Here is a 68,966-nt window from a genome sequence, read left to right as displayed (position 1 = left end):
TCCATGGTTGTCTCCCTTTGAACTTTCTTTATTGTTTCTATTTCTAGTTTCAGATCCTGAATGTTTTTGTTTAATTCATTCTTTGTGTTTTCTTCCATTTCTTTAAGGGATTTCTGTGATTCCTCTTTAAGGGCTTCTATCTGTTTACTTGTACTCTCCTGTATTTCTTTAAGGGAGTTACTTAATTCCTTCTTATAATCCTCTATCATCATCATGAGAAGTGATTTTAATTCTGAATCCTGCTTTTCAGGTGTGATGGGGTGTTCAGGGCTTGCTATATTGGGAGAATTGGGCACTGATGATGCCAAGAAACTTTGGTTTCCGTTGCTTATGTTCTTGCGCTTGCCTTTCGCCATCTGGTTAACTCTAGTGGTACCTGCCCTCACTGTGTAAAACTGGAGTCTGTATTTCCAGTTATATTGCTTATTGCAGAGCTCCTCAGAGTCCAGAGGTCTCTGTGGTCTTATGCTCCTAATCTCCTGGGTGGAATAACTCCTGGGACTCCTGCCACCTCTTGGATCTGGAAATCCTTCTGCTCTGAGTGCAGTGGGTCCTCGATGACTCAGGATTCAGTTTCAGCTGCTCTGAGTGCAGTGGCTCCAGCTGCTCTGAGTGCAGTGGCTCCTGGATGACTCAGGATTCAGTTTCTCAACAGGACAGGAGCAGACCGACTCTGTGTCAGCTGCTCTGAGTGCAGTGGCTCCTGGATGACTCAGGATTCAGTTTCTCAACAGGACAGGAGCAGACCAACTCTGTGTCAGCTGCTCTGAGTGCAGTGGCTCCTGGATGACTCAGGATTCAGTTTCTCAACAGGACGGGAGCAGACCGACTCTGTGTCAGCTGCTCTGAATGCAGTGGCTCCTGGATGACTCAGGATTCAGTTTCTCCACAGGACAGGAGCAGACTGACTCTCGAATGTAGCCCCTTTAATTTAAAATCTATGTATTGAGCCAGAATACAATGCATTTATATTTTAATTTTTATGATATTCAAGTTCATTTAAACTTATTTTTTAGATGGATAGATTTTAGAAGAGATGTTTTTAACTGTTAAAAAAACCCAACAACCTTATAGTTTTAACACATTTGGAGAAAAAGCCCAGTACATTACCACTTTTAAAAAATGTCAAACTGATATAGAATAGCCAGTTTTGCAAGTCCAAATAATAAATATGAGAAAACTGATCTAATTTTCAAGGAAATATATATATTAAAAAGTGATAAAACTCTGTATTCTTATCAGTTTTCAAAAGGAGAAATGAGTTTTGTAGGCTCTTTCTGAAGAGATATAAGAAAATATTTCCTTTTATTTATTTTTCTCAATTTTATTTGTTCTTAGAGACTTTCATACAATGTATTTTGATCATATTTACTCTTTCCCCAACTCCCCTCAGATCCATATCCCCTTTCTATTCCACTCAACTGTGTCCTTTCATTTTATTTAAACTTATCAAGTCCAATGTGTGTTTCCTATATACTCTAGGATGTGCAGCCTTCACCAGTGGATGGTCATGTCACAAGGGGCTGCACCCTTCCAGAAAACTGACTTTGCATCTTCAGAAGCTAGCAGTTGCCAACAGCTTTAGGTAGGGATAAGGACTTAGTGTTCACCTCCCTCCACATGTTGGAATCTTGTCTTGCTTGAGTTTATGCATGCTGTCTCAACTGTCGTGAATGCATATGCAGAACTCTTCTGCTCTGTGCACAAAACAACATTTCTTCTGGTTCTTACAACATCTCAACAACCTCTTTATCAGTGATTCCTGAGCGTTGAGCTATTCCATTTAGGGTTGAGTGCCAGATATGGCTTTCAACTTGTGGAAAAGACCTAAAATCCAGTCAGAAAGTGGTTGAGTACTGCCATGATGTTGATGCTACTACTGCACACCTATGTGTGTCTTGCCTGGCTGCTCATTGGTGTATTTCTCTGGGTTCACAGCTGGGTAGGATTAGTGATTATTTTTACCTTCTGTAGTGTACATAGCATCTTCTAGAACTATGACAGCTGGCCTATAGAGATGAATAGTCTAGGTAGGTACATGCTTACTTTCTCAGTGTTCCATGTGTGGTGTCTTCAGAAATTGGGTTTCAGTGTCAAGTTTTGAGAAACCTAGAGCATTGGCAAGAGTCTGGAATATTGGAAGATTCATGAGACCTCATTGTCCAGCAACTCAAAAGAGGAAATTACTCTTGCCACTGTCGTGTCTAATGGGGTGTTGTTGCCTTGCTATAGGGAACCCTATTTAAACTCCTTATACAAGTTTGTGTGTGTGTGTGTGTGTGTGTGTGTGTGTGTGTGTGTGTGTGTGTGTGTGTGTGTGTGTGTGTGTGTGTGTGAGTGTGTGTGTGTGTGTGTGTGTGTGTGTGTGTATTTTAGAGTGTCTCTTCAGGTTTCCACATGATTTTTTCAAATTGTCTTTAGGGTTAGTTCCCCATATTCCATCCTCTATCTTACCCTCTCATCTGGTCCTTAATCATTCCTGTACCATTATTCACCTCTAATCCCCTATGCCATAGCTTTGTCTCTCCCTTGAAACCCACCCTTCCATGATCCCTTACTAATTTCGAGACCTTTACTGATTTTCCCAACTGTGCACACAATACCTGAGGATTCAAAACTAACATCCGTTAATGAAAACATATGATTTGTGTGAGTTATCTCACTTAGAATGATTATTTCCAACTGGATTATTTACCTGTGAGATTCATAAATTCTTTAGAGCTCCAGAATATCTTGTTATGTAAATGTACCATATTTTCATTATTCATCATTTATTGCTAGGTGTCTAGGCTGTTAACATTTCCTGGATCTTGTGACTAAAGCAAGATTGAACATAGATGGGCAGGTATCTGTATAATACTATGTCTCTGTCTATGGATCTTCTTCTGGTTGACCTCTTTTCAATTTTTGAGGAACCTCTGTTCTGAATTCCAGAGTGTTTCACCAGTTTGTACTACCACTAGCAGGGAACACACATTTCTTTTTTTCATCCGTCCATGCCAGCCAGTGTCTTTTTGTAGGGAGGAGAGGAGTGATCTTAGCTGTTTTAACTGGAGTAGGATGAGATCTCAATGCAGTTTTAATTTGTATTTCCCTGATATCTAGAAATGTTGAACATTTAAAACAAATGTTTCTCATCCATTTTTAGTCCATCTTTGGAAAACCCTCTATTTAGTTCCATGGCCCATTTTAAATTTGGCTTATATTCTTGATGTTTAGTGTGGATTTTTGTAGTTCTTGTTCTTTGCATATTATAGATACTAACCCTCTGTGAGATGTAGAGATGGTAAACGTATTATCCCATTCTCTAGGCTTCATTTTCCCTTGAGTGATGGTGTCTCTTGCTGTACAGAAGCTTTCAGTTTAGTGAGGTCTCATTTATTAATTTTTCATCTTAACACCTATGTTATCAAGGTCCGATTCAGAAAGTCCTTTTCTGAGTGATAGTTCAAGCATATTCCCTACTATCTCCTCTATCAGATTCAGGGTAACAGTCTTATGTTGAAATAAAGATCTAGTTTCATTCTTCTACATGTAGATATCCAGTTAGATCAGCATCATTGTTGAAGTTATTGTTTCTTCAATGTGTATTGTCAGCTTCTTTTTCAAAAATCATGTGACTATAGGAGTGTGGGCTTATGTGTGAGTCCTTGATTTTATTCTACTGATCAACATGTATGTTTTTATGCCAGTACCATGCTTTCTTATTACCATTATTTTGTAGTAAAACTTGAAATCTGGGATGATATTCCTCCAATCGCTATTCTTGCTCAGGATTGTTTCAGTGTCTTTATCATTTCCATACAAAATTTAAGAATTTTTTTCAATTTCTGTGAAAAATTGCATTGGCATTCTGATGGTGATTGCATTGAAATTGCTTTTGGAAGGATGGCCATTTTCCCATTGTTATTCCACTAAATCTGTGAGCACAGAAGGCCATATTCTTCTGGTATTTATATCAATTTCCTTTGCCAATGTCTTAAGCTTTTCATTGTATAGTTCTTTCATGTCCTCGCTTATATTTATTTCAAATGTTTTGGTTTATTTTTATGTTATTTTGAATGGAATTGTTTTCTCAGCATGCTTGCCGTTTTTGATTAGTAACTACTGATTTGTGTGTTAATTTTGTATCCTACTACATTGCTGTAGATTTATGGTGATGACTTTAATGTATAGCATCATATCATCTGAAAATAAGGATGTTTTGAGAGATTTTTACATAGAGAGTTGAGTAGAGAGAATCTCTTGATCACTGTGTGGAAGCATCACCTGTTAGTAAAATGCTGATGGCCTAATAGCAAAAGACAGAAAGTAATAGGTGGGAGGTCCAGTAGAGAAATTAGAATTCTGGGAGAGAGAGTCAGAGGCTGGAGGATTTAAGACACATGAAACTGAGGAGAGGTAACTAGCCTTATGGCAGACTTAGACTAGTTTAACCAGGATAAGTGAAATACAGGCTAGTGGGAATGAGCCAAAGCTTATGGCCTAGGCATCTATTCATAAATAATTAAGTCACAGAGTCATTATTTTGGGGACAGGGAGCAGATGGGAAACCTCTACAAGTTTGGTCTTATACAGATTTTCTTTTTGAAGAGTGTTATTGTATCTCAGCTTAGATATGGAAGGAGGAAGAAATACCTAGAGCGTTCAATGATCTTAAGAATTTCCTATCTGAGATAATGAGTCCTTCTGAGAAATAAAGATGAAGTTCTCATAGGGAAGAAACTCAATAGCAGTTGATGAATGTTATCCAGGGAAGAAAACACAGAATACTCTTTTTTTTTTCATTTGCCCCTGATCGTTCTTTGTGTTCACACTTGGCCCATACTCACCCATAACTCATTACAAATACATTCAACTTTATAACTTATGAGAGTATCACAGTTGTAAAACTCTCTCTTGTGTGAAATGATGTAGTAGAACCCAAAGGTCCTGAGCATCTCATGTTACAATATGACCTAATGCAGTGTAAATTTGATATCATCCACTATCTCAGAAGAATACACAAAGCATATTCCAGTCATCATTGTCACAAATACAATAACATTGAAACACATTGTCTTTTACTGTGATTTAGTCTGTTTTCATGGAGCTTTGGTGGAAGGGAAGAAGATGCTACCCATACTACTTCAGTTAAGTGTATTGAGAGCATTTACACCAAGCATCCATTAACTATTTGAACTTCATTTTCCCTAGCTGCTTTGCATGGTTTTAGCCTCTCTGTAGTTTGTGAAGACAGCACTGTTTAAAGTAGCACATATCTGTTGCATCATTTTTCCCTTAGTATTTACATTCGCTAAGCTAGTATATCTACTATGACTTTCAAAGCTCTGACTTCTCCTTATTTCTGCTTTGTTTGTGCTAGCCTACAACCCACACTATTGGTACAAAGGCATCTTCATTAAGGAAATTAGTGTTCTTTAGTACACTTTTGAGACTAAGTCTCACTCTGTGGTCCATGCTTTCCTGGAACTCATGGCAATGCCTCCTCTGCATCTTAAGCGCTGGAATAATCACAGATGTACACACCAATTTGGTGTCTTGTTACTTGTGATTTTCTTTCACTTTATCCAAAAGGAGCCTTTCTAAAACATTAGTCTTATCAGCCCTTGTATAAAATCCAGATATGGAAGCCCTTTGCTTACAGAAGCATGCATGTATTCCTTAATACTGATTGTGAATCTGAACCTGTTTACATTTCCAGCTCTACCTAAAGAGTTTCTGTTTATCTTGTGCTAAAATTATGAAACTACTGAACATGTTTCAGAAACAATGAAAATAGAACTGATTTTAATAAAATAACTTATAATAAAGGAGAGGAGAATAGAATTTAGAGAAAAAACATAGCTTAAACTCCAGCCCAGAAACAACCATGGTGAGCTTAAAATTTTAAAGTCTCATTTAAAATTACTCAGGGGAAAACTCTTTAAAGAATGACTATGAATTACTTATGGTCAGAAATGTTGGATGTCACCATTGTCTCTGACACACAATGTATGTTCTGCAAGTATTCATTTAATAAAACGGGTTCCTGTAATCACAAAATATCTAAATGCATCATGTTAGCTATTTTGCAACTAATAATCTGTATGATGATGTTCTGAGATTGAAAGATGTTTAAAAGAAGAACTGTTTATAAAATATTTGATAAAATGTTCAGACCCTTAATTTGAAAACAAGAAGATAATGGAAGAGAAGGAAAATGGAAAAGAAGATCAAAATGAAGAAGATGGACAGGATAAAATGATAAAAAAGATAAAGTTGTGACTGGTGAAGGAATCAGAAAGAAGGATCATAACAATGTGGGGTCTGGAAGAGAAGCTAAAATAAAGATTTCAGGATGAAGAAAAAAAAGAATCTACAGTATTGTTTAAAATTGCCCTATGTGATGTCATACTTTAGTAATACAGTTCATTTTTTACTATTGTTATCTCTTTGCAACAGGCACAGACCATTAGAGAAAGCCACAGCCAATCAGAATGCACAATTATGGAGCCCAGTCCCAGTGGATAGTCTACAAAACATTCCTACACCTAAGGTTCAGGGATTATTGTGGAACAGAGGAAAGATAGATTGTAGGAGCCAGAGGGGCAGGGAGTTTGATGTGAGTGTGTTTCTCTTAGTAATATCAGAAGCTACAGCCATAAAGTTTCACCACCAAGACAGCCTAAACATTAGCTGAATGAGGACAGTAGCAACACACATTCTAATGTGGACAGGGAAAAGCCCAAGAGGCCTCAGTCCTATACAAAGAATTACAGGCAACTAAGGAATACTGAGAGCATGAGAAATCATCTCCCCAGGGAAGAAGAGATCACTGTTGGTTATCTAGTACTACATGGTCATGTATTTAGAAATATAAGTGCATATGCGTGTATGTGTATAACAACAGTTAATGAAAAAGGAGACCACAACTCAATAATCAACCCCAAAATTGAAAAAAAATGAACATGCAAAATTTGCATAAGAAACAGTGATGGTTAATCTTCATTGCCAGTTTCATGGAACTTAAGATTATCATAGAAATTCGTCTTGGGAGGTTTCTGGAAGGTTGTTTCCTGTAATACAGCCAGAAAGAACCACTGTAAGTGTGAGCAATACTATTCCATGGGCTGAGGTCAACTGTACTAAAAGCAGAAAGTGAACTGAACATCATCACCTGTCTTTCTGTTCCACCCTCCTCAGCACCCTCTGTGGATACAATCTGTCTTCAAACAATAACTCAAAGAAAATCCTCCCTTCACTAAGATACTCTAGTCAGATATCAGATCACTGCAGCAAGAAAAGTAACGAATACAGAGACAAATAACTGCTTACAGACAGAGATTGCAGGATTTTGACTGCTATAGATTCAATAGAGGAAAGATATCCAGAATGCAGGAAGAACTCAAAAAGCAAACAAAAAAAAAACAAGGAAATAAATGATTGATTAAACATGGCCTATATATCTAAAGAGAGTTCTCTAAAGGAGAAATAAAACTGGTCAAGAAATACTTTAATTTAAATGTTCTTTAAATGAACTTTAAATGTTCTTTTAATGACGTTTAAATGTTCTTTAAATGAACTTTAAATGTTCAGCATCCTTAGCCGTAAGGGAAATGTAAATTAAAACTGCTTTAACATTTCATCATTCCCTACTTAAGATCAAGAAAACAGCCAACAGAAAAGGGGACTGCAGAAAGGCAAACTAGTGGATTCACAATAGAATCAGTGTGGAGAATCCTCAAAGACATAAAAGTAGGTCTAGCATGTTTAGCCAATCACTCCTTGGCATACACCCAAAAAACTCAGTTTCTCACCCTGCACATACTAGCTCAGCCATGCTCTTGGCTGCTCTATTCATAACACCTAGGAGGTAGAAACAATCCAAATGTTCCTTGTATGGTGACCAGGAATGTGAAAATGTGGCACAGTTTGAATGTGCCACACTGTGAATGTCCATTTAGCTTTACAGAAAAAATTAAATTTTCAGGCAAATAGATGAAACTCAAAGGACTGCATTGTGCTGGTGAAATTTGGTTTTGTTTAGATGACTAAAGTCATCTGGAAGAGGGAACTTCAATTGAGAAAATTGTTCCATCAGATTGTCCTGTAGGCAAATCTATAGGACATTTTCTTAATTAGTGACTGATGTGAGAGGGCTCAGACAACTGTAGACAGTGCTATCCCTAGGCAGGTGGTTCCTCCTGCCTTCTAAATAATAATTCTTTAAAAAAAACATCAAGCCACGAGGAACAAGCCAGTAAGCAGCATTTTTCAATGTCCCTGCTTCAGCTCATACTTCTAGGTCTTGAGATCATACCCTGGATTCCCTTGATAATGGACTCCAACCTAACAGGCAAGATATACTAACCCAGCTCCTCCCCTTGTTGCCTTTGGTCATAGTGTTTATCACAGCAATAGAAAACAAACTAGGACATTTACTAAGTGAGGTAACTACACCCAGAAAGACATATGCTGTATATTTGCTCTTATTTGTGAATTCTAGCTCCAGATCTTTAGATTTGAGCACATAATCTGATATAACCACAGAGGCTAGGAAAGTAAAACAGGATCATGTTGGAGAGGGAAAAACAGAAGCTCTAGAGAAGTAGAGAATGAGACACAAGTGCTGTGAAAGGGGAAAAGGGGGAAATGGGAGGAGGGTACTTTAACTGGGAGCAGGCAGGAAGGGTATATAATACAGGGAAGGGGCTGTGGATAAATAATACTAAGGATGTTTGAAAAGCCATAGGGAAACACCTTATAAGCTTACTTAAGAATACATATATGTGTACATATATTTGGATGGAATTATGCTAAATGCTGTATAATGCTCTACCAAGATGAATGGACTATCTAACAAAAATCCTGGTGCCAGGCATGGGAAACCTCCCTTAGAGTCAATGTTCTGGGAAGTTCACATAATCTTGAAAACCAAAGAGACTATTCCATTTGCTTTGGTCATCTCCCAAACCTTGAAAGTAGAACCCCACTTCTGAGGACAACACACACTTTGGGCACAGGATTTGAAGGGATTGAGCTGGAACTGACCACAAAGCCTCCTCCCAAAGGTCTGTTTCCCACAGTATGGGAAGGTGCTATGTAAGCTCCCAAGAGAGAAAACCAAGCACTAGTCCTACCCTGTTGAAAACCCATGGATCCCAACAATTGGCCCAGCAATATGTCCCCAATGGTACAACAGTGACACTTTTATCTTGGAGTTCAATTAACAACTGTCTAATTGGACCTAAAGCCCAATCAGTAGGAGGTGATTCATGCCTGGCACTGTAAACCTAGTCAACCACCAGCACTGGAAGGTCATAGATCCTTTAGTAGAGCCTACTACTGCTGCTTTCCTAAGCAGTACAATTTCCAAGTACACCATAAATGCCTATCCTTATGCCCATAGGTAAGCATAGCTCTCATCCCTCATCAAAGGATCTTCTTTATGCAGGAGACAGAGACACCTACAGAGGTACATAACTGTTCAAACTGCAGATAAGTGACTAGGGTAGGGGCATCCAACTACAATGGACATATCTACAATGCAACCCCACACCTAAGGCTTGGGGAACAACATAGAAGCAGAGGTAGAAAGGTCATAAGAGTCAGAAGACCTGGATGCCAACTCTGAGATAAGGCATGGATTAGACCTGCCAGGGAAACTGCACTCATGAAACCTCATGAAATAGGTGTGAAATCATGAAATAGGTGTGATGACTTGTTTTCATTTCAACTTGTTACAAATTAGAATCACCTGAGTAGGAATCTCACCTGTAGAATTGTCCTGATTGCCTTGACTGGGGAGGGAAAGCCACCCCAGATGTGGATGGCACAGTCTGGTAGCAGCCCAGAAAAAAAGACAGGGTTAGCAGCAAGACTATTTATCCTTGTTCAGTTGGCTTCCCTCTTCGTGCAGAGTGGATTCACCCTGTTGATGCTGCTGTTTTCTTTGCTGAGATCAGACACAGCGCTTCCAGATTTCCTTCATTGGCTAAAGATCAGTGTTGTCATGAAATCTTCCAGATTTTTGGTGCCAGATTGGCATTGCTGAGGTACCCTCATCTCAAGAACCAAGAAAATGCTGGCTCCTCAGCCTCTCAAGGGTGAGACAACTGTTCTTACTATTTTGATGTATGCTGATTTAATCAATTCTTCACACACACACACACACACACACACACACACACACACACACACAATCTTATTGGTTCTGTCCTTCTAAAAAACTATCACCTGTACTGTATACTTTCCTAAATAAGACTACTGTCTTAGTTAGGGTTTCAGTTGTAGTGAACAGACACCATGTCCAAGACAACTCTTTTAAAGGACAACATTCAACTGGGGCTGGCTTATAGATTCTGGTGTACAGTCCGTTATCATCATGGCAAGAAGCATGGCAGAATGCAGGCAGGCCTGGTGATAAAGGAGCTGAAAGTTCTACATCTTCATCCAAAGAAAGGCAGGAGCAGACAGGAGAAGACTGGCTTCTAGGCAGCTAGGCCGAGGTCTTGAGGCCCATGCCCACAATGACATTTTTTCTCCAACAAGGTCATACCTCCTACTAGTGCCATTCCCTGGGTCAAGCATTTATAAACCACCACAACTACATAATGACAACACCAGTCAACATGCCAACGGTAATGGGGAGGTAGAGAGATGGGGAGGTTGAGGTGGGGGTAAGGGGGGATGGTATTTCACATAACCTCACCCCTAAAAGAAGGAGAACTCCTGTCTGTTCCAGGCAAGCCTAGGGTACATTGTAATATTCTGTTTTAAAACAAAACAAATCTATACCACTCTACCTCCTAAACCCCCTACCCCACCAAAAAAAAAAAAAAACCCTGCAAAAACCAGCTGTAGAATATGAGAACAGGCTACAGACTATGTACTTCACTCTTCATTGTACCTGAATGTATAATGACATTTTAAAACATACAGGCTGGGGACAAATCTCAGCCTAGCATGTGGAAAACTCTGGATTCTGTTCCTAGCAATACAAAAGGAAAAAGAAAAGCAGGTCAAAACACTACACAAAGCATCAATTATTAACAGATTTAAATATTTAGAATTGGGAATCTTGACTCACACTTTTAGTCTTAGCATTTGTGAGGCTAAGGAAGGAGGAGTAGCCATGGACTTGCAGCTAGTCTGTACTACACAGCTAGACCCTGTCTCAAGAAAAGAAGAGTGTTTATTTACCATATACTCATTTGGATTATGATAATCCAAATGAGTATATGGTAAATAAACTCCAATTAAATATGTCTTAATTTTTAATCCAATTAAATATGTCTTAATTTTTACTTTGGTAAAAAGAACACTTACTCTCACACAAAACTCTACATACCTTTATATAGTTTCACATGTAGTATTCAATTATAGAAATAACTTCAATGTCCTGGAGTAATTGAGAGGTTACGTAGAAACCTCTGCTGCATCCATTGCATGAAATACAACCTGGTCATTTAAAATATCAAAGAGTGGATAAATGCAGCTACAGGAAGGCTGCTGAGGGAATGAAGCAGAGGAGGAAAGTTGACCTTAAGGTTACAGACCGCATGATTCCATATACAACCATTCTCAAAATAACACAATAAGTGTTGGCCAGGAGTCAGACACAGGGCTGTAAGAGGAAAGAGCTGTGCTTGGAGCTACAGGGGTGGAGCCTGGGAATAGCATGGTGATAGTGTAATCGTGGATCTGGGTTGCAGTGGTGGGAACACAAATTTACTGGTAGAAAGATGAATTTGCATAACACTCATACACAAGCTTGTGAACCTAGGGATAAGTTCTAAGGTTGTACATGTCTTAGTCAGGGTTACTACTGCTGTGATAAAACACCATGCCCAAAAGTAATTTGGGGAGGAAAGGGTTTATTTGGCTCATACTACCATATCACTGTTCATCACTGAAGGAAGTCAGACAAGATATCAAACAAGACAGGACTCTGGAGGCAGGAGCTGATAGAGAGGCCATGGATGGACACTGCTTACTGGCTTGCTCCTCGTGGCTTGTTCAGTCTGCTTTCTTATAGAACCCAGGACCACCCAGGAGTGTTCCCACTCAAAATGGGCTGGGTCCTTCTCCAACAATCATTAATTAAGAAAATGCTCTACAGACTTGCCCACATCCCTATCTTCTTGAGGCATTTTCTCAATTAAGGTTCCTTTCAGATTTCTCTAGTTTGTGTCAAGTTGACATAAAAACTAGCCAGCACAGGACAAATATCCATTTCCTAGCTTTGATATTATACTGTAGTTATAGAAGACATATCATTGGATGTGGAGTACACATGATCTCTCTGTATTATCACTTTTGAGACTCCATATAAATGTGTCATTGAAAAATAAGAGAAAATAATGACTCTTTAAAAGACAGTGTGTGGAGGCTGCAGAGATGACTCAGTGGCTAGTGGTGCATAGAATACTTGCAGAGAACCCAAACTCAGTTCTTAGGATCAACTTGAGACAGTTTATAAATGCTTCTATTTCCAGTTCCAAAGAATCAGATTCCTTCTTCTGGTCTCTGAAGACACTTGCATGCATGTGCACACACTCCCACACAGACACACAGACAGACAGACAGACAGACAGACAGACAGACAGACAGACAGATAGACAATCACACACACAGACACACACGCACACAGACACACACAAATTAAAATAAAAATAAGTGTCTGTTTAAAAGAGAGATCGAGAGGCTGGAGAATAGCTTCCTCAGTAAAGTGCTTGCTGTACAAGCAGGAGGATTTGATTTCAATTCCAAGCTACAAGGTTGAGCATGGCACAATATGCTCACAATCCCACGTGCTCAGGTGAATCTGCAGGCTTTGCTGAACAATCTGCCTTGCCAAGTTGGTGAGCTCCAGGGAAAAGTGAAAGACTGTCTCAAAGGACAATCTGGACTCTGGTGAAGTACACCCAAGTCTGCCCACTGGACCCACACATCTGCACACAAAGAACACACATGGAAAAAGGGAATAAGGATCATCTGTAAAGAGAAAAGAACCCTCATGTTTGAACAACTCATTTATAGTTCAGTAATGTTTTGTGTATTAAAATTTTAAGTAGGCAAAGTGGAGCAAAATGGGAGGTGTCCAAAAGAAATACAAACAGAAGTAAATGATCTACCTGAACTAAAAGTGTGCACTGTACCCAAGTTGCAGAGGATAAATGACGTGGATGGTTTAACAATGTTCAGAAAAAGACTATTGTAATGGTTGCTTTCAGGGTAAAAACAAAAAGAGCTTCATTAAAATTCTTGTTATTAACACTATTATTAAGATCCCTAATAACACTTATCATTTCCAGAAGGAGAAATTAACAGTTCTGAAACTATTTGTATAATAGGATTGAACACGGAGTAAACATATAGTAGATAGCAAAACCAGATTCCCATTGTTGGAGAAAGAAACTAGGAAAAGGAAGGAGGTTGGAAGGAACCATGTGTACACACACACACACACAAGCACAAAGAGAGAGAAAGAGAGAGAGACAAAGATTGAAATAATACAATGTTTATGTATTTGTCTATCATGGCTATAATAAAATACTTAAAGCTAGACAATATACAAAGAAAAGACTTATTTACGTCATCGTTTGAGAGGCTGAAAGTCCAAATATGATACCAGTATTGACAAAATGGATGTTATCATGCTGGGAGCATGGTGAAACTTGTTAGGGGCCAGTCGTGCCTTTTACAACATTTATTTCCAGAGAACAAACTGTTGTTCCATGAGACATCAATTCCTTCTCCATTTTGATCATCTTGTAAAAGGCTTCACTTATCAGTAGTGCCAGACATGGTGACATATTCCTTTAATCCCAGCTCTTGGGAGGCAGAGGCAAGCAGATCTCTGTGAGTTCGAGACCAGCATAGCCTATGTGGTGAGTTCCAGGACATCCAGAGATTCATAATGAGAGCATAACTCAAACAAAACAAAACAAAACAAAACAAAACAAAACAAAACAAAACAAAACAAAACAAATCATCAGTACTGATGCACTGAATGCCAGGCTTCCAACACAGGACTCTTAGAGGGAGACAAATCACCCTTGAACCAAAGCATTAAAAAGCTGTTTGTTGAGAGAAACTAGAAGCAAAAAGTATATACCAAGGGACATGTTTAGTGCCGAAATCTTGATTTCCAAATATATTCTCCAGTAAAAGGAGCCAGAGACCCTGAGAGAAACAATCTATTGCAAGGCTGGCCTGCAAAGGTTCCCTGGCCAATGGTGACAGAGCTTAGACATGCTCAAATAGTGAGCATGATGCAAGGTCAGGGAAACTGTCACAGTCCAAATTAGGACAATCTTATATCAGTTAATTACAAATCAAGATAAGACAGAAGACAAACCTGGGCTGTGTTGTAGCCCCGTGAATGTGTCCTTGAAGAGATGAGGGCACTATGAAAGGACAAAAGAATTATGTTGAAAGAGCTTTCAAAGGACAAATAGAGGACAGTTGCAGCAACAAAGAAGATCAATCAACCTGCAATTTTTTGATACACTTTGTTCCTGTTAATTCCATTATCACAAAGTTTCTGAACTATCTTTGCGAATAAGTATATTGAATTTAAATGTAAAGAAAATATAAGCACACATGCAGATATATATAACTATAATTTATAATAAAATTGATAGATGGCCATACTACTAGCTTATATTGCTGTGTTTTAAATTGTGCTCTGTCTACTTATAAAAAGTTTCATGTAAAGCATCATGTTGGGTTATGCTGGCAGAATCCTTATAACTCTTGAAATTACTATATCTCTTGATTAACTAGTTAATATAATTTACAGGAAAATTGAGACTGTGAGCCATAGTTTAAGATGCATTCTTAATCTCTTTTTTTCACTTGACTGTTCGTTGACAAGGCATGGGTCTATAAGAAAACTCTGGTCATTTTTGTTTAAAACCTTCTATCAGCATCTACACAGCCTCCACATGGCATCCAGGCTATTGTCAGTGAGATAAAGCATCTCACTGATGCTTAGATGGGTGCATGAGCCTTCTCTTGGATTAAAGCCGCACATGTATTGATTTGTATCTAAGTAAAACCCAGATAAAGTATATTCCCCCTCCAGCTTAAAACTAGCACAGCACGTCCATTTTATTTGATGTGTTTACAACCTGCTTCAGGTAACAACATAAATCAACAGATCTGAAGACCAGAAATGCACTCTTTTTTTTTTTCCTACAAAACCCAAGATATCCTGGCAAGTAGCCAGGTCAGGTATTGAGTTAGAAAAACAGAAAAATCCTTTTAACAAGCAACAAACTTATCTTCACTGAGATATTTAAATAAGAAGAAAAAATAGTATTTTCTCTCAGTATTCCTTTTCTCCTACAGAAATATAGTTGGAAAATTTTAGGTAAGTCCAGATAGATGGTTTTAACATATAGCTAAGGAGAGTTGATTCAAGGAATCCTGCTCTTCTTTGAACCCAGAGAGCCAGGGTGAAAGCAGGAAAGGCCAGGAGTTAGAGAAGTCCTGAATCTGAGTCATGACATACCTGGCCAGGCTTCTGTCTCTACTGCGGGCTTCCAGGAGGCTATGATGCAAACACAGTCCTGTGCTTCATAACGATGCTTTGATTAGGGACCTACTAGATATACGATCATGACCACACCACATCACAGAGATGAACACTTTCTGTTACCTAATGGGCATTGTGGTTGTTTCAACTGTTAGAACAAGCCATTACATCGGTGTTTGTTGTGGAACTGATGTAAACAAATTTGTGCTGCCCAGTGATACAGAAGCAGTTATGTGTCACACACTGCTACATATACAGTATGAAGTACTTGATGGATGACCATGCTACTAGCTTATATTGCTGTGTTTTAAATTGTGCTCTATCTACTTATAAAAAGTTTCCTGTAAAGCATCATGTTGGGTTATGCTGGCAGAAGCCTTGTAAGTCTTGAAATTACTGTATCTGTTATTAATTTGTAAAATTTATGTCAACGGAATGAAATCAAATGGTGGTGTACTTCTCAGAACATTTTTGCCTCATGCCTCAACCCCTGTAAATATGGCTGGCAGAAGGAAGATGAGCCCTTGACTATGACACGCTCTAGAGAGCCTCCACAGTTCTGAAGATTAAAGACAATCAAGGATGCTGTAGTCTAATGTATAGCATGACACTTGAGAGCTGAGGAAAATAGGCCCTTCCATACCCTCTCCTCTCCTCCTTTTGGTATTCCCAAGTCACTGAAATGGCAGAAAGAAACAGATGCCTGCAATCTCAAGCTCAACAAAGCAGGCGTATTGAGAACTTGAAGCCAACCTCTGCTAAATATTAGTGAGACCCTGTCTTGACTCAAACCAAAACAACAACAACACCATTCATAAAATAAGAATAACATAACGGTCAAAGGTGTAGGTCCTTTCCAGAGTCAGCAGCGGAGTCAATCCTTCCTTCCAGTAAAGGTGCTAACTTCAAGGTCATTTGTCGTTATAGTCATTTAGACTATAGACATTTAGGTTACAGACAATGGTGGTAGGGATTTCAATCCATGGACTTATTTGTCTTACAAATTCCAAGAAGATGATGTAATTAGAGCATAACACACCCTTGGAGGCTTTCATGGAAGCATTTTCTCAGGAAGGAGATCTTAAATACTTGGTCAGCCGTCAAGAGTAAAAGTTTGCAGAAGTCAAATGATTGTTGTCCTCATTTATGTTTGTTTTATTGAGCCTCAAGGTATTCATAAATCTGATCTGTGACCATTTCCCTGAGTCTGGATGTTCTTCTTGTTCTTTGGCAAGCAGATGGGAACCTGAGCTCCCTACATATACCGCCAGGGCCTGAGCAGAGGTGTAAGGCAGGTAGCCTCGAGTCCTAGCTTGCTTTCTACTTCTGTGATTGCCACATGACCTAAAGCATGTTGGGGAGGAAATTATTTATTTCATCTTAAAGCTTGCAGTCCATCATGAAGGGGACATCAGGATAGGAACTAGAGGCAGAAACTGAAGCAGAGAACATGGAGAAACATGACTTACAGACTTGTTCTCCAGAATTATATTGAGCTACTCTTTTAAAATTTCACAGGACTGACTGCCCAGGGTGACATAACTCACAATAGGTTGGGCTCTCCCATATCAATCATTCATTTTAAAAACTGCCTCCACAGGCTTGCTTACAGGCTAATCTTATGGAGTCATTTTCTCAGTTGAGTTCTCCTTCCTGACGACTCTAACTGGTGTTACATTGACAAAAACTGATCTGGACATCCTATCAGAAAAGACTGCACTGTCTTTAGCTACCTTGAGACTGGGGAGGGTCTCCTTTGTCTTTCTTCTAACGAGATGTGTGTTCATCTGAGCCCATCTGTTGTCATGACGACTGGATTTTATTCCCCAGACCTTCAATGCTTGAAAGTGTGACTGTTTGGGTCCTTACTTCATTTTGGTTACTTAAGCTTTATAAATATAACAACTTTATCCACAGCCCCTGCCCTTTGCTCTGTGCTTTTGCCAGCTAACTGTTAGGATAGATGTATGGATCCATCTGCTGCTTGGCTGGCACCCAGGACCAGCAACTTTCTCTAGGGAAAAAGAAACTTCAAGTCCACTTCAAAGCTGTTCACTCTATGGAACAGTAACTTTTTGTGTTTATTATGTCAATGGCCCTATGTTACTAGTACAAGTATTTTTGTTATTAATTATGACTTTTTCAGTTCTTGAAGGGTTAGCATACTTTCCGAGATAGTCTGTTGCCTACAAGCAAAATTTGTGATCTAGAATTAAGCTAAGTTTGCAAAAGAGGACATAGATTTCACTACCACGGGTGGCTTCACAGGCAGTGGTCACAGTGTACTTACCATGAAGCAGAGCTTAATTTCATAACCTAGCACTTGCATAGGCCCTTTCTAAGTCTCTGGGAAGAGTTCTAGTGATATATTCCTATAAATACATTTCACCTACAATTAATTCATGACACCTGCTCTCTTTTTTAAATTTTCATATTAGTTGGTAATGAAGTAGCTACAAGACTTTTCATCGTCTAACTAAGAGATGACATGATTCACAGTAATTTGCATGTACAGATAAGTGATCAGTAGAGTTTCTGGAATAGGAATAGTATACTAGTTACTTATGAGTCACCGTGATGAACATGACAGAAACAACTTGGCAAAGATTCAGTCATCAAGGCTGGAAGGACATGGTAGCCATATAGCTATGAGTCAGAAAGGGTATGAGGTAGGGATGAAAGGAGGAGGAGAAAGGAGGAGGAAGGGGAATAAGGGGAGAGGAGGAAGAAGAAGAGGAAGAAGAAGAGGAGGAGGAGAAAGAAGAAAAGGAGGATGAGACAAAGAGAATTGTAGACACAACACACCAAATATGTATGCAATACAGCAAAAGCAGTGCTGAGGAAAAATTATACCCATCAGGATCCGTATAAAAAGTAGAAAGATCACAGCTAAACAACCAATTACAGTGACTCAAGAAAATGTATTACACAGTCAAACCAAACCCAAAAACTAGAAGGAAAATAAAGTTAAGAAAGATGAAAAAGTAGATGAAACAGACTCCCTCAGCCAAGAAGAGAAATAAATAAGCAATTGTTTCTGTAGTGGTAAAATAGAATCCCAGTTGTAATAAGAGAAAAACACTACTTACGTATGTGTAGTAATATGGATACATTTCAAAACATTATGCATAGTTGAAGAATCTAACAAAAGTTTACAAACTACATACATAGAAGTTTTGGTATAAAGAGAAGATTGTGGTGCTCACACCAAGTATCCTATACCTGTGAGGTTGCCAGGACTTGATGAAATGGCATGTATCATAGATAAAGTGATTACTTGCAGAGGATTAAATAAAGAAGGCACTGTATTGAGGAGCCCGATTTCTTCTACTTAGGGAAGGAACATGTAAATATGGAAAGGAAGAAGTCCTGCATGGACTTTACAAATTTGATTGAAGTTAAGGTATCACTGAGAACTGGAGTGCTCACCATGTATAGATGAGTGAGCTAGGAAGGGTGGGGAATGTCTATACAGGGGTATTAAATACTTAGGTGTTCATGTACTCTTATATCATGCTGTCTTTAACATCCCTTCCTGAAGGAATCCAGAGTGCAATGGAGAAATGGCCATTCCAGACGTAGCTTGTGCTGAATTTAAAGGACTATTTCTAGAACCAAGAGGAAAGGACAAAGGGATGTAGTGGCTGTTTGAAGAGACTTCTGTGGGCACAAAGTCGGGGAAATCTGAGCGTCAAAATAATAATTGAATGAAATTTCAGCAAATAAAATGCAGAGGGAATGCACGAGTCCAGACTGTTGTAAATTTGTGAGCAGAAAAATGGACATTTGGTAGAGTGCCAACTAATCAACACAAAAGAGTAACAAGATTGCAAAAGGAACATTTCAGAGTCATGGTGCCATGAATGCGGCTGAGCATTGAGGAGAATGCAGGAAGCAGAGGTTGCTGGAGGGTTAGGCAGACAAGGAAGACCAACAGAGTTTCAAATCATAGCTAAAGGCTTTATCTTGGTTAAATCAAAGGGTAACAGCATGACCTTAGATGCTATCTTAGAATATTTATACATAAAATAATATTTTTCTTCTCATTGAATTGAGAAGTGAACAAAGGTGGTGGAACACCCTGATAATTCCAGCATTTAGGAGGCTGAGGTCATCCTGGGCTACACCAGACCCTGTCTCAAAAAGAATCTAGCAAACAAACAACAGCAATCAAGTGGTTTTGGAAAGCTCTCTGGATAGATTACAAAAAGAAAACAAATCCCTACTGAGCACAAAATTTAGTGTCCATTTGCTAAGACATTCCATGCCATTCCTTTAATGTTAGAAAGAGTTGAGAACCCCATCCATCTCTAGGGGGAAGTTTCTTCTTGAGCTAATCCGTGAGGAAAAAGCCATCATCTCGCAGCTCCCCTGCCTATGTCCCATTGGGTCAAGTCCTGGCTTTGCCACTATAAACAGAAAACTTTGGCTGTGAAAGATTAAGATTCCCTCCACAGACCAAAAGAAACACCAGTCTTCACAGAGAAAGTATCTTTTATACAGTTTTGCAAGGCTGACAGAGAAAATAATACTCTTTTAATCTTTCAAAATAACAGTAGCTTCCCTAAATTATAAATGGCATGGCATCGACCCCATACATTTCAGTCCTGAGCGAGACTTACTCCTCACTGTCCAGTGAGCTATGTTTGGGGATCTCAGAACGCCTACCTTGAAGTGAAACTAAAGAACGTTAAGTCAGTGTTCCAGAATGAGTGTATGGCTAACTGGTGTGGGAAGGCGCTGGTGCATCTGCAGACTCTAAGTCAGCTCTACTTGTATTCAAAGATACTTGGACATCAACGCAAAGTCATCATTTCAAATGCTTAAATTGCCAGTAAGTAAATACATTTATACAAACTGCTAAAACTAGTATTAGAATTTGAGCACTAGAAGAGGTCTGGGATCTCGGTGGGACTGGCGGCTTCACAGCAGTTCAGCTTTTCCTTCTGTCTGCTGCTCATGCAGATCTGGGCTCTCAGGAAATCAACCTAAGCTAGAGGAGCATATAAACCCAGCCTCTGCCTTCAGGGCTCATTTTTCTAAACTAAATTTTTATTATTTTTTTTTTACTAGCTGTGTAGGAAAATGACTTCTATTATGTACGCTTACAATCTAGCAAAACAGTATGGTATGATAAAGATCCTCTCATTGAGGTGTGAGGTAATTTGAGGAAACACAAATAAATAGTTGTTACAGGGAGAGGAAAATATCATCTCTATCCCACCACAGAAAATAAAACTGATATTCAAAGTGTTTAGTTCACTTGTGCAGTTAGCAAGCGTGGAGCTGACTGTGGTGCCTTTCTTGTTCCAATGTCCTTTGCACCATAAAGCATAAAGAGCTTTCTTAAGATCTCTCTCATCATTTTGAGTATTCAAACTCAGATACAGGACAAGAAAATTCAAGGAAATGAGAAACACAAGGCCCATCCATTACAGGCTATGAATAAAAATAGATAAGTAAAGTAATGATATTATTCATCAAAGAAGTATCCTGGCATTTAGGTTAAAACACTCTCGAGTGATCACAGATAAAGCTTGTAAAGACTCGTCAGCAGCTTTCTGAAACACTTACTGACAAATGTCAGTTGTCAGCTCGCTGCTGTGCTCTCACATGATTCAAACCTTTTATTTGCTGGCTGACAGAACGTGTGGTATTCTAAAGGAGAATAATATCACCCTAAGGTGCTGCAATGTAGGTTTGCTTCAAAGGAGAGAAACTTATTTTGTGGCCTCAAAGACACCAGCTGCAGCTATGAGCAAGTACATTAGGCACTAAGAGGCGAGGATGAGAGCACGGTCCACGTTGTTTATTAACGCAGCTAAGGAAACCCTAACCTTTGGGTCTGTGTTCTTTTTATTAACAAACACTTTTTACTAAGGCTAATGATAGAAGTCTGAGTTCAGTTTACTTAATACACAGAATGATAGCAATACTACCTAGAGATGTGCTTTTAGGAGATCATAAACATCTGAGGCTCTCACTTGTTGGAAGTGTTGGACACATTCAGAAAGCTAAATGAAGCACAGTGTAATAATTTACTTCTCCCGTTGTCTTTCCTGCTTCTCGAGTGTTTCTCTGCTATTATTCTGTTCCAAAATTTCCTGCTAAAAGGACAAATACGCTTCTTTGTGCCATGACTGTGGAGCGTGAGAGGATTTTACATATCACAGAATCACTAATATGTTTCATTGTTTACAAAGGGGTTATAAATTATGACTCTCAGAGTGAGGGGTCCATTGATTAGAAGTGTATCAACTAATTTTCTCTCCTTTATCTATAATGAGGCTTCTTATAAAGGTCATCTTTTAGTAATGTTTCTCAGGATAAACATCAGAATCAAGGGCCCAAGGAGGATCATCGGTCACACTGGAGTAGAAAACACAAGTAATGTCTTTATTGGTGAGATGTCTCCTTGGCAATAATTCAGAACTCACTTTGTGCCCTAGCATTGGTTAGGGAGACTTTATAGCTTATCCAGTGAGGACCCAGTTTGAAAGTGGAAGTAACTCCATCAGTTTCTGTACCAGGACAGCAAGTCCTAGGTGGACTGACACATAGAGTCACTCTAATTGTATGGACTTGGGGAGGGTGTGATTACTCTTGTAATAAAATGACATGTAAGTTCTGTGTAATGTTAATAAAGACCTATACCCAGCACATGGGAGAGTAAGGCAGAAGGAGAATGCCAGCCTCAGCTATATACCAAGTGTGAGGCTAGCCTCGACTATATAAGACCCTATCTGAAAACAAACAAAAACAACAAAAAATGAAATTTTGAAGTATGTGAAATTTATCTTTACTAATGTTTATGTTTATCCTGTTCTTTCTACCTGGTTCCCACATTTTTGGCAATGTGTAGTTTTGGCTAAGAGAATGAAGATGTGTTTCTGCCATCCTGCTTTAAATGGTCTCATAGATTTATACTGAATTTTAAGAAAGTAATGAGTTAAAGAAATTGTATTTCTTATGAAGATTTGAATCTGATGGTGATTAAAGTTTTAACTAAAGTTACACTAGTTTGAAAATAGAAACCCAAATAAATTGGGGAGTCAAGCAATTAAGAATATTTTAAAAGAAAGAGGTGCTTATTTTAAAGGAGAACAGACAACTGGCAGATTAGTAGGCCAAGACTGCTTTGCTTTCCTCTCTCTACCAGATTCCCAGGGATATGGGTCTCTTCTGTATCCTGCAAGGTAACTTTTAATTTGCATATTACTATTTAGATATCATATGTTGTATATTCTTTAAATGGGTGGAATTTACTATACAACTCTTTAGTGAAATATTTTCACTTAACACACACACACACAAACACACACACACACACACACACACACGACTTGGAGTCTAGCTACCTTTTGGTGAATGCTTGCCTAGTTTGCCTGAAGCCCAGGGCTCTGTCTTAGCACTGCTACCTGGGGAGTGGCCATGCACATCTATTCACTGCACTCCGGAGGTGGAGACAGGAGAAAGAGAGTTGAAAGTTGGCCTTCAGTTACCAGGAAATTTCAAACAAATCTGGAAACTTGTGTAAGAGAAAAACTTAAAACGTAATCTCTCTATATCTGACCATTATCTCAGATTTCTTAAAGGAGAGAGTAAGGGAATGTTTTCTAGGGCGTAAATGTTCTGAAATGAGTAGAAAACCCCAGCACCCTTTGCTAACATTTTGATGAACAGGACTAAAGCAGAAAAGCAAAATTTCAGATAGTGATTATCTCACAGGGTAGCTTAGATTATCATTGAGAATTGTTTGGAATGCATACATTCTTAACTGCCACTCCTGTCACATAAGTACCCGCAGAAAATGTAGTGCTATGAATAATTTCTCAAAGCAAAGCATCTATCACTCTGTCACAACTGCCCAACCTCTGTGTTTCCAGGAACCAGGCATGGCCAAACAGTTTACACAAAAGATAACAGCCACACTTAAGATAACAGCCATACTCAGGATGGGCTTCCTTAAACCCGGGGATAGAAGCTGGGATTGTCACACAACCACTTGTGCTGCTGACCTCTAGGAAAGTGAGCACTGTACAAGCTCCAAGTGAGTCTCCTGAGCTCCTGAGTCCTTCCCTCACTGAGGCTGCCTGATTCATACTCAGCTGTTCCTACCCAGAGTCAGGCTCAGCAGGGTACACTTGAGCACCTGTCCTGATTTCCATGAGTGATAAACAGCAATATGGAAGTGTCAGCTGAATAAACAAACCCTTTCCTCCTCGATTTGCTTTTTGGTCATGGTGTAATTTTGCAGGAATAGAAACCATAACTAAAGTAGTATCTTTATAAATGAGTATCTTACAAAAGTGGAACCTGAAGTTCAGAGGACAAGAATTCTCAGAGCAATGTAACTAGTTACAGAAGAGGGCTGGGAGTGCATGAGCCAGACTTCCAGCCTCAGATGGCACATGAGCAAACAGCGCTGTGTAGATTCTCCAACATGAGAGTAATAGGACAAGACTCTCAACATGGTGTCTGAAAGCTTACCATAGATGCTACAATATCTGGATTTATTTGAGGGAAGGGCAGGAATAGTGGAGAAATGAGATTTAAATAATTTTCACGAATGCCAGTGAACAGAGACTCACACTGATTCTGGAGAGAAATTACACTGGATTCAAATTACAGGAGCAATAACTGTATCTCCCTGATAGCAGATACTTGATAAAAAGACCAGAGAACAGTCCATGCATAAAATACCACACATCAAAGGAGTTCTGTGACAGTAGAAACTGATAAAGTGCTGTAACCTTGAAATCACTTTGGTAAAAACTGTTGGAATACAAATCACCTCTGAAAGGTTTGACAGACACTTAAACTTCTGTCAATACATTTTCACCCTAACAGGATCACTTTGTGGATGCACAGAACTCTCCAGTGTCATCACCTTATAGCTGATTGACACATCCAATCAGCATGCCCACCAACTTATAACCCTTTGTGCATCAGTCACCCAGAGGCTGTACCATTTAACATGAGTGTGGCCAATGAGAGCATCTCATGGGAGTTCATTCTCTTAGGGTTTTCAGACCGGCCATGGCTGGAGCTACCATTCTTTGTGGTGTTTCTAGTGTCCTATATTCTGACCATCTTTGGAAATATGATGATAATTCTTGTGTCCCGCCTGGATTCCAAACTCCACACACCCATGTACTTTTTCCTCACTAACCTGTCCCTGCTGGACCTGTGCTACACCACAAGCACAGTCCCACAGATGCTCGTCAACATCTGCAGCACCCGGAAGGTGATCAGCTATGGCGGCTGTGTGGCCCAGCTTTTCATTTTCCTGGCCTTGGGTTCCACAGAATGCTTTCTCCTGGGTGTCATGTCCTTTGACAGGTTTGTAGCCATCTGTCGGCCTCTCCACTACTCAGTCATCATGCACCAAAGGCGCTGCCTCCACTTGGCAGCTACATGCTGGATCAGTGGCTTCAGCAATTCAGTATTACAGTCCACATGGACCCTTCAGATGCCACTGTGTGGTCACAAGGAAGTGGACCATTTCTTCTGTGAAGTCCCTGCCCTGCTCAAGTTGTCCTGTGTGGATACAACAGCTAATGAAGCTGAGCTGTTCTTCATCAGTGTGCTGTTTCTTCTAATACCTGTGACTCTCATCCTCATATCATATGCCTTCATTGTGCAAGCAGTGTTGAGAATCAGATCAGCTGAAGGTCGGCGAAAGGCGTTTGGGACATGTGGTTCCCACCTCATTGTGGTGGTACTTTTTTATGGCACTGCCATCTACATGTATCTGCAGCCACCATCCCCTACTTCCAAGGACCGGGGGAAAATGGTGTCCCTCTTTTATGGGATCATCACACCCATGCTGAACCCCCTCATCTACACACTCAGGAACAAAGAGGTAAAGGGAGCAGTCAAGAGGTTGATGACAAGGGTCATCTTGAGTAGAAAATAGGGATGCCTGAATAATAGCCCTATAAGTATAAGTTTTTACAGCCTGGTAAATTATATTGTTTTCTTCTTTACTGAACTATTGTGATGATTTCCATCAAATAAAGTCTTGCTGATAGAGGAATATACAGTGTTCGCCTGCCAGGATATATCCATTCACAAGCCCTGAGAAGTGACTCCTTATGATTCTCCCAAACTGCTTATCCTATAAGCTTCATATTTTCAAGCTGTATACCATTTGTGTGTTGGTGAGGATTCCTAGATATCTCAGGGTCTAAAGTAAAAATCTGAGAATCCTTTTTACAAAAACAATGCATTTAATATACATGCAGAAACACTGTCATGTACGTAAACATGCATCCCACCCTTTAAACACGTGCAGAAGCTCTAGCAGAAATCTGTAATGCTAGCTCTAGACTCATCTTCTTGAGCCCTGGGTGAAAACTTAGCATTATCTCTACACCAGCACAATTTAAAATTCACAGAGAATTGACCCCCATAGTTTATTTAAAATTTTCCATGATTTTCTTTTTATAATCTCTACCTCTATTAAATTGAGGTCATATCCTGTTTTATCTACCAAAAAATAAGTAATAATAATAAAGCAATACTTTAAACTTGAGTCAAACTTCTTTTTGAGATTTTAAGTGATTTCTCCTATATACATATCATTCCTTCTTATTAACCTCTAAAGAATCCATAGTTCAATTCATTTTAAAAAGCAGTCTTACAATGATGCCCACTCCTGTCCACTGTACTTCTTTTAAATTTTTATGACATGTGTATTGCATGTGTCTCTGTGTGAACGTGTTGGATTCCCTGAAACTGGAATTAGAGACAGTTGTGAGAGTCCATCGGGGTACTGAGAATTGAACCTAGGTCCTCTCAAAGAACAGTGAGTGCTCTTAACCACAGCTCCACTATACTTTTCTTAGGCAAGAAGAACATTTTTTTCTATCTGTAAATTACCTTGAGTCAGCACGACTGGAATTAACAGTTCTTTCATATTACTTTCATAATTCAACAGTGCTGAAGAAAATAGTTCTACACTAAAAGCCATAACTGATCATGTATATTATATGTTAAGCTATCATTGTTTCAATTCCATTTCAACCAAACTTATATTAAAATCAAAATATGCAGTGAACACTTACACTGAGTCCTACAACCCTCAGGATTTCTAACACAGTTGTTCTGATATGTGGCTGAGAACTTGTCTTTCTGCAAATCCCCAGAAAAATGTTGATGTTCCCTAGCAGGGACCAGACATTAAGAACTGTTCTACTAACAGTTAAAGAAAATAGCAACTATACTGAGCACCTATCCTTTACTTCTATTAAAGGAAATTGAAAAGAAAATGGTAGACAATACTGAGAGTGTATTTTGAAAAATGAGAGGGTGTTTTCTAAGGAAAATGTGTTCTTACCTTAAGGTCCAAGTAAAGGAAAGATCACATTTCCAGAGACAAACTTTTATATCATTTCAAAGTCAGTACCAAGTGGCTTTTAGAGATCTTTGAGGAGCTGGATGTTGTGTCTCTCAAAGGTAGGATGCCAAGGAGAAAGGCACTGAACACCATGCCCCATCATGGCCTTCTGAGGATCATCTGGGATCAGATCAGCCTTCAGAATTAGAGTGAGGCCAGCATAGGCTGTATACTGGCCATCTTGATCGAAGCTGGAGGTGGAGTTGGAGGAATTAGCAGAAGAGAGGAAATGAGGTATTTTGTTTTAAAAAAAAATGAGCAATTTAATTGATTCAACACACTGTACACTGGTAAATTTTAAAGGGATTTATATCTAAATCCTATAAATACTTTCCTATTAGTTGACATATATATGTACATATGATACATATTTCATGATCTCTCCAGGCCCTTCTTGTTACGCTTTTGTACAATGTAGAGCAAAAATGACTGAGGAGGTAGAATAATTCTATGTGCTCCTATCTGGGTTAAAACCCCTTATAAAACTTGACTAGTAAAATGCTACTCCTTTAAAAGGATGGGTGGAGTGAGAGAAAATAGTTCTAAAGATGTGAGACATACGATTTAAGATAAAACCAACCAATAAGTGACTAGTATTTAACCTAAATCAGTATATATACATCAACTTCATTTTCTGCTCTAAAAGGTTTTGAAATATGATTGGCAATACATTCCCTATAATCCTTACCTGGGAGAATGTACTAATAAGTTATTGGTTGTAGCTCTGATATTTGCATTTTAATCAGTCTATTTTGCAACTAAAATGCCTTCATAGAATAGGGAACACGTGAAGAAGTGAGCAATCGAATACCAAACCTCTTGAAGACTTTTTATGGAAGGCATGAATTCGTTCTGCATGGAGTAGGAAGCACTTTGAGGTGATGTCATTGACATTAGCATTAGAAGGGTGCTCATGAAATGTAGTTTCTTTCATAAAGAGCAGAATTCCTACCACTGGATAAAAATCAAGAAGTCGATGTTAGTATAATGGAAGAAAGGACTCAGAAAAATACCGACACTCTACAATGCTTATAGAGTTGAGTATCTGACAATCCTGGAAAATAGAAATTTATGAAACAAGGCTAAATTAAAAATCTTCTCTCAATTCTGGCTCCTTTAACATTTCTTTCTCCACATTGTGAACTTCAATAGAATCTCTCTCAACCTGTCTCATAATATTCATGACGCCATTTGGAGGCCATCTAAATAATCTAGAATAAGTACCACTGCTTAAGAGTCTCAGTCACATCTTTTGCTAATGAAGGTAATAAAAGGTGTGAAAGTTGCCTGTAAATCGACTTCATTACCAAAGGGAGATCATCACTAAAACGCCGAGCCTGCTATACTATTCTGGATCCCATAGACCCTCATCTTCTAAAGAAAGAAAGTTAAGTTGTTATTTTCTAGAGTCTTGATCAAATTGACAAGAATGCACTTAATTTTATTTTTTGGTTTTCTGAGACAGGGTTTCCCTGGGTAACCCTTGCTGTCCTGGAACTTGCTCTGTAGACCAGGGTAGCCTTGAACTCACAGAGATCTTCTTTTTATTAACCGATCAGAGATAATTGGGGAGCATTCTTTACACCACACTGATACAGGAGAGCCTTCAGTATTCATGACAATACCTGTGCCGGGACTGTAACTAGATCTCAGGGAAATGGAAATCAGCATCTGAATACACAGTGCACAAGACCATGTACACATAATGTACAATTCTGTACACAACACATACAAATAACACGACTTCAGGATACATGAGGAAAATCTGGAAAAGGAAAGGAAAAGCTGTCATTTTTGATGACAGCAGAATATTTTGGCAGATAGAGGAGCAGCTCCAGGTGCTGCTTTTTTTGTTAGGAACTGACGTTGTCAACAGGCCTGGGTCGGAAACATAAAGAACTTTACATTAACAACTTCACCTCCATCAGAGACTTTCATCATCCAAGACATTCAGTACTCATAACTCAGGATGTTGTGGTAGCTACTGTCATCCAGTTACCACCAGACAGAATGCCAGTCATGGAAACCAGGAGAAGAGACACTAGTGTGTAAAGTGTCATGAAAGCTATCTAGAGCAGCTTTTCTGATGGACGTGGCAGAAAAAGCAGAGATAGGTAGCATGGGGTGGGCTGAGTGACTGGGGTGTACTGGAGACAGGGAGAAGTGGAGTGATGGATTTGTTCAAATGAAGACAAGTGTTCAGAAGATGGTCATAGCAGGGTGTTTCTAGGATGGAGTTTTAGCTGCCAGATATAAAACTGCCAAATATGTATAGGATCAAAGCAAGAGATGCTGGTTTTCTTACTGAAGTTTTTGGGCAAAAGCGTGGCCATGATGGGAACTAACAAGATGGGAAGTGGAGAAAGGTAGAGAAAGATAGATATAAACAATCTGTCTTTGATGTTTAGACATGAGCTTTATTTGGGTTTAAAGAGGGAAAGGGTTCAGGCAGAGGAAAGGCATGTACAGTGTCACAGGGTTTGCTCAGAGTGGGCTGGATGATCGATCCATGTGTCTATTCTCCCAGGTTCAGGAACATTGTTATCACTCTTATAACTGGGGGTAGGAGGGGATGGGGGAGTAGGAGAGGAGCGGTGAGCTGACTATAGCAATGTTTGTCTTTCATCTTCTTCTGTTCTTTTTTCTGTTCTCCTACAACCCCAAGCCCAAGGCAGGCCACAGAACTAGAACCCTTCTCCTCTCAAAGAGTTTTAAACCCCAGGAATATTATTTCAGACTTCCCCTTCTATTCTGTGTAGCAGCTGGCTAAGAAGAAATGATATGACCTGATGAGACATTCCAGGAGGGTCTGATCTTAAAGGAGTGAGGAGCTAATGCTGCACGGAGAGGCCAGGAAGAGTCTGTAGCCAGGCCATCCTATGGCTCCCATTCAACCTATTTCTGTTTGTACAGCACATTTTTACTGCCCATTGCTGCCTATATTATACTTCAGCAAATGCAATCCTAAAGATAGATTGGTCTCCCTGGGTCTTTAAATGGTCTTCCTCTTGGCTCCTACAACATGTCAAACTTGGTTCAAATCTATTTGCTATGTTTCTTGCTTATTAACCTGTCTCCTTAATTGAGGTGTTATCTTTGTGCTTTACGATGGACAGAAAAGGAATCGTCCCTTTGATACGGTTACACTAGAAAAAAACCAGCTGTGAGGAATTTAGATGAAAGGGTAGCACAATCATATCATATAATGCTTTACTCAGGGGATCGTGTTGCTTGGCTTACGCTTAAAGGGGCCAAAGGTTAGTTAGTGAGCACTCTGTCCTGACCAATGACAAGGATAATCAATTTAGCTCATCACATGTAAGACAAATAATTAGAATATAGCCTTGCTGTAAGTGAACAAGAAGATCACCTCCTAAAATCTCAGGGGAAAAGGAGACAATCCAATCAGCTTCCAAAGGTTGTCGTATGATCTCCACATGCAGACCATGGTACACACACACACACACACACACACACACACAATAGTAATAATAATAATAATAATAATAATAATAATAATAGTGTAAAACAAGAAGAAAAGTGACACATGAGGGGAGATACGGAGATAGAAATATTACTTCTGAGTCCTCTCCTCGGGGGTTTCTTTACTTGAGTCTCCAACCTTAGCTTTACTCCTTTTCACATTGGGGAAATTCTTTCTGTGCAGATCTTATGATCACAGTACTCTATGGCAGAAAATCCTTTCCTCTTTTGCAGGAGTACTTTTTGCTCTTTACAATAGCGATTTTGCATTAAAGTTTCTCCTAAATGTAGAGAGACCTTTTTGGACTTCTTAGCGCTGGAAACCCTAATAAGCCTTCTGGGCAAAGATATCTTAATGTCATAGTTTCTCTTCCCAGTAATGATTCTAGAATCTCTCCTTCCTCAGTGTCTGTGGGTTTTGTTTGTTTAACAACATGTAAATAAACATACAAAGAAACCCTTTATCAGGTATGCTGAACATATTTTCTGCCTGCCTGTGGCTTGTTTTTAGATGTCTTAACAGTGCCTTTTGCTGAACGAGTTTTACATTTTGATTCAATGCTGAATGTTCTTTCTCCTCTATTACTTAACTTAGGATTTTGAGGCCACATAGCTAAGAGTTTTGTTGTTTTTTGTTCTGTTTGTTTGTTTGTTTGTCTCATTTCCTTTCTCTCCCCTCTTCTCTCTGCTTCTCTTTACTCACCACCAAGCCCCTCTCTCAGCTTCTATCCCAACATGTATTTGGAATCCTAAAGATTTCGGAAAGCATTGTGACACTCTTTCTACTTCTCCAGAAATTTCTGTCGGGCTGTACATTTATATTTCACCCGGGCGGTGTCTGGAAGGAGGCCCTAGGCAAAACCAGATTTAGTATGCTCAAAAGAAATACCAATTACGGCCTCGCTCACACATTCATTTCGACATTCCTGATCTTTTATAGAAAAGCTTCTAATTTTTTTGGATTTTTCTATTGATTAGGTTACAGCAATCACATCTTGAACTTATTATACAAAATAATTTAAGACGAGTTCATTTTTATGTTTTTATGGAAGTCATGGCTGTGCCTTTGGGGAGAAGTTATCCTTAATTGGGATCGCTGCCCTCGATTTTCCTAAAGGACTTTCCGGAGCTACTTCTGAAGTCAATGCAACCTTGACTAAAACACTGAAGGCCAAATCCTCATTCCTACATCCGCCCCTCCGGTCTTCCAACCAGTAGGGAGCAGCACTGATCTCACATACCAGTGCGCGCCTTGAAGTTCCTCTCTTCTCTTTGTTCCGCTCTTTTGCACCCTTTCGTTGGACTCTCTTCTCATTCCCTTAACTTTTCTTCATCGTCCTGCTCACGATCCTTTAGGATCCACCCAGATTCCTAAGGGATTTCTGAGAATTGCCTCCACTGAGGTGATATTCACGGGATCCGCAGGTGCCCACCTCCTTACTGCCCTCCTGGCGCCTCAATACCCAGGATCACCCTACCACCCAAGTCTGTCAATTTTTCCACTTATGAAGGGAGACTTACGATCTACAAGCTGGTGACTTGCAAGTGCCTGGGTCACCCGGTGGTTGCAGTAAACTAGAAAGAAGCATTACCAAGAGTTAACAAAAAAATGTAAGATGATATTAATACCTATTTTTTAAAAGAAGTAATATTTTAATATGGAGTTTTGTATATGGCTAATGTAATCACTTGTAAGATTACAAAGCTACTCGTCAAAGCATTGGTGGTTCAGTGGTAGAATTCTCGCCTGCCACGCGGGAGGCCCGGGTTCGATTCCCGGCCAATGCAAGTGCTTAGCTTTTTGTTTTTCTGTAAAGCACGTCTTGAAAATACAATCTGCCATAGAATCACTCGTTTTTCCTACTTACATTTTCGATTACTCGTATATACTAATCATATTTTAAATAAAATCGTTCTTTCAAATGAAAGGATAGTAACAAGTAACTAGTAAGTTAGTAACAAGATATTTTCTTAAAGAAACATTGAATTTTACTTATCTGCCGCTATTTAAAATAAAAATCTTTCGGAGCTCATTTTGCTATATCTAAATCACTAACCTAGCTAATCACTAAAAATCATAAAAGGCTGCAAAAGGACAATGTTTACATACATGTATAACAGTATAATTTTAAGGCCATTGTTTGCCTCTCTAGCAGAGTGGCGCAGCGGAAGCGTGCTGGGCCCATAACCCAGAGGTCGATGGATCGAAACCATCCTCTGCTAGCTTTTTTCCTTTCCTCAAAGTTTTAACAACTTTCTACTATTTTCTTGCAGAAACCAAAAGTAATAACTAATTAAAGCATGCTGTACTCAATATTCCTTCAATATGAAAACAGCGCGCTTTCAATGAACTGTGGGATGGTAACAGACTCAGAGGTGATAAGAAACCCAGCTGCAGAAGTAGCATGTCTCTGTGTCACTAAACTGCATACAACAAACTTCCCAAGAAACTATAGCCAGCTCCGGTTTTAGAGTGTCTGTGAAAGTTACATGGAGTAGCCTTTTCCTCCTACTCCTTTTTCCTCCTTGGTGCTTATCACCACCAGCCCAGTATGGTGTTTATTCCTTTATTTCTTTAGAGCTTTGGACGTTGCCTATGGAGATTTCCCTACTTCAGATTTTTTTTCTATACAGGAGTAGAAAGTCTGTGTCGCTTGGGGAGAATTGAGTGTCGTCCCTGTTGCGGTCTGGAGAAGGAAAGGCCACACATCAGCCCTACCTTCCTTTCTACAGTCAACATTTGGAAAAAACAAAAACAAAAACAAAAAAACCTGGCATCTTATCCGTTATAGTCAAGCTCTATCGAGCTGTAAGATATCCTGATACACCAAAGGCAGCGAAAGATCCCCATTACTCTTGTTAGGTTATTCCGAGAGGACACGCTGGAATTTTCCATAATGGCTCCGAGCCAAGTTTCCTGTGTCAGGCCTGGGTGCGTTTATCTCCCTGTATCAGGCCTTGAAAGCACCAACCCCCCCTTTTAAGTTTCTAAGCCCTGGAGGCAGAGACTACGAGGGGTCACTGGGCATCCTAAAATGAACCACTGATACTTCTGATGAAGTATTTTACAGAGCAAAACTCAGAAATTGTAACACAACAGTAACAGTTAAAGTTTTAAAATTTTAAAGTTTTGCTTTCATATAATCCCAGCTGCTCACCAGATGCAAGCTGACTTTAACAATAAATTACTGGACACCATATGGGGACATTTTTTTCAGGGGAAAAATAGAAATAAAATTTAAACCCGGTATTGATATTTTTCCACTTAAAATGTGTGCTGCCTTCGGGAATACAAACTGGCACCTTTTTCCTTTTTCTTTCTTTTTTCTTTTCTTCTCTCCTTAAAATCTTAATTGTTGAGATGTTAAAGCCAGGAGGAAACAGTTCTAATTGTCAGTCATGATCAGAGAGATAAAGAGAAGGGGCCATTGATTCGTCAGACAACCATTTTAAATAGAATTTGAGATCCTTGCTTCGTGTAAAACAGACTGGAGGAGAGAGGGAAGGAGGGGAGATAAGGAAACCGTTGGCAGTTCATTTGCTCAGGGATCTGTAGTAGGGAGGGAGGAGTCTTCAGGTGGGTCCTTGTTACCTCTACCCTCTTCCCATATGTATCTAGTAAAACAGAAGAGAAGGGAAAACCCACTAAAGAAAAGGGAGGGAATTTCAGAGACAGGACTGAGAAAAACAAGTAGAAGAGATTGTATCACAAGGCACAGGTAAACAGGTGATGGTCCAGTAACTCCTTCTATATAATACTCAGCCTTGCATGCAGATATCAAAATATCATGCTGTGCCTAGCTAATGTATAAAACTTTCCCTCGCCAGTTAGGAATAATGTCATTGAAAACAAAACAAAGGTAATCTAAGTAGAAAAGAACACTTGTTTTGCGTTTTAAACTTAGATAATTATTCAATAGACAACTTTTAAGAAGTTGGAAAGTAGCACAGACGTAGCATTTGCTTAGCAAACACAATGACTGCCCTGAGTTCAGTCTTCAAGATTAAAACAAACAAACAAACAAACAAACAAACAAACTCAAAATACAAATAAGCAACTCTGAATATTTCCTAGCCTTCACTCGTACCTCACTGGTGTTAGAAAGTCAAGAGTGATCCCTGTGCTTTACTTCCCCCTCTCCCCAACTAGCTTGTGAATGTCTGTTATGGCAGACCCTGTGCTCTGCCCACAGGGGCCCAGCGAGCGTGGAATGACTTTTTAGTGGAGAATCACGTAGGAAGCTCGGGGCATTTGATTCAGGCCTTGGTGACAGGAGACTTCATGAGTTTGTCTCGGTCCAGAAACTTTTCTCTATATCTAGATTTCCAACTTTGAGACTAAAAAACAGTAGTAGACAACTTTTGTTTGTTTAGTCTGGGGTCATATTGTAAATGTGTGTTAAATGGCAATACAGAGGATTTAGACTATCTCATATTTAAATACTTACCTTCTTCAAAACTGGACGACTCAGCCAGTGAAACTGTGTTGTACAGGACACGCTGGGCACCTCCACTCCCAAGCGCCTCTCAGTTTCCACCAGTTTTAGGAACATGCATGTGTTCTGATCGTGTTCTTACCACAGAGCTAAGAAACTACTGAAATGTGTTTTGGTCCTTATTGAAAGAGTAACGCTAAGATAACGGACCCTAAATAATTAAGATTTCCTCCAGGAGGGCTGGAGAGATGGCTCTGCCATTAAACGGCTAGGCTCATAATTAAAACTTCAAGCTTTCTCCAGGAATCTCAAGAGGGAAAAGGGAAAGGCTAACATCTGGACTCCAGGAGTTTTCACAGCAGGACAGCCTAACTCACCAAAACTCAACAACTTCTTGTCCTGTGTATCTTTCTATGGTTCCTATAAAATTGTAACACTGCTACAGGAGAAGTAGAGAGTGCACAGGAACTCTTATCCCCCAGTTCTCGCCCAACTGTGAATGAGTCTACTTCCCTTTATTCATTTCTGTTTCCTAATTTCTTTCAAAATTTGGGGAAACTGGAGTGGCAGGATTGGGGGGGGGGTTAATTGTCTCATAACACTATCAAAATTTAAAACAAAAAATGTCAGAAGGCATGGACTTCAAGAAAATTTGTAGAAATGAAAGATGGTTTCAAATGTCCAATGATTGTTGGGGCCCCCCCCCCCCCCGTGAGCAACTGACATAAACTCTGTTTTAGAAAATCTTCAGTTGTTTTAGCTATAATTTTAACTAAATGCAGACTTTTAAAATGAAAAAGAATCTGAAATAATAGCAGGTTGAAATAAAACACAGTGTTGAGTCTGATGATAAAGTGTGCCCCCCCACAAAGGCCCATGGTCAGGTCTTGTCCTCGATACCATTGAATTTGGATACAGGATCTTCAAGGAGCTGTGAAGTCCAAGATCTTCACAGGCTGGCTCTGTGTTCAGTGGCTGACCACCTGCCTAGTAACTTGCCCTCAGTCCATTTCTATTAAGAACGGTCCTAAGAGTGGGGCTCTTATTAGAGACACAGGGCTAAATAGGTCAAGGGCACAACATGAAGGCAGACACCTGTCAAGTCCCAGAGGGAGACCTCAAAAGAGGCCATATCTGCTCATGCCTTGATCTTGATCTTCAAAAAAAAACCTATTGTCTGTGTTATGCTTCTTATGCAAGCCTGTCATGTTTTAATAATATCTTTGGGTATGATTGATTAAGCACTGGAAAATGTCAAATAAAAGTTAAGAGAGAAATCAAAAGCTAAAAAGCACATCTCTAATATTTTGTTACTTTAGCATCTTGTGCAGTTTTTGTTTGATAGCTCTGACCAGACTCTCCATGTGCCTCAATCTCATCTGTCTTGCCTCCTCTCCTTCAGTCACCCTTGAGAAGCTAGTATAACTCTTCTAATGTTACTAGGAGTAAAAATAGTAACACTACTGTAACTCACTGGTCACAGCATAAGGAAGCATTTTCAGTCTGGATGAAAAATACCTAAGGCCATGGACTTGTGATACTGTTTGTTACCACATGATGGCAGAAAAGAGCAGCACATTTCACAACACGGCAAAACTAGATTATTCCTTAGCTCCCCACCTGTCCTGCTTTAACTGCACGCTGGAAGTGGTTGTCACGCAGAGGGACTGCGATGGTGATCTACAAAATTACTTACTAGAGAAAGACCATGAGGTAACGGCGTGCTTGGCTAATATCATGAAACACCAAAAATGAATTTTTGGGCTATCGAGATGGAGAGTTGCAGAACCTGGGTGGTGCATAGAAGTCCCATGAATATTAGCGGGAGATAGCCCGCGCTTTTAATTCACCTCCGTGTCAGCGGTCATGCTGGGGTCCACTGGCTTTAAATGCAATTTTGACTCCTGCGGCTGGACTCATGACCGTGGACATTCAAATCAGTCTTGAAGATGGTCTCTCTGAAAGCATACTTTCAGTACAGAACTCCGCACATCTGTAAATAAACTCACAAATAACGTCTCTACAGGCCGCTGCGTACTTATTAAAATATTCCTACTGGCCGGGGCGGCAAAACTTATTGTCCAATAATCCTAGACTGCTTTCTGCATCTTTTGGCACTTTACCTTACGCTCTGTTACCTGCTTCAACAAAGACACATGTGTAACAGCTATTCCATAAGAGATTGTGGGTGGCTCTTAAAAGAGCCTTTGGGTTTGCTGTGAGCTCTGCTTCTCACTTGGAGCTGGTGTACTTGGTGACGGCCTTGGTGCCCTCGGACACGGCGTGCTTGGCCAGCTCCCCGGGCAGCAGCAGGCGCACGGCCGTCTGGATCTCCCGGGACGTGATGGTCGAGCGCTTGTTGTAATGTGCCAAGCGCGACGCCTCGCCCGCAATGCGCTCGAAGATGTCGTTGACGAACGAGTTCATGATGCCCATGGCCTTGGAGGAGATGCCGGTGTCGGGGTGCACTTGCTTCAGCACCTTGTACACGTACACCGAGTAGCTCTCCTTGCGGCTGCGCTTACGCTTCTTGCCGTCCTTCTTCTGGGCCTTGGTCACGGCCTTCTTGGAGCCCTTCTTCGGGGCAGGAGCGGACTTGGCAGGATCAGGCATGCTGAAAGCCAGAAAGGAACTCAAAAGAAGATGAGATGAGTGGTATAAGACGTTCGAGGCACTGGCTGCTTTTTAAACAAACTTATGGCTATGCGGATCCTGAATCAGCATACGTCATTTACTAATTGCCCAATCAAAACAAGGGATTTTCGAAACCACGGTACCATTGGTAACCATTGTATAACCAATGAAATCTCTCCGTTTTCGCGCCCTGCGTTGACTATAAATAGCAGGAGCATCGCACTCCGCTTTCTTACTGTGGTGGTTTTTTTCTGGAAAACTGAGTCATGTCTGGACGCGGCAAACAGGGCGGCAAGGCTCGCGCCAAGGCCAAGACCCGCTCCTCCAGGGCCGGCCTGCAGTTCCCCGTGGGCCGCGTGCACAGGCTGCTCCGTAAGGGCAACTACTCGGAGCGGGTGGGCGCCGGCGCCCCGGTGTACCTGGCGGCCGTGCTGGAGTACTTGACGGCCGAGATCCTGGAGCTGGCGGGCAACGCGGCCCGCGACAACAAGAAGACGCGCATCATCCCGCGCCACCTGCAGCTGGCCATCCGCAACGACGAGGAGCTCAACAAGCTGCTGGGCCGCGTCACCATCGCGCAGGGCGGCGTCCTGCCCAACATCCAGGCCGTGCTGCTGCCCAAGAAGACCGAGAGCCACCACAAGGCCAAGGGAAAGTGAGACCCTTTGTACGAAACACTCTACGAATCACCAAAGGCTCTTTTCAGAGCCACTTACTTTCTCCAAAAAAGAACTAAACACTGCTGGAATAGTGTATTGTACAAGTCTTATGTATTGCCATCCTGTTAGCTTTTGGGGATAATTTTATTTCCCCTGCTTGTCAAGGGTTTAACCCCATAGGTAAGAGAATTATACTCTGGCTTCTGGAAGGCTGGAACCTAGCGTCAGATCTGGTAGTACACAAAGGCACACAAATCTTGATTTCGAGGCCAGCCTGCTCTGCAGGGTGAGTTCCCAGACAGGCAGGAAAACGCAAAGAATTATAAAAAAGTTCCTTTTATGACACTTGGACTACAGCACAAGTACTGCGAAGCAACTAATGTACAAACCTCACTTGAATTCTGTTTATGTGCATGATTGACAAGTAACGGCCATTTGCCAAGGTCAAAATCAGCTAAGGATGTTAAATCATTTGGTGGTATCACAGCTAAAAACTTCCACTAGACCTCCCCGCCTGCAAATTGAATTCCAGGGGTCAATGTGTTTAAAGCCGTTTTTTAAAGTCACTACTACCTATCTTATGGTTATCTCACTACACATCTTTTCATATAATATGAAACAGGAATAAAAGAGTTAAGAAAAGTGCTTTTAATAAGAATCACATTGATTTCCACGAATATTCAGCGGGATTTTGTTTTCAATGAGGAAGTTGCACACTTGCTTAAAACACATACCGCCAGTAGTATGCAGAAAACAAAAGGACTCACCAGCCAATTAAGTTGCTCCGGCAGCCACTTTGACCAATCAGAATCCGGCCGTCTGTATAAATTTTGGTGGTGAGGCTTTTCTTCTCTCACTTTCTTTTGTAAGCTGAAACGTTACTATGGCTCGCACTAAGCAGACCGCTCGCAAGTCCACCGGCGGCAAGGCCCCGCGCAAGCAGCTGGCCACCAAGGCCGCCCGCAAGAGCGCCCCGGCCACCGGCGGCGTGAAGAAGCCCCACCGCTACCGCCCTGGCACCGTGGCGCTGCGCGAGATCCGGCGCTACCAGAAGTCGACCGAGCTGCTGATCCGCAAGCTGCCGTTCCAACGCCTGGTGCGCGAGATCGCGCAGGACTTCAAGACCGACCTGCGCTTCCAGAGCTCTGCGGTGATGGCCTTGCAGGAGGCCTGCGAGGCCTACCTTGTGGGTCTGTTTGAGGACACCAACCTGTGCGCCATCCACGCCAAACGTGTCACCATCATGCCCAAGGACATCCAGCTGGCCCGCCGCATCCGGGGAGAGAGGGCATAAGTTCATAGTGTTTTTCAAAGGCTCTTTTCAGAGCCACCCAAACCTACACAAAAGGTGCTGTACTTTTAGAACTATAACCTTGGTGTGGTAGCCAGTTTCTCACCGTGGTTTTCTTTTCTGCTTAACTTTGAGGGATATGTCCCTTCAAAGATGCAAATTGGCAAGTACTTTATAGGGCACTAATACCTACCTGCCTATTTCTTCACAATTAATGTATTTGTGTTAGAAAAATTATGCCAAGGCTGAACATTAGGTCTAGTCCCCCCAAATGCAACTAGCGTTAAGGTTTTTGGCATAAGTAAGTCCTTGGAAGGGTTGTTAATCTGCCAGCCATTTAATGCAGGTGCAGTCAAATCCCATGCTTGGGTACGTCTCCTGACTATAAATTCATTACGTCCATTTTCTTTCACATCCTAGACATTACACAGTGACACACCTACTTGGTGTTTGGTCTATGCATGTCTGCACCACCTGTGTGCCTTGTGCTCTTTTGCCAGAGGAACATTAATGTAAAAGCTAATCTACTCTGCCCTGTAGTTCTAGATAGTTTCGAGCTACAAAATGGATGTATGGGAATCTGAGGTCTTCCAGAATTTCGAGTATTTTAACTGCTTGGCTGTCTCTCCAGTCCCAAGAAGGGAACCTGAGTTAGTTTGTATACTTCTGGTGTTCAGAAATCCCCTGGATAAATGATTGAATGGGCGGAGAAACAGGAAGAAAACATGGAAAATGTAAAGCTCATAACCCAAAAGTGCTACAACCAGCTTCCTGTAGCCTCTGAGGGCTATCTTTAAGTGTCTATAATTCTAACATCTATTTCCTTGGCTCAGGGTTGGAATTGGAGACTTAAACTGAAGATATAAGGCTGAAAGTGATGAGGCCTATGTGAACTTCAACTGAAGATATATGAGTGATGAGGCCTGTGTGGACTTCTAGCCACACATGCACAACCTGTATCACATGCCCATAGATTACCACACTCACCACACACGAACACGAAATAAAAATTTTAGGTAGTATAGTGCTTTCTATTGGAATTAATCCCTAAAACAAAATAAAGTACCTCTCAGGGAAAGTGACCTTCTGGAAAGGAAGGTCATGATTTTGGAAGGAAGCCCATGGGTCTGCTGCAGGCAGAGTCTGTCTTCAGATCCAGGCTAAGACCACCTGTTGACAGATTGGAAGGATTGCCTTCTTTCTTTCCACAGAGAGACACTAAGATCTAGTACTAACTCCAGAAGGGCTCACACAGATTTTGTTTTGCTTCTGTTTTTCAGGTTTGCACTGACCAATCCTCAGTATCTGTCTCACAGTTTTAGGCTTTCAGTTAGAATTACATGAAACATTCTTCACAGTCAGCAGGCAGGCATGGCTACATGTGCATGAATATTCTGTTTCTGACAATACTTCATGTGATGGGACTGTTACAATAGTGTGGTCATCTTCTAAATTAACTTTATAAATTTCAGCACACCTTATCTCCCATATAAGAACGTACCTTTAGTAATGACATAAAAAATTGCTTAGTGACAGATGCCACACTTTTTGCCTATCCTAGTGGGTACACAGTAGTGTTAGTTATTAAGACAAGAATCAATAAGTTGAATTTGCTGAGTGATGAATCTAGAATATATATTTGGGGTTTTGTTTGTTTCTACAGGAAATCTGTAAGTTAAAAGAACAGTCACATAAAGGGGCTAAGTTGCAGACAAGCAAAGATCTGGAATTCAATAGTACATCAAAAATATTTAAAACTAAGGGAAGGGGCTATCTCTTAAAACTTCTGCCTTATTGTCAATATCAAACTTCCTACTTTGCTTTTCATCTTAGTCATGAGTCTATACTTACAGGCATTCTCTGCTGGATCCCCACATTAGCCTTTAATAATAATTCCCTCTAGCTCCCAGAGCAGATGTTCCTTTCATAGATTTTATTCTCTTAAACACCCTGCTCCCCTCAGTCCATACACTTCCCCATCCTTCCTGTGCTGTTTGCCCGCTTCTGTGTTCTCCTCATTGGATTGTTTCTTTAGCTCAGACACTATACTTATGGTATCTAGATGTAAAATTGTTTCTGAAAGAATAATTAGAATTGAAGGGGGTAAGATAGCAGATATTGTGCTTGAACTTCCTGAGGCAGCAAAACTGTTAAGAGTTATGAATTCCTTTCCAAAATCCAGATTTCATATATGTTCATAAGAGCAACATCAAGGGTATTTTAGTCCACTGTTCTCCAATGGCCTTCGGCTTTTCAGCAAAAGTTGAACTATTTCAGAACATGGATTGTCTGCTTATTAGTACTGGTAGGATTGGAATAACAACATTCAATGTCATTGTTATTACTGCAGTCTCATCCAGAGCACATCTTTGTATAGATAGCTAGCTGCCTAGGGTTTTCTCTTTTCTTTTTGCTTTTTCTCTTTGAGATGAGGTTCTCATTGTATAGACCCTGCTGGCCTGGAATTCAGAGATCTGCCTGATTCTCTGTCCTGAGCACTGGGATCAGAGATGTAGGGCAGGCATGTACAACAATGTTAACAGTTTATGAGTCACTAATGTAACAGCAAGGTACATTAATGTAATAGCTAACTAAAAGTATTCATAACAGGAAAATAATGCTAGAAACTTTGTTTTCTAAATTTTTATTAAAGTATACATCTACATGAAACAGCATGATCATATCAGACATTAGGGTTCTTCAAACTCAGCAATCGCACTGCCTCAAACACCAGTGATGGCATTTACAGATATGAACTACCCTATACCTGGCTTGTGAAATTTCATTTTGGTGCTACTTAAAGCAGCATTATGTATATGAATTATATATATATATATATATATATATATGAATACTAGGTCACTACAGAAAATGTAAGTTCTGTTTCTCAGGGTCGGGGTTAGAGGGTAGGTCATCACACTTTCTCTACTTAACTCCAGCTCCATTTTATTTCCATGCTGAGTCATAAAGAAATAGCTTAAGTCAAAATCAGAACTAGGCTAATACTGCTTTATATGTTTTAAAAAACTATTATTAATTACATCTATTGTAAGGTATGCATATATGAAAGCCAGAGAACAACTTGTGGGATCCAATTCTCTCCTTCCATGTGGGCTCAAGGCTTGAACTCAGGTTGAAGTGAGTAAAACTGTTGTAATGCCTCCGGGCCCTGTATTAGGCCACTAGCTGAATTTTAATAAAACACCAATAAGACTGCAGAAAACTGTTATTTAGCTACAGTGCTCCAAAAACAAAAAGCAGCCGCCTTCTGCCAAGACTCAACCTTGCAGAAACTCTAGAATGGTACCATACAGAGGACTCACAAGGCATTCTAATCAGTGTTCCGTTTGGCATTACCTGTGGCCCAAGTAAAACACTTGAGATGCAAACTTATAGCCTGAAGTCGATCACCGGCATTGGGGTAGAGCCAAGAACTCCGCTTGTGACTTCTAGACAAGTTCGGTAATTCAATGAAACAAAATGAGACTGCTGTTTTCTTGGATCATTCACAAATCCAAGTGTCACTTTTTCGAGTACAAAAAACGGGCTCTAAAAAGAGACACTTTTCCAAAGAACTTTCTGAAACTATACTGTTCACTTGGCCTTGCGGTGGCTACTCTTGCTCTTCTTGGGTAGCAGCACGGCCTGTATGTCAGGCAGGACGCCGACCTGCGCTATGATCACGCGGCCCAGCAGCTTGTTGAGCTCTGCGGGATGATGCGCGTCTTGTCGCGGGCCGCGTTGCCCGTTAGCTCCAGGATCTCGGCCGTCAGGTACTCTAGCACGGCCTCCAGGTACACCGGGGCGCCGGCTCCTACCCGCTCCGAGTAGTTGCCCTGGCGGAGCAGACGGTGCACACGCAGGCCGGCCCGGGAGGAGGGGGTATTGGCCTTGGCGCGAGCCTTGCCACCCTGAGCGGACATAACGAACGAAACGCTGTGTACAATATGTGTTGAGGCGAAGAGTAGCTCACTCTTTGTTATTGACTGAATGGCGCTAAAACTGAAGACGTGGCATTGGCTAAGAGTCTAATATTATGTTAACCAATAGAAGCACAAGGTTGGAATATCTGCATTGTGATTGGATACATGCAATTTTAAACTAACCAATAAGTCTATGGCAAACTTTCCATCCGATTTGCATCGAAAAGTGTATATAAGGCGTTCACTTAGCGGCCTCCAGGCTGCGTAATCTCTGTGGTTCGGAGGTAGTTAACATGCCTGAGCCAACGAAGTCCGCTCCCGCCCCGAAGAAGGGCTCCAAGAAGGCCGTGACCAAGGCCCAGAAGAAGGACGGCAAGAAGCGCAAGCGCAGCCGCAAGGAGAGCTACTCGGTGTACGTGTACAAGGTGCTGAAGCAAGTGCACCCGGACACGGGCATCTCCTCCAAGGCCATGGGCATCATGAACTCGTTCGTCAACGACATCTTCGAGCGCATTGCGGGTGAGGCGTCGCGCTTGGCACATTACAACAAGCGCTCGACCATCACGTCCCGGGAGATCCAGACGGCCGTGCGCCTGCTGCTGCCCGGGGAGCTGGCCAAGCACGCCGTGTCCGAGGGCACCAAGGCCGTCACCAAGTACACCAGCTCCAAGTGAGAAGCAGAGTTCACAGCAAACCCAAGGGCTCTTTTCAGAGCCACTAAGCAGTTCTTTTGAAAGAGCTTGCACAGCACAATTGTATCTACAGCACATTCCACAACAATCCTCATTAGGATTTGTAGTTCTGTTGCTAATGCTTCTAGAAATGTTGCATTCACAGGTTTTTGAGACTTGATAACTATTTTAACAGTCTCAAACTGGAAGGTTACAATCACTTCTGTTATTTCAGAACTGTGGCTCAGTTTGTCCTTGTGCCACATGGCACCATACCTTTTCTAGTTGACTCTTTGTTTTTTAGTTTACCAGATCTCTAGTAAACTAAATTCCTTGTATGGAATTCCCATAACCACCCAGTCGGGCCTCAAAATTGTATCTTCCTCAATTTCAGTTACTGTTATTACAGGCCTTTACGGCCTGGTTTGACTTTTGAAGCCCCTGGTTTGTTTTTTTTCAATGGGCTTGTCAGGTAACTAAATTATTTGTTGATTTTTAAAATTGTCTTCTGTTGTGCTGTTATTTGATGTGACTTAACTTCTCACTTTGCTCATAAGAATTTGCTGGTATGATGTTTCAAGATGAACTATAGAGGAGAAGCAACCTCAAAAGGTTTTAATGTTATTGCTGTTTTTATTATAGTTTTGCAGTGTTTTGTTTGCTTTGTTTCTTAGTCATACTAGGTAAAGGTTTATTCAAGCATAATCCAAAAAATGTCAAGAAAGTGAAATTATTCCTCTCATCAGTAGGCTAGTAAATGGAACAGAGTGGTAACTAGTCACATAAACGTAGACAATTTAATATTGTCCTATTTTGGTTTGTATTACTGTTGTAAACACTATGACCAAAAGCAACTTGAGGAGGAAAGGGTTCGTTTGGTTTACAATCTTTCTGATTTAGTCCATCAAAGAAGAAAGGGTAGGAACTCAAGAGCAGAAGCAGAAAGCAGACTCGTGCATATGTTCCTCTTCCACCTGCCAGGACCACCAGACTTGGGTGGCACTGATCTATGTAAGCTTGGTTCAACCACATCAATCATTAATTGAAAAAATGCCCCCACAGATTTATCTACAGGTTAATCTAATAAATGTATTTTCTCAATTGAGGATCCCTCTTCCATATGATGAGTTAGGCTTTTTCAAGTAGAGAAACACTAACCAGCACAAATATCAATGAAATACTAGTACACAGATGTTCAAAACGAATTTAAGCTGTTGCAGAATAAGATCTTAATATGCTTTTCTAACCATTTTCTTTAATTATTATCTCTGATCTTTATAGTATCCTGTGGAACACATTCTATTGCCTTCCCTCTTTTAAAGTTGAGGAAATTAAATGAGAATGGACTGCACTGAAGTCACAACTTATATATTCTGTCTTGTGTGAATGCAGAGACCCAGCTATGAACTATTTTCCAAAATAATTGCACAAACCTTGAAAATATGTAATACATCATAAAATGAAATATCTCAAATTCTGTCAAATTTCAATAAAATTTCTTTCATTTTTACTTTCTGTTTTAAGAGTGAGAGTTTGCTTTGTACCCAGACGTGCTTGGAACTCACAAGAGTCCTACTTCCTCAGCCTGCTGCATGGTGTCAATGTAGGTACTCCTCACTGCAGTTTTGAATGAGTCAGTTTATTAAGTATATAGCAAAGCAAAAGCAAAAAGAAAACAGCAACAGAAGAAGGGTCTCAGAACATCCAGCAGAGATCAACTGAGGAAGCATCATTGAGGCAGTCGGCTGTATTTTATGGAGTTGCTGGCAGAATAGTTTCTCTTCCTAGAAGACTTTAAAGTGAAAAACAAATAGCAGCTGTACAGGTGATACCATCAAATCAGTTGCTTACAACATAAAGCAGGAAGCAACTGGGGAAGGGACAGTCAGCTAGAGTTCCCTATTGAGCTTTCCTTCCACGGCTGAGTTTCCCATAACTGGAGTACTAGTTTTGTTTGTTTGTTTGTTTGTTTGTGTTTGTTTTTGTTTTTATCATGGGATAAACAAATGTAATATCGTAAAAATGGTTCACCTTCTAAGGACACAACATTTTTATGCTTTGGCTGAATTCTGTTCCATTCCTTCCATGCAACAACACTGGGAGAGCCAGCTAATCCTTACACAAAGAGCCTTGTAAGAGACTAATTCTTTTAGGGTGCAGGAGGTTGAGGATGGTGGTTGGAAGGTAGAGGGTGTTCAAGATAGGGTTTCTCTGTGTAGCCCTGGTTGTCCTGGAACTCACTCTGTAGACCAGGCTGGGCTGGAATTCAGAGATCTGCCGGCCTCTGCCTCCCTAGTGGTGGGATTAGAGTGTGTTGCTACCATCCACATGTAAGAGACGTTGCATACTTGAGTCAGACTGATTGGGAAGTAGTACAACAATCCTGACTCGCAGACAGAGCTTTTTGGTGAACTCAAACAGCTTATGGCAGTTTACCTATAGAATGCACGTGATACCTACACACAACACACACTGTTCAATGATTAAGTCAATGACATAGACTAATGGTAGATTAACAAGAGAAAAGTGTTTATATTTATTACATGAAGGAAAAATGAATGTCCCAAACTTCAGAGAGATCTAGAAATTTACATTCCTTCTCAGTGGAGGAGGGAGACAGGCACGCTAGTGGAGGGTAAGTTAGATGCTTACAGTGTTCTTAGAGGATACTCATGATGATGCAGTTGCTTCTGGGTGAATTGTCTTTGGTAAATCAAGGGAAATTCAGATCAAGCACCTCCATAAATTTATTTTTTTTCTAAAACTTCCTCAGTTTACAGATATTAAACATATAAAAAGATGAATATTTCCACTGGTGTGGGAGAAAGAGTAACAAATTGATGTTATAAAGGATTTACCAATAAACTTACTTAGGAAATACTAAGTTGCCCTCTATTGTGCCTCATGAGGAAGCTCTTTGGTGTGTAGGGAGCAAAGGAAATCCCTGGATGAGTGCAGTTATGAGAGAACGCTCATGTCAAGGGCATTAGACTCTCAGACTCATGAAGGAATGGCAGAGCTCGTCCCCTCCAGGGTGAGACTCAGAGGCACAGCAAAACCTGCTCTTCTGGTCCATGTGTGGATGTTGCTAGTGTGTACCAAAAATGTCCACATTAGCTTCCTCCCCCTGTATCGATGCCTGAAGTTTGCTCTCCAATCTCCTATTAGTGAAACCTATTTTCTTGACTGAGCTGTATGCCATAATCCTGCCACCTTGCTTATGTATGTATGTATGTATGTATGTATGTATGTATGTGTGTATGTATGTAATAACCCCCCCTCCTTGCCCAGCTATATGCAACAATCCTGCCTCCTGTGCAACTCTATATAAGAAACATGCTGAACTTGTGGGTGTGGTATCTACAGCCTGGAGACCAGTCCATCAAATCTCAGCTTTCTAGCCGTGAGTCTTTTATTTCCTCACAGCCCCAATCATGGCCAAGTCCTGGGAGGCCATGTTAATACAGCCTTTGGACTTTGTTTTGTAGGTATTTTTCAGTTTGTATAATTTTCCTAATTTGTTGTTGGCCTAATTTTTAAGTGTGTGTGTGTGTGTGTGTGTGTGTGTGTGTATCCTTGTACCTATTAATGTCACCAGTTGCATTGAAGTTTAATTCTAGAGTAAGTCACCTGAAAACAAGGAGTAACTCAAATATAAACACATGACCTTTGACAAGGTAGTGTTTCCATCAGGTGATTTGTAAGTGGGTTTTCTAAGACTGAAGAACAAAGAGAAATTCTTACATGTATAACCTTTAAATGAGAAGAGTCTCTGAGCATAGCAGGTTATTAAAGGTCCAAAATAAAATATATGACCATAACTTAGAAAGCTCTGTTGTGGTATATCCACCAGAGAAGACTATTCTGACACCGGTTTAAACCAATAGAAAGTTTGGATTAGCCAGAAAGTCTTTATTTTCCATCTGGCAACTATACAGGGTATTCAGGATCCCAGTGCAACACTGAGCCTTTCTCAGGGTGAACTTTTAATCACCAAAACATATCCTAAGTTGGCATAGTTCAGTTAGCAAAAGCAGTTAGCAAGAAGCAGAGCTATGGAAGGCAAAAAGCAGCATTAATATATTTAAAGACTTTCTTAGAACTTCAGACCTTGATGGATTATGTCTTTCATTTTCTTTTTACCAAGTCTATGTGATGAGTGTTATGGCCTGAATGTTATTTCCATCATGGAGTCAGCAGTGCTAAGGTCTAAGGTCCTACTAAGGTCTGTTGTAGCTCATCCTATTGTCCCACCCTACCTTGGGGCCAATAATTACTAGGGGTTTAGCAGCTTAGAGAAGAAACTAGATAGAATATTATGCAGATTAAATAAATTAGTGATTAACTCTGCGTCACCACTAATGCAAAGAACATGAAATAATATTTCGTAATGTTTAATCTCCATCAGGAATTTCTACCCTGCCTTGATCATTCAGTTTCCAGATAAAAGATATACAGCTTTTATAATTATAATAAGCCTTTAATACACTAGAGCTGGGCAGACATCTACTCTCTAAGCTATTAGTGTATACTCCCCTATCAATAACCCAGCTCTTAACTCCAATTGGCCAGCCCTCATGGTCCTCCTTTCCTGACTCACCTAACCAATGGCATTCTCTCCTCTCCCCACCTTCCCTTCCTACTCTCAGTTCTGTCTCAGACCCCAAGCCTAGGAACCAAAACTCCACCTATGTCTCTTCTGCCCAGCTATCAGTTGTCAGCATCTATATTCAACCTATATTTTAAACTAAGGAGCAAGGTCACAAGCATCACTTTGTGTACAGAAGGATTCTCTCCTCCCTGAGGCAACCTGGGCCAGTATTTAGCATTACCATACATAGCAACGGGCCAAACCTCAACACTTCCCCCTTGGAGTCAATAAAGCCAAGAACAAGTACAAATTTGAATTCTCTATCAACGTTATGATCCTTGTGTCTTCTGTCTGCTCTGTCTTAATGTCTATGTGAATGTTAATGAGTCTGAATTTGTGCCTGACTGAAATGAAGGCTGTCTTGTTACTGTCCCTATGTCTTCTGTCTCTGTATGTCTCTCGATCGTATGAGCTCTGTGTGTGTGTGTGTGTGTGTGTGTGTGTGTGAGAGAGAGAGAGAGAGAGAGAGAGAGAGGGAGGGAGAGAATGATGTTTGTCTCTAACAAAGGTCTCTTCACTCTGTATTTATTGAACACAACAGAAGATATTCCACGGCCTTTAGAGCAGCAGTTCTCAAACTGTGGGTTGAATATCAGATATCCTGCATTTCAGATATTTACATTATGATTCATAATAGCAGCAAAATTACAGTTAGGAAGTAGCAGTGAAATAATTTTATGGTTGGGAGTCACCGCATCATGAGGAACCGTGTAGCTTTGCTCAACTCATTGTTAAGGGAATAGTCATCCGTATTGGCCGGGACCTTTAAGATGAGGGACGATACCAACCACTACTTGCCATCTCCATAATACAAGTCTTCTCAGATTAACTAATGAAGGAGTACAATATGCTTGTTAAAATGTTAAATTGATTTTAGATTTTTTAAAAAATCTTACCAGAAATCACAATGCTTAAAACTTTTTTCTTTTTCTTTTCTTTCTCTTTCTTTCTTTCTTTCTTTCTTTCCTTCTTTCTTTCTTTCTTTCTTTCTTTTCTTTTTTTTTTTTTTATGAAGGGACTGTAGGAATGATTCAGCAGTTAAGGACATTTGTCCTTTCAGAGGACCCTGGCTCAGTTCCCAACATCCATATGTGGCTCAACTAATTATCCAGTCATTACTCCAGTGTCAGGGAATCTAACATCCTCTTCTGACCTGTTTGAAATGTATAATAGGTACTTGTGATACTGAGGGAGCCTGGGGGCCATCAGGAGTTTTAATATACAGCCATAGGTAGCCATAGGTCCCTTTTGCCAAAGGTAAGGAAGACGACTCCTTTTGGCCACTGGGAACCAGTTTGACAAGTTCCTGAGGAATGCTGGTTTTTATCTAACCAATAAAAATTCTCTTACAGTTCAGATTGAGTGCAGTACTAGATATATGGGCTGGCTTTTGGAATTTTAAGAAATGGAGTATTTTTTGAACCTGACAATGATTTCATATACAGACTAATATATTTTTAAATGCCTTGGGTTATAATTTTCTTAGTTCTGTTACTATAAAAAGTTCAAGGAATAGCTACTTCACTGAATGTGGAATTTGGAATTTGAAGCAACTAAAGCTACGTTTTGGGGGCCACAGTCACTCATATTTGGCTCCCTAATAAAGAATCTCCCACCCCCAGTGATGAAAAGTTGGTCTTTGGTCAACAATACCAATTCTCCAAATTAAATAAAGTATTTAAATTTTAGAGTATGGTCAGAAATACATACTTTATCATAGGAAAAGACTTCATTAGCATGTATTGATTAAATGTATGAGCTTTCTTAAAGCACATGCTTAAATGGTTATAACTGAATATTAAGTGCACATTATCACTTTTAACTTTTTTTTCCACACCAGTTTAAACCGTATCACTGTAGGCACTGTAGGGTCCCTCTGCCAAGAAATATTGATTAAATTAAAGAATAGAATTTTACTCAGTGTTACCAGTAATAGTCAGCCTCCGTCTGTCAAGAGAAATTAAATATAAATTTTTAAATCTAAGTTGTGAATATTAGATTTTTCTGCCAATGCAATATGGGCCAGAATAGATGGAATTAAAAATAAAGACAGGGCCAGGGAAATCATGCACCCAGACCAAGGCAAGGGGGGGATTTATAGGTCTTAGGTGAGGGATGATAACTGACTGTCAGCTAGGAGCTTGGATTGTGCCCATATATGGTCAAAAGCTGAGCCTCTAAACAGGCACACTTGAGTAGATAACGGCATGTTAGACCTAAGTTTTCTCCCTGGAGGTGGGGTTGAGGGAAAGAAAGCAGATGGGGGGTTCCCAGCTTATGCAGGAAACGCAAGCAGGTTTTCCAACCAAACATCCTAACCTCTTTGGTGATAGGGGCACTGATTCAGATCTGGCTACTTGCTGCTGAAGAGGGATGGCATGAGGTTGAAGAGTCGGGAGTCTGTGGACCCGTGCTCAATCTGTTCCTGAAAAAATCAAGGATGCAAAGTGTTAGGAGAACGAATAGACAGGTGATTATCACCAGCCCTGTGAGGGGAGCTAGCCATGTGAAGAAGAAGACTGCCAGAAAGACTGGAACAGGGATGTGCCCTGCCTGTATTTGCTTCAGACAATTTGTGGAGTGACTTCAGACAATTTGTGGAGTTTCTAGCAGACCATGTTCATTGATAGAGTAACAGCAATCTTCTCCCAAGAACATGCAGCTGCTCCCTTGTCTGCTGTGAAGAGCTCCAATGCTCTCCTGTTCTACATGGACACCTGGGCCACCAAAGTGATCTGACACTGGAGGAAGACCAGTGACACCATTGAGTTGTCGATGTCCCTTAGGAGACAGTCAGACACCCCTTTGATCCCAACCACAGAATATCCCATGGTGCCTGCTTCTGACAAAGAATAAGGCAGTGCTTCATGGAAAGGCATTCATCTTTTCCCGTGTGGCCTCTTTGCCAAAGATTTGTTTCTTTCCTCCATTTGGTACTGAGGTTTGTAGGAGGATGTCAGGAAGAGGATGTGACCCATGGGTCTAGAGGAGCTGGAAGCCAAATCCCAGACACCTGAGACAGTCCTGCAATTTCCCAGAGCCACTGGGTTTCTAGAGATACTCCTGGCAGTGAATTATGGCCAACTCTGCTAGGAGTTGGTGGGCCTCTAAGAGCATGGCTGTAAAGACACCAGGGCACAACAAGAGTGCCCTTGGGTATGAGGAAACCCCTTTCTTTTTGTGGAAACAGGACAGAGTGACTATGAGCTATTAGAAAGGCACACTTCTAATCACTGTAGATGGCACCATGTTGTCCAATATGGAGTGAGCGGGTTAGAGCCTTTTGTGAAGAGGCTCCCATTGGGAAGTGGTTTGCCTCAACTGGTTCAGCTGAGGTAACAACCACATAAGCTGGCTGGGGGTTCCTGAGTTATCTAAAAGGGAACTTCCATCCACACAAAGGATGAGTTGTGAGTTTGTGAGAGGGTCTAAGAGGCTGTGTCAGGGTGAGCATAGGGTTCCCCTCCTCTAGCAGGAGTGGGCAGAAGTGGTATTGGAAGAGAATGGAACAGGAAGGGTGACCAGGTTTAAAGCAGGTCTAGGGGCCAAGGTGACCTGGAAATTTTCCAGGAGTAACAGATGAAAGGTCTGGACCCATGAAGATCCAGGGAGAGAGAGAGTGGTGGGGCGGGAGGGGAGGAAGAGAAGGAAGGAGAGAGGAAGAGGGAGAGGGAGAAGGAAATGTCTCAGGGGATTGGAGAGGTATTGGATGACATATAAAGTAAGAGGCTGAAGCATGGTGATCATGAGGGCCTCTTGGGAGAGTTCAGCCACCACTGCTAGGGCCTGCAGAAATGGCTCCCACCTGCACACAGTAGAGTCCAATTGTTTACACAGAAAAGCAACAGCTCAGTGGGAGGAATTAAAAGGTTGGGCCACAACAGCATCTCTTGCTACCTCCAGCCTCTCATCAATAAAGAGGTAGTAGGGCCTAGAAGACTGTGAAAGAAGTCATAGCCACGTGAGTGAGAGTCCCGTCAGGTGTTCCCTTAGCCACTTGGTATAGTGGTTTAGTCATAATAGCAAAATTGGGGATGCAATGTCTGAAGAACCCAACCAGGCCCAAAAAAATGAAAGAATCTGATCCACCATAGTTAGGGGCTTTAAGTCCCTCAAGCCCCACGCAGTTGGAGATGAAGGACTTAGAGCCCTGGATAAGTTGAACGTCCAAGTATATTATAGCAGGAGAGCATAGCTGAGCTTTAGACAGGAGATGTGGTGTCTTAGGGTTTCTGCTGCTGTGGCCAGACACCATGACCAAAACACAAGTTGGGGAGGAATGGGTTCATTTGGCTTACACATCCAGATCACAATCTATCATTGGAGGAAGTCAAGACAGGAACTCAAGCAGGGCTGAGGCCAGGAGCTGATGCAGAGGCCATGGAGGAGTGCTGCTTACTGGCTTGCCTCTCATTGTTTGTTCAGCCTGTCTTCTTATGGAACCCAGAGTCACCAGCCCAGGGATGACACTACCCACAATGAGCCTCAACCTCCCCCACTGGTCACTGATCGAGGAAATGCCTTACAGCTGCATCCTATGTAGGCATCTCCTCAAGTGAAGCCCCTTCCTCTCTGATGACTCTAGCTTGTGTCAAGTTAACACACAAAGCCAGTCAATAAAACTGCTCCTCATCAACTTGACTCACAAGCACAACACTATTAATGGACCACTAGGTGGGTCTGGTCTGTGTGAAAGTGGAGGTCTGGACAACATAAAGGTCGTGCCATGTTAATGACTGGCAAGGGTACCGGAACGCCTTAACACTGGCAGATGGGTTGGCAGAGAAGGAGCCTAGCAGTTTTTCAATGTGTGAGATGTCTTGGAGGGAGAAAGGAACATGAACTCGAACACGCTCAACTCTGACTATTTCCTGGAGAGGGCAGAAGGGAGCACAGGTTTATTGGGACCCTGTATGAGAGGCTGCAGGGGAGGATACAGGGGTAGTAGGCCAGGGTGTGTATGGGGCGAGAGTGTGGGTTGCAGCTTCGCAGAAGAGGCAGGAGGCACAGATTGCAAGGAGGGTGGAGGTGGATAAAGAGGAGAGGGTTGACCATTGGGTGGAGCCTGTAAAGAAAAAGGAGGGGCAGGGAAGAGCGGAGCAGAGGAACATGGGTAAGGGGGCGAGGCTGACTTCTCACAGGCTTTGTCACAAAGACAGAAGGGATTGGTATAGAAAAGAAGACTTAAGTAGGGGGGGGGCAGTTAGGTGGATAAGGAGAAGGCTTGAGTACAGAGAATGCTGACCACTAGACAAAGCACGTAGGTAGCATTGTAGGAGGGGGAGGGGTAGACAAGACTCAGAGAAGGGGTGTAGACCCAGTGATTCAGGTGGCTCAGTCAGGGCTGATGGTGGTGGTTTGTATGTCTGGAGGCGCTGCAACCTTGGCCAATGAGACCTGAGCCATCGAGCACTGCCTACAGAGGGAAGAACAGGAATTCAGTTCCCCAATAACGTGGACAAAAGGGAGTTCAGACCATTTATTCCTATACCAGAGGAAAATTTCAAGATCACGATACATGTTATAGTCAGGAGTGCCCTCTGGTGGCCATCCAGACTGGTTGGAGTGTACCTCAGCAAGGCCAAAGAACAAAGGAAAGTCAGGCATTTTGGATTTTCGGAGACCACCCCCCCCCCCCCCCCGTTGAATAAATTTTGCAGCAGGCACGCCAAGGGTGACTGAGGACGGAGTTTGGACCCTGCCTTGCTCATTTCCAAGCCTGGGTTGGTTGCCAGAAACTCTTTGACGAGGGTGACAACATGTTAGCCTGGAGTTTTCTCCGAGCATATGGGGTTGAGGGAAGGAGAGCAGACAGGGTTTCCCAGTTTGTGGGGCGAGCATGGTTCTAACCAAACTGAACTTCTGTGAAATCGGTTTAATATAAACATATTAAAATGGCCTTTTGAAAGTTTTAAGTAATGGAAATTACTTGAAATTTAATCACTGTAGAAAATAAACAAGACAATTCACAGCACCGATTACATGTTAGAACGTGTGCAGTGACTACCAAACCACCTTAGCAGCCACCTGCAGTGTCCTCTCTGAACGGGATGACAGGTTGTTAGGCAGCCGCATGGCTTTTTGTAGTCTGTACAATGTCAGTGCATTGGTTGAGCGCTCGATTCTCAACTCTTAAAACAGGGTGAGGAGTTAGAAAGCACAGACAGGGAAACAAGAGGCGCCTTTTTTTTTTTTTTTTAAAGTCTTCCCCTCCCCCACGGCGACGGGCACAACTTCCCGCCTCCTCTCTGCAGGTTCTCATTTCGGTCCGCCCCAGGCACTATAAAAGGCTGCGCTGAGGCTCAGTGTCAGCATATCTGCTCTCAGCTTCTCAGAGTGTAGTCATGTCTGGACGCGGCAAGGGCGGTAAAGGCCTTGGCAAAGGCGGCGCCAAGCGCCACCGCAAGGTTCTCCGCGACAACATCCAGGGCATCACCAAGCCCGCCATCCGCCGCCTGGCCCGGCGCGGAGGAGTGAAGCGCATCTCCGGCCTCATCTACGAGGAGACCCGCGGTGTGCTGAAGGTGTTCCTGGAGAACGTGATCCGTGACGCCGTCACCTACACGGAGCACGCCAAGCGCAAGACCGTCACCGCCATGGACGTGGTCTACGCGCTCAAGCGCCAGGGCCGCACCCTCTACGGCTTCGGCGGCTAAGTAAGCCATTGTGCTTTTAATTGCTGCAAAAGGCCCTTTTCAGGGCCACCCACTTAATTCCTTAAAGCGCTGTAGCATAGTCTGGTGTTGAAATATCTTATGAAGAGGGATAAAACTACTCTCTGTGACGAGTAGTTGGCTGGTCTCTCTTACTTAACCTGTTAACCTTACCTTGTACTTTCTGTGACAAGCATTCTGAGCTGCTCAGAATAACACGTTCGTCATATGCAAGTTTTTATTTATATGAGGTGTTCCACAATGTTTACTTTGGTTTCTGTTGTCTGCCTTTTGAATTATGACAATACTCTGAGATTAAGGTATACTATTTGGTAAATGCCAGGTTTCTTAATACTCACTTGAACAGTGGAAAGATTGGAGTTTCTGAGAGCTTGAATATGTTACGTAATTTAGTAAATGCTGTTTTTCTAGCTTTATGCTTAGGACACAATGTTCTTTTCTGTGATCTCACTGATATAGTAAGATTTGAGACTTATAACTGACTACAACAACCCACCCCCTAAAAAAATCACCAGCTGGTTCTCCAGCATATGTACACATTTTAGGATCTTGTTTTAACTATCACATTTGTAATTTCAAATCGTACCAGGAAGTAATATTTATAATGCCAAGATACCAAGACTATGAATTTCTCCAAGTATGGTTCACCTCTGGAACAGATGCATAATGATATGGTATAATAAATCTAATGTTTACTTCTGTGTGTTTCAATGATAAAGTTATCAAAAGATAAAGAGCTTGCTTGTTTTATTTACTAAGGGCAATAACTTTATCCCTGTGAAATGGAGCTTAATAGGACATTTTATAGAAAATCTGCTCACTCTTCTGCAAACAGGGATGAAATACCACATTTTCTTCACAATACTTAAGTATTCATGCTAATACTGGAAAATGTTTAATAGGATATTTTTGTAAAGTTTGAGAAGATAGTTTGTAAAAGCAACTAAGAGTGTACCCGATAAGAGTTCATCTGCTGGTAGAAGAGCACAGTAGACTTGGCACATTCAGTCCAAAATAATTGTTGCTGTGTTATTTTGAGTGAAGAAGTGGGCTTTTATGGCATAGAAAATCTAAAACTAGTCCAGGTGCTGTGTGACAAGTGTCTTTCTTTCTTAGATATTGGGTCTCTCAGGATAAACTCCAGTGTCTTGAGAATCAGATCCTCAACCTGTCTGTTTTAGTCCCAGGTCTCTGGCATTGCAGATCGTTGTTGTGGATGACCTTCAAGAGAAAGACAGCTAGTTGGAACTCTTCCAAAAACTGGGCCTACCCTCAGCATCTGTACTTCTTCTACCCTGAACCCCACCTACCACCCGAAGTCTTTGGCTGTATTGTCATGCTGCTGCATTTAACGTTCTGATACCTCTGGAAAAATTGGTTGTCAGTCTGAACTTTGTGTCATGGGTCTTTCTTTGACAAGTATATGGAAATGAATAACTGTTTGTTGCTGACAAAACAGAATATACCGTGCATGAATTGACATCAGTATGAGAAAGAGTTATCTATTAGATATTACAGGATCAAAATTATGGATAATGTAAAATTCCAAGAGCTTGCAATACATCCCCAGATGTTTTGTCTATTAATGCAGTCAAATAATCATAATACACATTGGAACAAAACTAATCTGTTGGCATTTTTATATTTTACTTTCTTAATGAGGAATATAAAATATGTTTTATCTTAAAACATCTTTTAAAATAGTTGGTAAACCTTCATATTGATGAAATTCCATTTGCTAATTGAGGGGTGTACAGTTTCTTTTCAATTTTCTATAAACAATGTATAATAGCAGTTTTCACAATTGTATATGACTATTTCCAAATTGTCTTATATAAAATGAGGAAATTACATGGCCTGTGCTTACTTAGTAAACTTCAAAAATATCTATTATAACCTATTATAATGCTTTCTCTTTCAAAATGTATCCTTTAACTGGAAAAAAAAAAGTAATAATAAAAAGTTTAGTCATGTATCTCTAAGTAACAGCAGGAGCCAGCCCTGAAGGGTCTTTTTTCTTGCTGTAGTTCTTGAGGCAGCAGAAGGGGAAGAGAGTCCAAGGTGGGTAAGATTTAGTTTTACAAGATATGGGGCTAAGAATTGGTCTTAGGAGAATAATTAATAAAAATATTTACATATCTAAATCTAAGTCACTTTGCTACTGTAGCTGACCTGCTTGAGTCCCTTTGAGACCAGAAACTGCAGTCTCTGGCATTTAGCACCTCATCTTAAACAGCAGGGTATTAAGTAAAGGATTAATTGCTAGAATCATGCTGGCAGAAGAAAAAAACTGACATAAGCAAGTATTCACAAACTCACATAAACATACAGGTTCACAAATGCACATTTATATACTTCCATTTAAATCAGTTAGGTCCAGCTTGCATGTATACATAATTACATACTTAGCCATACATCTATACTTAGGCATTAGAAACAAAAGACCAAGCACCAGTGCAGAAAGAACTCACTCATTCTGGATGATAAATGAGCTCCCATCTTTATCGCACAGAGAAAGAAAAAGTTTCTTCCCTTTTAATGCTGAATGAATTAAATTCAAGTCTGTAAGAAGAAAGCTCTGTTCCTTTTAATAAGACCAAGCCTGCCTTATTAAGAAAGGGCCTGTTCTGCCCCATGGTGAGGAGAAGCTGCCTGCTCCTTCTCTCTCTGCAGCTTTTTTTCCCCCTCTTTCTCTCTGCATTCAGCACGTTGCTCTCTTAGTTTTTAATGTTACCTTATAGTTTCTAAGTCATTCCACTCTGCATTCTCCTTCTAATCTTGCTCTCTCCTCCTGCTCTGAGGTCACAATAATGCTCTTACTCTAAATGCCTTTTCTCCCAGTGCTACGCCTTTACTTCTAAGTCTTGAGTCCAGTTCTGTCTATAGTGTTCTGTGTCCTGACTAAAAAATTATTCTGTTCTATTCTAGAAAATTCTGTTCAGATCTATCTAAAAAGCATTCTGTCTGAAAAGTTCTCCACCAGCTTAGTTCTGTCTCTTCTCTTTGTCCTCAGCACTTACACATCTTTCAGAATACATGATCACATGGTAAAAAAAATTCATCACAAGTTTACACATAAATTCCAATCATAAATCGTGCAAGAAGTTTACAACAGAGAAAGGTTACATGCATATCCATCAGGAGTAATTATCTGGCTAAACATTCATCACCTGTCACAGCTCCACTGGCTCACTGAGAGTTAAAAAACATAACTAAGTTAGTAATGAAGTTTTCTATTGATAAACCCAGTCAATATTTTATCTTCTGTTCTATCACCTATTATAAATCATTATGTTTCCCTTTTAAGATCTTTGGTTAATGGTTTTACAATCTTTTGAAATGTGCTATGAGTAATAGAATGACTGCTTACTATCTCAGAAACAATTAACTGGTGACACTTGTGGACTAGCAGAATTCTCATTGCAATTTTGATCATCAGAGAGAACCTAATAGCAGTCCCACTATAAAAGAGCTTAATAAATACTGATATAATTTTAGGAATTCTTCTAAGATCATCATTAAGAATTAAGAAGTAATGTATTTGTCTATATAGCATCACTACACATCTGTACAGTTCTACAGAGATCTGCTCAAAAGGGTGGGCTAATACCTAGTGATTGTACTTAATAATAACAGAAAAAGCATATTAATAGCAGGAATCTTTCCTAAAATGAATTTCTAATGAGCCTTGCTTATCAGAGAAAAATCTGTCATAGATTAATAATCCAAAGCAGACTCATCTCAGAAAGGTCACCTGGTAGTTATTAGCTTGTCCTGTGTCAGTTCCTGATATTAAAACTGTAGCTATCAAATGATATTTGAGTTAAATTTTACATAGTAAACTTGGCTTTTTTAATTTAGATATACAAAATAAAACTTATTGAATAATTCAATGGAAAGTTATCACAAGTGTATAGTAAACCTTTATGAAATATTGAGGAAATGTTAAATTCTAAAAAAGGGATGGAAATAAACTCAAGGACAGAAAACATATAATTATTTCAATTGACTCTATAAAAGCGTTTGTTAAAGTTCAACATGCCTTCATGATAAAAGTTTTGGAGACGTTAGGAGTAGATGGAACATACCTCAAAATAATAAAGGCTAAGTACAACAAACCCATAGGCATCATTGTACTAAATAGAGACAAACTTGGAGCATTTCCTCTGAAATCAGGAACAATGGTGACAGTCCTGCCCTCTTGTTCAACATAATGGTGAATGTCTTACCTATAGCAACCACACAAGAGAAAGACATAAGGCATAATACTAGAAAGCAAGGAAGTGAAACTCTTTCTAGCTAAAGTAGGATTCTTCACTTAAAAGACCATGTGGAGTCTACTAGAAACCTCATGGACCAATTAAGGACATAGTAAAATTGCAGTATACAAAAATCAATAAAAACAAAAACAAAAAGAAACAAAACAGAAATCTTCCTGTGACTAACAGTCCAGTCTCTGTTTTATGCTGGGAGCCTGCTAGAACACTAGTGCTGAGGACAGCATACCATGACAGGGAATGCCTGCAGCAGGCCAGGATGGAGACATCTCAGAAGCCCATGGCAGCTCCTTGTAAAAATGGATAAGATAGCATCTGGGACCCTGAGAGGTAGGAGACACATCCCTCCAGGGGACCTGCCATCTGAAATAAGGGACTGCCCAAAGTAAGCCAGGATGGGAACCTTTCGGTAGCCCATGACAGCTCTTTGTAAAAGAAAGTGTGTTCCCATGTTTCCTAACCTTAGCCCTGGACAACAGCTGCATAGATTTCATTTGTGCATGATTGCTTTTCTGCCACGGACCACCTCAGGCGGGTATGGGAGACCCTGGGACAAGGGTCCTTGAAGGCTAGGTGGGTAAGGATTCGGTGGTGGCAAACAGAAACAAACACAGAGACAGTTAGAATCTGAGTGTATTTTGCAGCTCTCAAGCAAGGGTTTTTATACATTAAAAAACAAGTATTACAACTCTGAAAAGATGTATTCAGTGAAACAATCATGGACAGGACAGATAACGACATTTGGCACAGTAAAGCACAAAAATAATGCAAGTATTACCACTCTAAAAGATGTATTCAGTAAAGCAAGCACGGATAGAACAGGTGACATCATTGTTATTTGGCACAGTAAAAATCATCCAAGTATTACAATTCTGAAAAGATGTATTTATTGGGACAGTCATCCAAGGCTAGTGTCATATTTCCAAAAGCAGGTTAATACATTTTTATGGTTAGTTATTGTTTAACATCTAGTGCCTGATTTTTTTTAAATCTTCAAAGTGTAAATTTTAACTATTTTAATTCTTTTTATTTAAGGCTTCCTTTACCATATACCAAAGCCTACTTCTGATGACACACATGCAGCCAAATGAACTTTTATTGTTGGAAAAGTTTTTATCAAAATACTATTATGTAATTTTATAAATGATTTATGAAGTAAAACACTGGTTTTCCCAGAGATAAGGTCATGGCTAGTAACCCCATCTCAAGGGATGGTTTCTTACCCATTTTTCTTGCTTAAGATCTTAGCCTAGGCTATCAGGAACATCTCGTAAATAAGAAAAGGAATAAAAAAATAAAACAGATAAATTCCCATGAGAACTATGGCTCAATATTTTGTTCTGGCCAAGAGTTCCACAACCATTTCCCAGAGTCCTCCTTCTTTTGAAGTTTCACCTCAGTCTGTGAGAATCTTGTCACACAGATTCTATTGGGGTTGGTGTGGCATCTCTTCCTTTTTTTATTTTTTAATTGAAGCTCATAAATATCTCTCTTGGCTATAGAGATGGAGGAAGAGACTAGTTAGAAGATGATTGGAAAAATGAGGAGGAGGAGGAGGAGGAAGAAGAAGAAGGAGAAGAGGAAGAGATAGAAGAAGAGGAAGAAGAAGAAGAAGAAGAAGAGTTATTCCTGTAGCCATGGCAACAACAATGATCCAATGTAGCCAACTAACAGGGTTTAATGACTGTAAACCAAAGCTAATAGATTGAGCCAAATCCTCTATGCCAGTAGATTCAACACGTGCTTTGCTCATAGTGAAGATTTGGGTTTGTAATCGAACCATATCATGAGTAATATCATTGTTTTTCCAAATTCCCAACAAATGATTTTTAGTAAAATTCCAATTATGACTTTCATTATAAGGTAATGGCATTACACATATGTACCAAAAGCTGGCATGGCACTTGGTAGAAAGCTGAATTTTAATATTTTCCACCTCTTGTTCTAGTGCTAAAACTACATCCTCTAGAGCATCAAGTATTACTTCTAATTTTTTATCTATAATTAATTGCCTTCCAAGTGTTAAAGAGACATTTTTATTTAAGTTATTAACAAAATAAAGAGTCTTCATGTCTAAGACTAAGGCGACTGTTGAGACTAAGTGAAGTAAGGATGGCTATTAAAGCACTAATGCCTAAAATTAAAACAAAACAACAAAACCCTTTGATCTAATTAGCTCATTAAGACTTTTAAGCATTTGTATGGCTACATTGTCAAACCAAACATCATCTTTTAAATCTACAGGACATATAACATAAGAAGGTCTTTGTAATAGCAAAATAACTGAATAATTTTTAATTGAAATAGGATCAACACAGTTACTTAAAATACAGTTGGAACAGCTGACCCGATAAGATTGTTCTACCTTAATAAATTTTAAATCTGAGGACTGTCCAGCAAGTATACCATAAGGACAGCCTGGGCAAGATCTAAGTGCCAAATGTGTGCTCTTTGATTCCCTAGGTTTTTTTTTTTAGAAGAACCATGTTAGTTGCAGCAAAAAGTCTAAATAATCCTGGAAAAAACATTAGAAATATTATGTGAAGTAGAGTGACTAACATATATAGTCCCACCTATCCTGCACTGTCCATCTATCAATAGACTCATTTGTAAATGTATCAGACCTATATCCATAAAAAAGTAGTGACTCATTGATTAAAAATGTTTCATAATTATGAAATGGTGAAACTGTAGAATAGTCATACATTTTTTTTCTTGGGTTTTCCATGGATCATGTACTGAAGCCCAATAACCAAACCCAGATTTAAGCCATCTTGGACTTTCAACTCCAAACAAAGATGCCCATAATTTATCATTATCCTGATTCTCTTGTAGTATCATGATATCTTGTACTCTTCTTTCAGAGGCATAGCTGTAGGGGGCCCAGTGTTTTTGCATAGGGCCTTTATCATCTGTGTTAAGGTGATTAATGGTAAATAAAGCATGGTTTAATAATTGATGAGGTGAATAGTAATGACCACTAGATTTTAATCTTTGAAGTTGTGCCTTAATATTTTGATGAGCCCTTTCTATAATAGCCTGACCTTGGGGGTTACATGGAATTCCTGTTGTATGTTCTATAGCCCATTGACTGCTAAACTTTGGAAAAGCTTGAGAAGTATAAGCTGGAGCATTATCAGTTTTAACTCCTTTTGGCACACCTAAGGAGGAGAAGCATACGATAAGATGTTGTATGACATCTTTCACAGCCTCCCCGATTCTGACAGTGCCTGTGACCTCATGAGAGTAGGTGTCATCAGTGGGCCGTGGTGTGTATAATTATTCTCTTATATCTGACTTTCCTATTCCTTTCTCCTGCTCTGGTAAATTCTGTGAAAGTAGATGTTCCTTGATGTAATATTTCTTAAACAATTAAAAATTGAGGCATAGGGCACAGTAGAGCACAGTCCTAATGGTCCAGGTGCATGCTGTGTGTTCTCATTTTGGAAACAATGCAATAACTGGACAATGGTAGTTCAGATTAATGTTTGACTTGAAAAGAAAGTTTGAAGAAATCATGTTTAGAAAAATTAGAAAATGAAACAGAACCACGTACTGCTAGAGTCATACAGGATCCATTACCAGAAAGTAAAGGAATTTACAGGAATCATGAAAAAGCATTAGTACTAGAGACACAATCATGGAATAAGGGAACACAAACATGGGATACTTTAATTTAGAAAGGAAAAAAACTATTGAAGTTATGAAATGAGTTTTGCACAACATTTGAGAGTAGATCCTGGTCTCCTTTGGGTATGGTATGGATAAAAAAGTATAAAATGCATAAAGTTATATCCTAGTGAAACTAAGTCAAAATACTGGGGCTCTTAGGAGAGTCATTGTGTGCAATGTACAGAAGCAGAAAGCTAGTGGAACTACTGAGTTAAGGGTTAACTTGAGTCTTTCTGGCCACTGCCTGGAAGCTTTGCCCAGGTCATTTATCATTAGAGCTTCACAGGAAAATGCAAGTAGCTGAACAGGAGCTCTGAGCTCTGAAGTACAATAAGTCAAAAGTTAACGTTTAAATAATGATAAGTTTGCAATTATTATTATTTTGGCCACAGACCTGGGAACAAGGTAAGCTTGAAACTTTGGGGAAGCAATTTTAATTCTTTGTGGGATGTGGTTATTCTTTTGAATTTGATTTGGCAATGATTATACAATGTCTTTTTTTCCTACCTGCTTTTGAAGTAACAATAAAATACCAGGGCAAGAAAAAGTCTAAGGAGGGAGTGGAGAGAGAGTGAGGTGCGCCTGAAGTAAGTGTAGAGTGTGTGGTGTGGAAAGTGAGGCTGTGTGTGGAGGGTGTCTGCGCAAGCAGAAGAACACACTGAGTGAATGTGTGAGAGGGAGCAAAAGAGAGAGCACAGCCAGCAGCCCGAAGAGAGAGCAAAAGTACAACAGCTTCAAGCTGAGAGAGAGAGAGAGAGAGAAAGAAAGAGAGAGAGAGAGAGAGAGAGAGAGAGAGAGAGAGAACTTTAAGCCTTAAAAAAATTACTTGTCAGTTTGTACCCGAAAAGTTGTCTGTGTGCGTTTATTATACGCCTTCCAGATCCCTGCTTCCAGTTGAGAACCCAGATCCTGAGTCGAGCGAGGCTGGACCCCGGCACACTAGTTCTTGCTGGAAAGCAGCAGAAGAGTTGGAGCATCAGCCGGAGCAAAACTTGTTTTTTTTGCGAAAGCAGAAGTTGCTTAGTATTAATAATATTTACTCTCCTTGATTCTTTTGTATTCTGAGACCAGAAGCTGATGGCTTCCAACTATTAACACATGTTGCTTAAGAGTGGGGAGGGGAGAAATTCGGTAAGGGACTTATTGCTAGGGATCCTTTCTCTCTTGCCACGAGCCTCACCTCTCAGTAGCCAGGTGAGAGGGAGGCCTGAAGCAGTCAACTGTTATTGAACCACGTTAATCTCACAGAAAGAAAAACTTTTACATAAACAAGTATGCACTCACACACACATTTAAACACACATTCACCTTTTTTGTTGGGCCCAACCATCTGTCTCATCTTCTTGCATACAAACACACACACACACACACACACACACTTATAAATACAATATATATATATAAAAAATTTGGTGAGTGGAGCAAAAGCCCCATGAACAGTTTTCATTGAGCAAGCACCAGTGCGGAAAGAACTCACTCATAATCAATGAAAAATAAGCTCTAACCTTTATTGCTTAGAGAAGGTGAAAACTTCTACCTTTTTATCTCTGTTAGTTAAAAAATCCCTTAAAGAAAAGGCTCCTAAGTAAAAAGAAGTAATCTCACGGTGAGAAGAACCCTGCCTGCTCTGTCTGCTCTCCTCTTGCTCTTGTTGCCATAGTTCCCAGCTCTTGTACTTTTTTAGGATACATGATCACATGATATTCCAAGCATCTTTTTTGAAAAGTTCTCAATAAGTTCAAATATAAATTCAAATTATAAATTGTATAATGAGTTACAATAGAAATGTTTACATGTGTTTCCATCAAGATGTTATTCAACTAAACACTCATTATTTGCCATTAGCTACATAGGTTCATTAAGAGTTTAAACAGTAATCCTTGCCAATGACTGGCTTTGTCATCCATGTGGTGGGCAAACTGAGGCAGGCAGTTATTGGGGGTCAGTGCTTAGAGTCACTGATGCTGGTGGATCCAGATATCTACAGGGGCTGCTGCCAAAGAGAACCAGGGATTAGAAAAATTACTCAGCAGACTTTTCTCTGAGGAACAAAGTTTAGATTATTGGGACTGTCACTTCCTGTGACCAGCAGTTAACTCCTTGGGGCTGGCAAGAAAGAGAAAAAAAGAAATCTCTCTCTCTCTCTCTCTCTCTCTCTCTCTCTCTCTGTGTGTGTGTGTGTGTGTGTGTGTGTGCGCGTGTGAATGAAATGAAAAGTAAAGTCTAATAACTTCATATACATAAATATACACATACATGCATACAGACCTATGGACAGACATATACACATTCACACATAGAATGGTTAGAGCAAAGCTCCAACAAGCAGGGTCCAAGCATTTCACACATCCACCTACATACATAAGTACACACAATTGGATCAAGCAAACTCCAACACATACCTATTCAAGCTTTATACACAAGCTTTATACACATGCACACACACACACTCACACATATATACATATGTAGTTGATGGATGGAAGGAACAATGCTCCAACCCACCACACACACAAACCTTACACATAGTTGGTGGATGCTCCAATCCTCATAATTTATTTTTTCTTCCATAACTTATACATCAAAGGAAAATCTTTCAAGCAGTATACAACTACAACGTGACTACATTTTATTTTTCTTCTAGTGATATTCTCCAAAATCCATTTACATTTGTCACTAAGCAACTTGTTATAGATTAACAAAGTGTGAGCAAGCAAGGTAGTTTTCTCAGCCAGTTTCCCTTACTGGCAGGTAGCAATTTCCACTTACAACGAAAGGAGTGATTATTTTATTATTTATATTTAAAAGTAATCTTGTAAAAATCTTAAAAGAATCACAACTCTAAACTTTTATACAAAAATCAGACATATCTACCTTAAGTCTTCAGATTGCACATCATCAGCAAATCTTAATAAATCATTTCAGGAAGCTGAGGGGAAAGATGAGTGTAAGAAACCAATCATCACCAGTCCAGCCTCAGTGAGAGTCAATCAGGGCTGCCATTGTTCTTGTGGTGATTGGATCATTAATCTGCTCCAGTATTGTGAGTGCCAGAGATACTGTCCAGCAAGGGACTGGAAGATCCCTTAGAGTTTTCATATAACTCTAGAGGGATGTGAGGGCAGCTAGCACAGCAGAACTCCATAACAGCATGAAGTCCTCTGGACACAGTCCTTGGGGCTGTGACACACCGAGGCTCACTCATGTGGCTGTGGTGACCTGTGGGCTGCATCCATGAGTTCTAAAGCCACTTGTCATTCTTTCTGCATGGCCCTAGGTAAATCCTTATGTATAAATTTGTACGGTTTTGCTAAGGGGAATATCATCTGCCCAATGTCTCATTAGTATTGAACTTTTGTATAGATAAATCCAGTCAATATTTTATCTTCTGTCCTTGCACCTAAAATAAACTGCTCTTTCCCTTTTATGACCTTTAGTTATCAGGTAATGGATTTACAGCCTAAAAGGAATATTTTTCTTGATGGTAAATCTATTTCATGTCTGCTTTCTGTTCTAGTTCAAATAGTTCGTGACTCACGAAGGATTACAGAGTCCTAATGGGAGTCTTACTAAAGATGGCTCAAAATCATTTGTATAAATGTAGGAATTCTATAGAATCACTATTAGAACTTGTGAAATCACCCATTTGTCTACATAGTATCAATACAAAATAGTACATCTTTGATGATCTGCAGAAAATATGCCCAGTAGGGTGAGCTAATATGCAGAGAGTATTATACTAATTTAACAATGACAGGAAAGACATATCCAAGGTAAGAATCAATCCTGAGATAAAGTTTCTTTTGGGCCTTGTCTCTTAGGGCTAGCTCACCCATCCCAGACCATGCAAAAATGGTGGGCCACCTTCAGGAAATTCACCTACTAGCTTTTAGCCTGTCCTTGATGGCTCTTGACAGTCTTAGGGTTATTATTGCTGCAGTGAAACACCACAACCAAAAAGCAAGTTGGGGAGGAAAGAATTCATTTGGCTTACATTTCCATATTTCTGTTTATCACCAAAGAAGTCAGGACAGGAACTCACACAGGGCAGGATCCTGGAAGCAGAGGCAGATGCAGAAGCCATGGAGAGATTCTTTCTTATAAAACCAGGATTACCAGCCCAGGGATGGCACCATCCACGACGGGCTGACTCTGCCCCCATTGATTGCTAACTGAGAAAATGCCTTACAGCTGCGTCTCATGGAGGTATTTTTTTTTCTTCTGAAGTTCCTTCCTGTCTGATGACTCTAGCTTGTGTCGAGTTGACATACAAAACAAGCCAGAACTACTCACCCCTTGTCAACTTGACACACAAACATATCACTACTAAGTTACAATCCTTCCTTTCTTACTCATCCTGTCTAGGAGCTTGCTTTGCCTTGAGTCTAGTTATAGGTCTATAGGTGACCCTTGACGGACATCAGATTTGTCTTGGCTGATATTTCCTTCAGAGAAAAATCAGACAATGAAGGATTCATTTTCTCAGGTGTAAAAGCCAATATTTCAAGCAGCGGGCCTGAGGGTACTACTTCCTCAGGTAAGGTAAACACTTGAAATTCTGAGGATTCAGCTTCAACAGGATCCTCCCACACATCCCCACCACAGGCTATAGGATCCCATCCTTTGCCAGTTAATGACTTTACTTTAACTGCTGTCCCCTGTGAGACAGAGACTCGAATTTTTGCTGTAATCCAGGAAACCTTATAATGAGAGCTTTAGTGTAATTTTCTGCCACTCGAGCGCTAAGGCTGCTGGAGAGACGATCCTCTTCAAGGGCACACTTAGAAACCTGTAGATTGTTTATTTGCATCTGGAGCTCATGGAGATCATTCCTACCCTTTATCAATGTACCCAGAGATACTAAGAGCAACTAACGAGCAAAGGTATTTTCCTTATTTTCCCCCAAACTGTAGACAGTTTAGTATAGCTGGTCACTAAATCCATTACCACACATAACTGATGGATCAAGATACTCAAAGGCATTTACCTCTTTAAGTTTGAAGTGCAGTTTCCACCATGAGCTTTCAATGCTCTGCGAGCTCCCGGGAGAGAGACAATTACCAAAATTAATATACAGAATTAATGTAATCCCTATGAAAATGGCCATGTCACATTTTACAGGCTTAGAAAAAAAAAAACCCACATGGAACAAAAAGGAACCAAAGCAATTGTAATGAGTAAGAAAAATGCTGGGGTCATCACCTGAACAAAAGTTGTACTATAGAGCTTTACCGATAGTGACAACCTAGTGTTGACATAAAAAAAAGGCATGTAGACAATCCAATAGAATAGAATAGAGGAGCTAGAAATAAAAAGGCAAAGCTATGCCCACCTAATTTTTGACAATTTGGGAAAAACATACTTTGGAAAAAGCCTGTTCAACGGTGCTGGCAAAGCTGGATTTCTAACTTAGAAGAATGAAACTGATTTTATATCTTTGATATTGGGCAAAACTCAGTGCGAAATAGATCAAAGCTCTGAAACATTTAAACTTTTAGAAGAATTCACAGGAGAGGCCCTTGAAGATATTGTAGTACGAAAATGTTTTTAATAGAACACAGACAGGACAGGAACCAAGGTCAAGTTTCAACAGATAGAACACCGTGAAAATAAAAAGTTTCTCTACTGTAAAGCAAACAATCAGAACAGCAAAAAGACAGCCAACAAA

At 40.4% G+C, this 68,966-nt stretch overlaps 6 protein-coding genes, 2 non-coding genes and 1 pseudogene across 9 annotated transcripts; 7 read left to right on the top strand and 2 right to left on the bottom strand.

Moving 5' to 3' along the window:
• The first annotated feature begins 24,471 nt into the window (after window positions 1-24,471).
• Window positions 24,472-25,459, top strand: LOC114628340 (olfactory receptor 2B2-like). The gene has a single exon (XM_028776320.1). The coding sequence runs from the start codon at window positions 24,504-24,506 to the stop codon at window positions 25,443-25,445; it is 942 nt and encodes a 313-aa protein (XP_028632153.1). The 5' UTR covers window positions 24,472-24,503; the 3' UTR covers window positions 25,446-25,459.
• Window positions 25,460-32,127: 6,668 nt separating this feature from the next.
• Trnag-gcc lies at window positions 32,128-32,198 on the top strand. The gene has a single exon. It is a non-coding gene; the product is annotated as a tRNA-Gly (tRNA).
• A 363-nt stretch (window positions 32,199-32,561) lies between these two features.
• On the top strand, window positions 32,562-32,633 carry Trnam-cau. Its single transcript has one exon. It is a non-coding gene; the product is annotated as a tRNA-Met (tRNA).
• Window positions 32,634-34,719: 2,086 nt separating this feature from the next.
• On the top strand, window positions 34,720-39,433 carry LOC114628324 (histone H3.1). 2 transcript variants are annotated; one of them, XM_028776292.1, is made up of 2 exons: window positions 34,720-34,729; window positions 39,021-39,433. In XM_028776292.1, the coding sequence occupies exon 2, from the start codon at window positions 39,023-39,025 to the stop codon at window positions 39,431-39,433; it is 411 nt and encodes a 136-aa protein (XP_028632125.1). In that variant the 5' UTR covers window positions 34,720-34,729; window positions 39,021-39,022. The 2 variants fall into 2 exon arrangements, with proteins under 2 accessions (XP_028632125.1, XP_028632124.1); XM_028776291.1 differs by lacking the exon at window positions 34,720-34,729 and adding an exon at window positions 38,785-38,809 and having other exon boundaries at window positions 39,018-39,433.
• On the bottom strand, window positions 37,041-37,459 carry LOC114628317 (histone H2B type 1-H). The gene has a single exon (XM_028776283.1). It carries the CDS (start codon window positions 37,457-37,459, stop codon window positions 37,079-37,081), a length of 381 nt encoding a protein of 126 aa, XP_028632116.1. The 3' UTR covers window positions 37,041-37,078.
• LOC114628306 (histone H2A type 1-B/E) lies at window positions 37,746-38,143 on the top strand. Its single transcript, XM_028776271.1, has one exon. It carries the CDS (start codon window positions 37,747-37,749, stop codon window positions 38,137-38,139), a length of 393 nt encoding a protein of 130 aa, XP_028632104.1. The 5' UTR covers window position 37,746; the 3' UTR covers window positions 38,140-38,143.
• A 3,591-nt stretch (window positions 39,434-43,024) lies between the features above and the next one.
• LOC114628326 lies at window positions 43,025-43,362 on the bottom strand (annotated as a pseudogene).
• Window positions 43,363-43,646: 284 nt separating this feature from the next.
• Window positions 43,647-44,027, top strand: LOC114628313 (histone H2B type 1-M). The gene has a single exon (XM_028776279.1). The coding sequence runs from the start codon at window positions 43,647-43,649 to the stop codon at window positions 44,025-44,027; it is 381 nt and encodes a 126-aa protein (XP_028632112.1).
• A 10,972-nt stretch (window positions 44,028-54,999) lies between these two features.
• Window positions 55,000-57,242, top strand: LOC114628320 (histone H4). The gene is made up of 2 exons (XM_028776287.1): window positions 55,000-55,331; window positions 56,531-57,242. Exon 1 carries the CDS (start codon window positions 55,020-55,022, stop codon window positions 55,329-55,331), a length of 312 nt encoding a protein of 103 aa, XP_028632120.1. The 5' UTR covers window positions 55,000-55,019; the 3' UTR covers window positions 56,531-57,242.
• The last annotated feature ends 11,724 nt before the right edge of the window (window positions 57,243-68,966 follow it).

Source organism: Grammomys surdaster, unplaced genomic scaffold, assembly GCF_004785775.1.
Source record: "Grammomys surdaster isolate TR1022 unplaced genomic scaffold, NIH_TR_1.0 267, whole genome shotgun sequence".
In the NCBI taxonomy this organism is placed as follows: Eukaryota; Metazoa; Chordata; class Mammalia; order Rodentia; family Muridae; genus Grammomys; species Grammomys surdaster.
Note: the sequence above shows the minus strand (reverse complement) of the source record. Positions and strands in the feature narration are given on the sequence as shown.

Excerpts from the sequence above, each read along its gene's own strand:
- LOC114628313 (XM_028776279.1), top strand. The coding sequence starts at position 43,647 with ATGCCTGAGCCAACGAAGTCCGCTCCCGCCCCGAAGAAGGGCTCCAAG.
- LOC114628340 (XM_028776320.1), top strand. The coding sequence starts at position 24,504 with ATGAGTGTGGCCAATGAGAGCATCTCATGGGAGTTCATTCTCTTAGGG.
- LOC114628324 (XM_028776292.1), top strand. The coding sequence starts at position 39,023 with ATGGCTCGCACTAAGCAGACCGCTCGCAAGTCCACCGGCGGCAAGGCC.
- LOC114628306 (XM_028776271.1), top strand. The coding sequence starts at position 37,747 with ATGTCTGGACGCGGCAAACAGGGCGGCAAGGCTCGCGCCAAGGCCAAG.
- LOC114628317 (XM_028776283.1), bottom strand. The coding sequence starts at position 37,459 with ATGCCTGATCCTGCCAAGTCCGCTCCTGCCCCGAAGAAGGGCTCCAAG.
- LOC114628320 (XM_028776287.1), top strand. The coding sequence starts at position 55,020 with ATGTCTGGACGCGGCAAGGGCGGTAAAGGCCTTGGCAAAGGCGGCGCC.